The sequence below is a fragment of the Tasmannia lanceolata genome, unplaced genomic scaffold, assembly GCF_043159265.1.
Source record: "Tasmannia lanceolata isolate RefF3 unplaced genomic scaffold, GAP_Taslan_0.1 ptg000015l, whole genome shotgun sequence".
NCBI lineage: Eukaryota > Viridiplantae > Streptophyta > Magnoliopsida > Canellales > Winteraceae > Tasmannia > Tasmannia lanceolata.
In genome coordinates, this window is record NW_027518692.1 from 29,964,734 (window position 1) to 30,036,822 (window position 72,089).

Sequence of the window (72,089 nt, forward strand, 5' to 3'; positions counted from 1 at the left end):
AACAAATTTAAACATCACAAATTTGTTTTGAAGAAGAATATGTGTATTGGCACTTATTTAAACATCACAAGTTTTATGAGTCAGCACTCTCACCAAGTAGTCCTCTGAGTACTTCTTCACACTTTAACACGAATCAGATAAAGGCCTTAGGATGTCAATAAATACACATTTGCTCATCCATATACATGACATAAATAAGTGTATGAATGCAAATTTACATACATGAATGCATTCATGCATACAAATTTGCTTACCCATGATGTCAATATACATGACTTAAATATGTGCGTGAATGCATTCATATGTATAAGCATACATCGTAGTGAACTTCTTATTGAAAATGTTAAAGAAATGAGTCTGACATGATTTTGTTCCTCATTATTTCTTTTATTTTCTCTTTTCTTTCCTTTTGGGTGTCTTAATCTTCACTTCTAACTCTAATCAGCATGTTTTCGAGGATAAAGCACACGCATAAATATATGTTACAAACAATGAGTGGCATTTAAGCATATGTTGGGTAGTGAACTTCTAATTAAACATATAATGCTGCTTTCTGTTTTATTTGAAAAGGTGAATATTAGCTCCAACACCTTTAAGGGGTGAATATAGAAAAGAAGAAAAATTACAGTTTCTGTTGGCAAAAGAATTCATTGTAGCATAACATATAAACCCCAAGAGTTTTCCTTCCACTTAATTCATTCATTGGGAAATCAAGCTTTCATTTTCCTTATTCATCTCAAGTTAATTAGGTCTTGTTTGTTTTGGATTTTGAGAACCGATTGTGAGTCCAAACCTGATTATTGGACTCGAAACTACGTTTAATTTTGAGTCCAAAACTGATTATTGGACCCAAAATTAAACATAATTTTTTTGTGCCTCGAACAATTGGAAACAGCCTCCTGTTTTTTCATGTTAACCCCATTTTTTGATGAATTTGCCGATGAAACTAATGCTCTCCACAGTAGAACTGAGTAGCTGGTTCATCTGTACAAATTATTCTTGTAGAAAAAGATCTGTATCTATTGCTTTTCTTTGTTTTTTTTTTTTTTTTTGTCTTTTTCTTTTTATCTCCATGAAAAAGAAGGCATGGTTTTTATTTTGACTTTTCCCCCATCTAATCCCAACCTTCCTCAAATCAGTCACATCTCATTCTCTTGCCATTCTTAAATCTTTTAGTTATCATCAGCATCACCATCACTGGCCACTTTATTGTCTTCCTATTACTGACCATTGTTGTTGTTGTTGTTGTTGTAGCTATAATTTCGTTTTTTTTCCCCTTATTATATCTGAATATGCTAAGTTAAAAACAACCTTGATGGTTTTAGAACCATAGAAAAAAAAAAAGCTATTTAGTATCCAAAGACAATCCGGATATATAGCAAAGCTGGCTTATTTATTACACTCCTTTAGTTTGGTATAAGACACCTCTCTTTGAACTGTACCCCATGGGTCTTAATGAAGTCAAGCTAAAGTTGGTGGTGCCATAATGAGAGATTTAGGGTCAGTTTGGGTGTACAAATCAGTTGTACTTTTAGTACCATCCCTCTGTAAATTGAAATCTAAAGAGAGCTCTTTAGATTGCAGTCTAAAAACAAGTTGCAAAACCAATCAGTTTGGATGTACAGATCAAATTGATCTTGATAGATCAAGGGCCTCTTTGGGTGCCACCAAAATTGGCCATTTTTTACAAATAAAATTGTTTTAATTTAATCTTGTTTGCTGATGAGACATTAAGTCATCTTTGGAAGCTATTGATAAATATATCATTTCTGTAACTGTTGTAACTGTTATTTTCAAATAATCATATTTAACTTCATACCCATTTCTACATAAGATTAGATGCAAGTAGTGTTTAGAGGTATCCAAAGGGGGCCCTAAGGCTCACTGAACTTTGGAATATGGATAGATATAACTTGACTAACACATTGTTTTCTTTCCTGAATGTCATGGGACCATCAATCCAGCCTTGATACCTTTTAGTAGGACATAATTTGAAATAATGCCAACCCCATGTTACCTAATCAATCATTTCAGCGGACTTTTTTTTTTTTTTTTTAGCATAGTCAACACATACCACTAGCAAAATTTATAAATAAAGGTTTGGATGTACAATGTAGTTATAATCCTAGCTGGTTTATATCCCAACTTTCCATATAAATCCATCAATCCATATCATCAGATGTTCCTCCTAGCTGGCGCAATTTTGGCTTACGCTCAACCAAAGAGACAACCCAATCAAAAGTTACACCTAGTTTGTAAACCATGTATAGTTTATACAATGGATTATTCCTCTTTAAAATATAGTTCTAAATATGACCAACATTCCTTCATTAAAGATTAAAAATATATCATTAGCCAGGAAGTTAAGGAACTCAACGTATATTACAAAACTGGGAATTCATGTTCAAGTGATAAATAAATGAATAAATACAAGCCACTTCAGACCTGAACAGAGGCATCAAGATTTTTTGGGATTTTTGGTAAAGCCCAAGAAACCTACCCCTCACATCAGACAGAAGTTTGTTCCACACGCTAGGAAGAATTTCGTAAATCGTACTCCTGGCGGTTTTTCAGCCTTCCCAGTCAAGAGCTCAAGTTCCAAAGACCACCTAATTATGAATAAGATAAGCTCTATCTTGGATTTCAAACCAGGTGTAGCGAAAAAATTTAGCAGATTGTTTAGACTCTTAAAGTTTTATTTCAGGCCTACTAGATTTGGCCCTATCTATAGCTAAGTCTATAGATGAGGTTCCCGGGGTTGGAAAAGGCCATGACAATTAAAAGAGCTGCCTGTTTTGATCTTTGTATTTATTGGATGCTAGGGAGACGTATTGTCATACTCATAGCTCTCCTCCCTAGGAGTGGAGGTTCCAAGGCTCTATTCTCGCCTTGCTATTAAAAGGCCCTCTCCATCTAGTTTTTGAACACAGGATCCTTAACAAAGTGGGAATGGCTTTCCTTGAGGAACCGGAAAGCCAGTTTCCTTAAGTAGTCAACCCTCCCTCTCTATTTTGTTCTGGAACTTCACCGGGATCTTGGGAATCGGATTTTGTATTGAAGGGAGCCAAAAACGTTTCCACATTAAGGTGATGGCTAGCCGTAAGGTGGAGGAAGGTTTGGCGATCAACGACCATTTGGAAGTCCTGATCCCGTTCTTTTGGGTTGTATATCTACTAGAGACCCAGATTCAGCATAGCATGGCCGAGTCTCCTCTGGCTTTGATGGCTTGTATAGATCACCAAATTAAATGACTATCTAAATGGTGATGACAGGTCTGTTTTGAGGAAAGTCTTGCATGAAAAGCACCCAAGTTTGGCACTTTTTGTTGGATTCGGCTGGAGGGACGCCCTGGGGCAGTGCTTTGGGGCTTTGGGGGAGTGATGAAGACTAGGTAGGAGGCAGTGCATGGATGGGTGGTCCTCACTGTTGCGGATGAATTAGTAGATTTTCTTCTTTGCTTTTAACTGGTGTAGGAGTATGCTCTTGGCCATCCTTAATTGATTATATCTATTGCAAGTTGGGACCGCTGGTCCCCAATGTAATTTCCATAGTATCAATAAAATTGTCAATTTTCCAAAAATAAAAATAAAAAAATACATGCCACTTCCATTTCTGTCTCTACAATTTCAATTGATATAAAATTATAACTGTATTCAGAGATTCTGATCCTTCTTCTAAGCTATGGACAAAAGCCACACTCTCTAATCAAAGAACCAAAAAACCAGTAACAAATTATGACTTTGGAGGCCAAAGTCAGAAACAATCCATCAAGATTAGCCTCACAAACCAGACCCAGAGGTAACCAAAATGAGCGAAAGAATCAGGACAAAAAAATGAATCAAAAAAGAAAACCCAGATCAATTTATGATACTCAAACCAATGGTTCTTTAATCATGAGATACGATTAAGAAGCCTCCTGATCATCAATGCATCAAGAACTGATGTATAGACCTTTTAAGAAATGTAGTCTTGTTGGTCATAGCAAAGCTCTTTCCTCAGCTTTTGCGAGAAAAGCCTACAGGCATCCATGCTCAAGTCTATGGCCGCCGAAAGTGCAATAAAGAGAGCGGCATCGGCCATACAAGTCACATGTTGCAAACCCACTTGAACAATTGGTTTACTGACCTTCCCTTCGCCCTCCACAGTCGAACCCATAACAAATCCTCTATGAAAAGGGCACGAACTCGAAAGAATTTCACCAACCACACTAGTGTCAATGCAAAATTGGCCTCCTTTTCGAGTGCTGAGAGTTGATTCAGCAATGGGAATCCCACTGTTGGGGCCAGCATCAGTAACAAGTTCAAGTTTGTAGCCCAAGGCGTCAATGGGGCCTCTCTCTCGCCAGGCTTCGAGCCGGGCCCATGGCTTCCAACTGCTGACGGAGAACCCGTGGGGCCGGAGGATGAGCCACGCACCGGGGTTGGAACGAGAGACGCGGTCTGAACCAGGCGAGGGGACAAATGGGGTGATCATGGATGCAGCAGCAACGGGCGAGCCAGAGAGGTCATAGATCATGACCATCCACCCTTTTCGCTCCCTTGCTGAGCGTTCTTTCTCGCTTCCAAAAGAGCCCAACCATCCTTTAGTGTTGTTGCCATGGTCTAGTTTTAGAGATCTGGTTTTGTATATGACCAATAAACAAATCTCAGCGCCATGAACATTGTAGATTAATATATGCAGCAACAAAATGGCAATAGAAAGGAACAATAATTCATCACATTGTACACAAAATTTATAAGAAAAAACATATTAGGATCAATATAGAAGCAAGAATTTGTTGTTTTTCAGATGATCGTCCAACGAGATGACCACACTTGAAAATTTTGAGAAATCAAGACTTGGTTAGCTTTCTTCAGCTTAAAAAAAGAACAGTATCAGAGTTTGAACTGAGTAAAAAAATCCCTTTGGTTCAACTCTGGTCTAGGGAAGGAGTGCCTCTAAATATTATTTGAATATAATCTTACATGAAAATGGTATTGAAGCTAAAATATGAATATTTTGCATGTACTGGTTATAATAGTTCAAGAGATGACATACTAAATGAAAAACTAATGCCTTCTGTACAATGTATTAAGGAAGCAAAAATGATAAAATCAGGGTTATATATATGAGTATGATCCTATGTGTGCACTATTAGAAAAGCTACAAACTCTTCGTCCGATCGATCGGTCACCTCTTGGATTGATCATATTCATCCTAACAGTCCAATCAAAGATCTCTAAGTGATTAGATGCCCTTATTGAGAGGCATGTGCACCAAACATGGGTGAAGGTCTAAACATTATTAAAATTGTAATTATATCTGGTACTAAGCCATGACAATCTATTTCAAAATGAAATTCCAAGTATTTTCCTTCTTTCTCATAACATTATTAAATATGTAATTATATCTGGTACTAAACCAATATATTTTTATTTTACAACATAGTTTATAACGAATATTATTACCTACATTCTAGACCCGCATTTCTTGCAATTTCAGGAAAACCAAAAGTCAAAAACCACATCATAATGCCAATTACTCACAAGAAACGGAAATTCAAAACCAGGAGCTAACGATAAACCCATTAACCAGTGAAGCGTAGGCTAGCATCTCCAAAAGAGAAAAGCTAAGGTACGCAGTATAGAAAGACTAAGAAACTACCCGCCAAAACTTTGACGGAGAAAAAGCAGCTATGATATACTATCCACCCCGGCGCAAATTAGCGTTCACACTTATAATTTGAACAAGCAAGAGGAGGAGGAGAGATCATAAAAACAAAACCAGTGTGTTAAAGGCATAAATCGGTTAACAAATCCAGAGGCGCATGTTAGCATTCTTGGGTGCCATGCACTAACATAAGCCAGGTGAGCTGTCTATCGGTTTCTAAAAGCAAAACAAAATCAGGTGAGGGCGTGTTAATGGTACAACTCGGTTAACGAATCAAGCGCACGTTAGAATTCTTACGGGCAAGATGCTAAAATGCGCTGGGTGAGCTCTTAAAACAAACGTACCGTGGTCTTGAAGCGCTGAACTTGCAACTGAAAACGGGCTGCCGAATATTCCCTTGTATCTGAAAAACAACCGGACTGCATTCGGGCTCGCCCCCAAACTGAAAAACAAACCTAGGGTCCGGCTCGGCCCGGACCACTAAATGAAGCCCAGCAGAAGCCTTCCCTTCCTCCCCATCTCTCCCCTTCCCAATCCGGACCCACCCATTTCGAAACACACAGGCCCTCGTCTCGGACCCTCTAAAATCCACCCCAACTCGAACCCGACCCAGCAACTTTCCGGACCGGACCCCACAGGTCCGGCCCATCCGGCCCGTATAAACCGAAATATATAGCGTGGTGGAATTACCAGAAAGACGGCGGAGAGCAGACGGGTCGAGGTTGAATCCGACGGAGGATCCGGATTCAGGGTGGGAGTCCGATAAGGAAGCGAGAGGGAGGAGGGCAGTTTGGGAAGAGAAATTCTTGAGCCGAATTTTGCAAAAACATGGAGTGGTTGATGGGTGGACTCCCGAACCGGCCGGTTTAGAAGCGAGTGGGAGCTTCAGAGCGAGAGATTCCACGATGAGACGAACAAAAGGGCATGGATCCATTTCTCCACTCTTTGGTTCTCTCCTTTCTTCTTCTTCTTCTGTTTTCTGTGAAAAATGAGAGAGAGAGGGAGAGTTGTTTTGGGTATTGCGTGAACTTTTATCTTCTTCTTGTATATAGAAAGTCACGCCATAGAAAGAAAAGGACTCCTCTCTCTCTCTCTCTCTCTCTCTCTCTCTCGCACGCCTGTCTGTATTCTGTAAGTGAGCTATTTGTTTTAGCTGTCCATTCGGAAGCGTCCAACGAAAAATATGCGATTTCTCGAATTTCTCGCCATGTGCGTTCTGCTTATTTGATATTAGTTTATTGGGGCTACTGATTCCGGCCATCATGGGTTTCATAATTGCACTAACTGCCCTTGTCTTTTATTATTTAAACAGCTCTCAACGATTATTATACTTCTCAAAAAGCTCTCACAACACCATTTAAAAGGAAAAGACAGGATGAGTTTTTGTAATTATCAAAACATGGTGGTGCCAATATCAATCCGTTTCAATTTTTTCCTACAAATGTCGTAGGGCCAACTTAAGTGATATGTCCGCCCTTGTTTTTTTTTTTTTTTTTGAAAAACTTGGGACGGCGACCTCAGATTTATCTATGACTATAGAAGAACCGACTTACTTCACTCGGAAGGCATTCAAGGGGCAGGGCAAAGGGATTTGCTAGGGTCCAACGCGAAAGAGATTCCGCGGAACGTCTGTTGCATGAGAGAGCAGCCACATATGCTCACTTTCGAACAGATATTGTCATTATTCATGCGGTGGCTGCTCTCTCATGCAACGCAAGTTCCGTGAAATGCCTTTTGTGATGGACCCTTGCAAATCCCGCAAGGTGAATATATCATTTCCTGATTGTGAAGCCTTGTTTCTGCTCTACAAACTTGATCCGTTATCGATGATCCAAGATCGGTGATCTGTGATCAGATCTGTTGGTACAAATGATACACCACCAAATGATCCGAGGCCCTTGATCCAAAGAAAAGCTAAACCGTTGATTTTTGGAATCCTTTTATCTGATGCATGGGATGTCCACAATGGGGTCCAAGACCATATCGGTCAAACTCATGATGTCTTACAAGATCAACACCTCTTGATTAAACATTTGTGAGATCACATGCTTCCTTCTATATGAAAATATGACTCTACTGTTACTTTTTCCTGTCCAATCAAGACCTTTTTCCTGTCCAAGACTACAAAATTTGGGATTGTGAATAATTTGTGGAGCCAAATTTTGAAAATTTGGGAAATGTTGAAGCGAAAAAACCAACTTATTGGTATTGGAAGCATGGTTTTAAATTTCGACCGAAATGCATCAAAACCGAAACGGTCATTTTTTTCGGTCGAATAATATAGAATAAAATATTTGTTTTGGGTTATGTACCAGCTTTCGACCGAAATTTTGAAATTTCAGTCGAATTTTCGAAATTCCAAGGGCCGAAACGGGTACCGAAACCGAAATTTTAAATCTTGATTGGAAGACGAAAAAGATTCTTCCAATATATCATGCTCGGGTCCAATGGAACTCAAAGGTACAGGAAGAATAGGTATAGGAAGAAGCGTAAAAACTCCAATAAATATTTGTCATATTTACAATAAAATTAACATACATAGGCTACTGATATTCGTACCACGGTGTTTTTAAAGTAGGAAATGCATTAAAAAATTCATATTTTTCAAAAGAAAAATGTATCAATTATTCAGAGAATTTTGTAACTATACATACATGTTATGTGATGATGACAATTGATATGGATAGATAGGTCTGGCCTTTATCTGGATAGCTTGTCCTTTCCTTCTTAATTGGCCTGTGTAATATTCCTTAAAAGCTGTTTAAATAATAAAAGACAAGGTATTTCAGTGCAATTATCAAAATAGACGGAATCAGTAGCCAATATAAAATCAAATAAGCAGAAGGCACATGGCGAGAAATTCTATACATCGCTGTCAAAGGAACATATTTTTCGGGTGGACGCTTCCCAATCGACAGCTAAGTAGCTCACGTACAAACTGGGAAAACACTTTGAAAACGGGATTCCGTTTGGAAAATAAAAACGGGGCTGTAATGACCGATGATTTGACCCTTTTCAATGTGCAATTTATTGCTTATGGGGATTTGAGCTCCCACATTTATCTTATAGTGTAAGTAGCTCCAATGGTTGGTGCCCGTTTTTTCCCCAAAACGGAATCCCGTCTTCCTAGCAGTGTTCGAGGTGAAATGTTAGCAGCATTTCCTTGTTTTAATAAGGCCATTCATTATTTTATTAAATGCACTTCTGTTATGCTACTAATAGTACTTTATCATGACTTGCACGGTATAATAGCAGCTGATGATGAAAGCGTAAAATTGAAGAGAGGAGTGGCATTATTAAATCTAGAGTGTAGCTATTGTTTGCTTTGTCTGGAAAGAATAAGTGGTTTATCTCGAGAGAAGTGAGTAATTGCGAGATCTCATGAGAAGTTAAAAGAGTCTCTCTCTCTGGTTCTTGGCTGTCACCACGCTGTCTGAAGCCAGCTGGAGTTGACGTGGCAGAATTATCTTCGATTCCGTTGAAAGTAAATATCAGAGGATATGCCACGTGGCATTCAGTGGGACCCTTCTCCCTTTTAATTCAGAGGGTTTTGACGGCGCCGCTTCCAGCGGTGTTTATGCTTTAAATTACAAAAAGGCCCACCGATGTCGATGCTTTGGTTCCAAACTTTCAATGGCAAAATGCACAGGCCACTGATATTGTCACTACCGTATTTTATCAGAGGAAAGTGTTTCTGAGCTCGAGCTCATAAACTCATGTCGGCCCATATTTTTTGGGTGATCTTAAAGCATTCCTTTAAAAGGCCTTTATACGGATAAGGTGCCTACCAAAAATCAGGTTCATAGGACCATCCTAAGCCATTCCATTTGTGGAGGGAAAAAATGAGCAGATCTGTGGAGAGATAATATTTGTCCATTTTTCCCTCCACTTTTAGATGGGTTGGGATAATCCTATGAACCTGGTTTTTGGTACACACCTTATCCATGTAATGGCCTCTCAAATGGTTTTTGACAGGATCCAATTTAGCAAATTAGGTTAGACGACTAGGTTATGGTTTCAAGATTTAGAGGAGGGTTGGGTAACGGTCGACTAAGGTTAAGGGTTGAGATAATTATGGTTTTAAATTTCAGTTTCTGCCGAAATCCGATAATAGAATAAAAAAGTAATATTTTATTATATCTGAAATTTCAGCCAAAATGACCGAAGTTTGGTAATCCCGAAATTTCGGCCGACATTTGATATACTTGAAATTTCGAATTTTGTGAAATTTCGGTTTTAGTTCGAACCGAAATTTCTGATTTCAGCCGAAACTTAAAACCATGGAGATAATGTGATCTCAGGTTGGGCTAGGGTTAGCCTTTTACAGCTCATTACAAAAGTATAAAACGAAGAAAAGAGTTTAATCATTAAAACAAGGGAGTGCGGGTGTCATGTCTTAATGTAAAGCTAGGTTTTTTTTTTTTTTTTTTGAAAAAAAATTCAAAACTCGCGCCTTTTTGTTGTGAAGGTTAGTTAATAATGGCGGTGGAATGATATAACGATAGTAGGGTCAGGCAACAGACAGGATAGATCCATATTACTAATTGGTTCACTCAATGCCATATCATATTCATAATTGGTCCCCAGTGAAATGCTTCACAACAATTTGTCAAAACTAGCCATTTCGGCCATTTTTGGATTGCAAGAAAATCATTTTGGAGAATTTTTTCTAAGGAATATTTTTTTTCCATGCAATTTTATATGGTCCCCGGCAGTGACGTCAAGTGTGGGTCGTATGACAAAAGTACCGCCCTTAATATTTGATCCAACAATGGACTCTTAAAAAGTGGTCTGCTATTGGATCAAATATCGAGGGGTACCACCCAGACTGGACTTGACCGTCGGGCACCATATAATTTTTCTTAAAACGTAAGTGGTTGAATCAGAACTTCAATAGTGGTTGAAAATTCCTCTAAGCCTCCAAGAGATTAATAGAGAATAATGATATTCAATAGACCTTCATACCGGCATCAATGAGTAGAATAATAATGCTATATAAAAGAGATTTGGTGATGGTAAAATAAAATATGGGAGTGAAGCACATGGTCTGATCTAAAAAAGAAAGGAATGGGAAGCATTGAAGAACACACTCTAACAAACTTAAGAATCAATTAAAAGAAGCTTAATCCTAATTGAGCTTATATGAAAGTTGAGAACTACGAACTACAAACCTAGACCCAAACTCAACCAAACAATGAATCATGTAACATATCCCCTTATGTATTTTGGGCCTAATCCACTTATGTGATTATGGCTACCTACTTGCATGTACTTGTGTCCTATACATACGATACGAAATGCACATATCTATTAATGCACCGCTCGAAATAAAGGGAAGTGATATATACGTTCCCTTTTAATTACTTGGGACACCCAGTAGTGTACGTGGCAATCAGCCCCATTGAATACTTCCGACGTGAAGTTCATCAGCCCCTCTGCAGTCATTGATACACTGCTGCTGGGTGTCCCTAGTAATCAAAAGGGGCGGATTTACCTCTTCCCGAAATAAAATGACCTTTTGACTTATATTTGTCTATACCATGGTTTAAAATTTCAACCGAAATCCGAAATTTCGATTTAATGACATTTTTTTTTTAAAGTGTTACAAATTTCGGTCTGAAATTTCGGAATTTGGGTCCTGAATTTCGGTTTTTGGTGGGGTCCGAAACGGTTACCAGAACCGAAATTTTAAACCAAAGTCTATACTATATATAATTGGAAAACTTGAGTCACCCTCTAGGTTACTTAAAACCTTATAAATGCAAAGTTTCCTCTGACTACTAACATACCTTATAATTATAAATTATTTTTATACTAGTTAAATAATTTATATATATGAGGAATGAGAAGCTGAAAGGTGCCCTTGCAAAGGCCAGGCCGTAGGGTTCCCCAATGGATCCATGCCACTCAACTACATTTATAATTCCTTTAATTTTGAAGGTTTTAGTGTCGTTATAAATGTGGTAGGGTGACGTGAAACTAATAAGGTGCCCTTGCAGCTAGGTTTTTGGCAGGGCGCCCTTCACTTTAGCATTCTTCTCCCTCTACATATCTATTATTTTTAATCTGTGGAATGATAGGAGCAGCACAATTTGTGAACAAGTGTGAGAATTGTGACGCATACGCCATGTGATCAAGTTGGAGACATCCCAAGTGTTGTGTCTTTGATATTGTTCCCTAAAGCAAAAACTAGCATAATCTCATCTAAGCATGTTATCTGAAAGATCATTGTGAAGATAACTTGCAATGATTTGCAATCTTCGGTAACTAATCCTTTATGCTTAGGAATAACTGTCTTTGCCTCTAATGTTCTTTCTTTTGGGGGAGACAAAAGTGCCAAAGTAATGCCCAGAGTGTTTAAAAGACTAGGAAGAAGAAACAAGGGCTTTCAGTTTCTCAATGGCAAAATTTGGCATACCCATGTCTTCAAAATATGGTAGAGAGAACATTCAAACTTAAAATGGACATGATATAGACACAATATGGAGACATTTTCATGAGCCTGTCATAGGATTCAAAATTATTACCGATTGGATCCAAACAACTAACAAAAGCCCGTGGGACAGTCCATAAGAGAAGCTGAGATTGTAAATGACCAATGTGCCCTCAATAATCCTTCACTGAGATTATAAATGACCATTGTGCCTTCAAGAAGTTGAAGTTGGTAATCGCTACTCCGACACGCTTACCTGTGGTTGTAATTGATCTGATTGGCGAGGGCATTGTTGAAAGAGTAGCTAAAGACTAATAAGAAATGACATGAGAAGTACCTTATTTATTTACTTGATAAATTGGTAAGTGTGCTTAGAGAGGCTCTGAGCTACTTTAGCTTGTGTGGGATTGCTGTTGATTCACTTCGATGCATATATCATGCAGATCTAAGGCAGGCTAAATAGAGTTGGGATGTTCTTGTATTGGTCAGATGGAGATTTAGCAAGGTGCTCTCGAGTCTCGGCGTTGCCACAATGCTCGCTCAGTATGAGATCACACAGTTAGATGGTTAATTGAGAGTTTATTAGGGTTTGGCTGATTCCATTTGTATAATTACTTTCAATGGAAAATAAATTGATGTTTAAATATATTGAATATTAAGTTTAGGGAAATGATATCGGCACTACCATATTTTGATATTTGCACAAACCCAGTTGTCTGTTCTTCTTTAATTGGCTTGTGGGTGCTTTTTGGGAAATTTAATGACCTTTTGACAGCTCTTTGAATATTAAAAGACAAGATGTTTTGTGAAAATATCAAAATATGGTTGTGCTGATAACATTTCCCTAAGTTTATTGTTATAAATACTTTTATCAATTAACTAATAACTCCTAACTTAAAGATATTTTAGGGGTATATTTATCATGAGGAATTCTAAACTGAAGGGAGCCCTTGCCAAAAAGAGGTGAAAGGGCTCTCCCATTGGATGCACATCACCATCATGCATTAAGAACGGCCGAAAAGTCAAACATGATGGTGATTTGCAGCCAATGGGGGAGCCCTTTCACCTCTTTTTTGCAAGGGCCCATTTCTTCCTCATGAAGTGACTCCTATTTTTCAAGAGGCTAAAGGACCTAATTCAATACTTCAAAAGAAGCAGCTTCCCATCTCATGGGAAGTTTTTTTTATTCAAGGACGCCATGATTATAAGCAGGACAGCCAAGTCACTCTAAGAGAATATGACTGAAGTGAATATTGGAGGACCCAGGCACAATAAAGAATAGCACAAAGGAGCAGTGGGACACACCACATAGCTTTGAGAAACAAAGCAAGATCACGAGGAATATGCCCAGAAGAATTGAAAACAGAGAATCAAAGGACAAGAGGAGAGATCATGTAAAGAACAAGGTGATAGGTGCCACCAATCAGAGCTCTTTTAAATCATATTCAAATCCTTGGAGCATACTTAATTTCCAATGGAATTAAAAAAGCCACCCGAATTACCTTTTTCCAGGAGTGTCCTAAACTTCTCAATAATACCAAGCAAGCCCAACAATTAAGCAACCCCTTCGGTGGTAGTAGCACCTTCAGTTTTTAAAAAAATTGATTTTTTGAAAGCTTGTAGCTTAGTTTTAAATGATCATCAAAATCCATTAAGTAAAGAAGTGATCTAGGTTCATATGAGGAGAAAATTCAAATTCAACTGTGTATAGGATGTAACCTTTTTGTCAAATCCAATAGGATGGCTATAAGATATGCATGTGATGTAGAGATGAGGCACCAGGAATCCAAGCATACACGTTTATCTTAATATTATCACTTTCTTGAGTGTTTCTCTGTCAGTGAAACACTCCCCTTACAAAGAGAAACTCCACTGATGCACAGTAAACCCCTTGAGCCGTAAATCCGAGCAATACCTAGTTTCCTATCAGCGACTGGGGAACCATGACCATAATAATTCATCAATCTTAGCATTGTGATTTAATTCATCATGGTTAGAATCAAATCACTCATCCACCTGCAATAACCAGCATAAAAGCACGCTCTCCTAACCATCATTATTTTACTAGTAGTGCTATGCTCTACTAAGGGGGGGTACTCATTCAACAAGGAAGCAAACCATGAACTTAAATGACAAAAAAGAGTGCATCAATCTAAATCCATGATTAACTGTCATTAACTGGAGATAAGAAAACAGTTTCTGACTTAACCTCCAGATCAAGAAGCCATTTCTTTGCCTCCATACATCATAACACCTAAAAACAGGTGACCCATTTTGCATCTTCCGCTCGGCTCCCTTGGTTGAGCGATCAAGAACGCAACTCACTAGTCATATCCATCCCTGTTAACAACACCAGCTGGAGAAAATACCACAAAAAGAAATTAGGAAAAAACGTGAAAAAGAAGACACGTCAGGAGTCATGTTTAAAGCAAACAAGTGGACCATAGATACACAGTTTGAATGACCCTACGGGTAAAAGGAAAGAAACCTAGAACGGAAACTAAATGGCTGTCAAATATTATACTAAACAATAAAAGCTACAACAAAATAATCAAACCTTTCCCTGTTATAACGTCAAGAAAAATGCACTTCAAAGATTTAAAGTATCCTATGAGAATTAAAACCCAATCTCCTGGATGGCTCAGTGCCTCAGTTCTACTTAAGTACATAATCCACTGAAAAATATGTATCAACAACTCTGTATTATCATGTAACCATGCAACACTTAACACTAGAAGCCCCATTGCCTGAAGTTTCTCAACCAAAATGCCCATAAACTATTTTTAATCACTAAAATAGCCTAATGAGCCATGTTTAAAGCAAACAAGTGGACCGATAGCTAAACAGTTCAAATGACCATACAGGTAAAATGAAAGAAACCTAGAATGGAAACTAAATAGCTGTCAAATATTATGCTAAACCATAAAAGCTACAACAAAATAATCAAAACTTTCTCCATATAATGTCAAGAAAATGCACTTCGAAGGTTTCAAGTATCCTCTGAGAATTCAAACCCAATCTCCACTTAAGTACATAATCCAGTGAAAAACATGTATCAACAAGTCTGTATACCTTTCAAAAAAAAAAGTCTGTATACCATGTATCAACAACTCGAGAAAAATGCCCCATTGACTGAATTTTTTCAACCAAAATGCCCCTAAATTATTTTTAATCACTAAAATCACCTTGCATTGACATATTAATATTTTTTCTTGGGATAAGCATTAAAGTGACCAAGAATACATTTGGTAGATGGTAAAAAGAAGTGGTTGTTACCCTTCTTGCTAAAAGACTGATCCCTGATCGGATCCTTTTATATGAAAGATAACTATAAGTCTGGGCAAATTCTTTTAAGAACACCTTCATTGGATGACCCTAGAACATTAATCGTTATTTGGGTCTCCTCCTCCTCCCCCCCCCCCCCCCCCCCCCCCCCCCCCCCCTCTCTTCCCCAAGACACACACACACAAAAATAAAAATGAAACATTTATTCAATAACTATAAAAGAGTGCTTTAGGTACGCGAGCTTGGCGGGGGACTTTGGAAAGTCCCCAACAGTTAAGCTTTTCATTAAGAAGTTTTGAACATCTTTTCATCCTTCCAAAGGTTGCAGTATGGCACTACACTAAGATTAAGGTCTTGAGATCAGATTCAGGGGAGAGAACTTGTCTCCCAGATTTCAGGAATTTCTTCAGAATCAGGGAATTGTTCCATTTGAACGCAGATTTTCAGAAAACGACCTCGCATAGCCAGTTCAGTAACCATATCAATTGGAATAGGTTTACCCATTGTTTTTCCTATTTTGACAGCTTCCCCCTCATCATCTCTATTTTCACATTTCAGATCAGGTTCCTGTTGACAGATTCGGAACTGCTCTAGCCAATGGGAAGGGACAGAAAAAAAAAAAAAAAAGGATCCCGCGAAGACTCGCACCTTACCGCTTCCCTCTAACTTAACACCGAACTCTGATCCTAAAGTCCTTTCTAAATCTGCCTTTGTTTCGCCAAGGGATACCAATTACGCTTCTCTTGGTACAACCAGATAATAGGGAGGAGCATAAACCGAAACATTATGGAACTACAAAGATAGTTATTGAATTGCTTCCTTCGATGATGCTTCCCCCTACTAGTTTCGTGTCATCAGCGAAAGGTCTGGGCTGGACTTTCAGTCTTCAAGCGTCACTCTCTTGTTGTTTGACGGAAACGGTTGTCTGCACTCTCTCTGATCATAACAATGGCAGAGTCAGACACTCATTTCTTAATGAGAGTCAGTTTATCAAAAACCAAAAATAGGGAAAGTATCCTGCGCTTTTTGGGCTTCCGAAGGATCACTGTGACCGTGAAAGTGATTTTCCTGCATAGTTCAACATGACAAGGCACTTCCACTTTCTAAAAATGATATAGTTTATTTTCACACCGCTTTTTCTACTAAATAGAATATCCTTTTAACAAAGAACTTAGACCAATAGTGACGTTCCAAAATTTGTATCACTATGGTTTCGGGATTTTTCTCGCTTAATGTTCATATTCTCTTTTATAGGTGTATCTTAGTTTATAAGTAATTTAAAGTAGCTGACTAGGGGGACTTTGGCAATTTCCCTATTTTATTTTATGTAGGCATCATTTTATCTCATAAACCAGAATAAGGTATTACAGCAGGGAAATAGATTGACATGGGTTAGCACATCTTTGTTAACTCAGGCTATGGCCAAAGCGTCAGCAAGGCTATTGACATCCCTTAAAGTAAGACAGAAACAAATATCTCACCCCCTGGATAACTTTTAACAATTTTGTTTATCACTATGTCCTATCTCCAAGGACCCCTACTTTGTGCAACTCCCCACATAATCGCATTCTAAGAGTATCTTTACACAATCATGTCAACGTTAAACCGAGCAAAGAAGATCTGCAATCCAATTAGGAGAGTCTTCGTTTGCGCTGGTTAGAACCTACAGGACAAATTGGCCTGAGAATTCCCACAAAATGTCACTGTTACAGTCTCTTAACACCCCTCCTCTTCCTCATAAAGATCTCGTCCTCTTCTGCCTTCTGTCCTCTAACGTTTATTTCCACTTTCTAAATAGGTCAGCCACTGAGACACCTTTGAAAACCTCATTCCTAATGGCCCAATTTGGAATGGCTCCATGCAGAACGTAACTCAGGAAACCATAAAATGGAAAGATGAAAGATAGAGGATATTGGTAATGTTAAAAAACTTGCAGTTGAGAACTTACCGAGACCTAGCCATCCGGGTGGAGGGAACTAGGATAGTAACAAGAAGTTGAGCAAGTCAAAAGGAAAAACTTAAAATAGGGCGGCCAGTGCACGAGGCTCCCGCCATGGCGGGGTCTGGGGAGGGCTAGATGTACGCTTACCCCTGCTTTGCAGAGAGGCTGTTTCCGTGACTTGAACCTGTGACCACCAAGTCAAAAGGAAAAACTTAAAATGATGGAAAAAAATCAAGATATATGAAGCCTTTAGACAATCACTTTCAGAGAATATAGCAAGAAAAAAAATTACGGACTGGACATATACTCGGTAATTTCTATCCAAGCAGTCAAATACAGCTTTTCTATCCAATCAGAAAACGAACGAGATAAACTATAAAAGGAGTAGGAGATAGCACTTAAGTCATGAACTCAAAAACATGGGCCATGGTAACCACAGCAAGTTAAAATTCCAAACTAGTACCTGTTCAGCAATCATATTATTCAGAATAAATTTGAAACAGACCTTTTAAAGGTGGAATTATATCATTCCAGTAAAATCAATGGTAATGAAGCAAGCCAAGTTTTCTTACCATAGATTTATACACAAATGAAAAGGAAACAACTAAAGTAGTGAACCAGGAACTAAACAGGTTTCATCCTAACCTCAGAGCCACTAACTTAAAATTAGGCATGACACCATGTCCATGTGTCCTATATGCAAGTAAAAGCAAATCAAACAAGACAAACTGAAATGGTGAAAAAAGGATCACTTCAGGGAGCCAATACCATTTCCCTTCTTCGGGATAGACTTTCAGACAGTTTAAATAGTCATCCTTCCACTATAAATTAGAAGTGGCTATGCTCTTAGTACATATTAATGTACAAATTGGCAGAAACAACTCAAGCAACGAACACAACATAAAAGGATGCTATCAAACACCCGAGCAAGGGATTTTGTCATCCCCCACATCTATACCTAAGGTTTGAAATTTAAGTTTCGGTTTCAGTTTCGGCCTCAGCCGAAATCGAAATTTCAACTGAAATTTCAGTAATTTCGGTGTAAATCTTAGAAATGTTAAAAAATTTAATATAAATTTCAATTTCAGCCCCGGCCAAAATCCGAAATTTTGGAAATTTTGAATTTTGGCCAAAATTCAAAACCATGTCTATACCTTGATTGATTCAGGACATATCCAGCAAGAAAACTCCCAATCACGTTCAATTGAAATATCACCGGGAAGATAAATAGCTTTAATGTCATACCTGATCTACGGATGCACTGGATTGCACGAATAAGCAAATCATCTCCAACAGTCAACCTTATTCTTTGTACGAGGTCATCTTTTGCAATTCTCGAGGCCTGTAAATTACAGTGCAGATAGGAATCTAGCTAAATAATTAATGTCAAACGACAAAATGAATAGCCAATTTGTATATTTAAAAGTATGTACCTTGTATTCATTATATCCGTCTTCTAGAGTTTCCATACTAGACTCGGGAAGATGGTTTCTCAATAGAGAGAATAGTGCAGGGAATGACATGTTGGGCGCTAGACCAGGAGAAGGAAGTCTTATTCTGCTCTGTATTTGTGTATCCATTGAAGGAGGATGTGCCGTTGGTAAAACCTGGACAAAAATAAGCAATCAGTCAACAAAAATTATATAATGCCCAATAAGATGGAAAGAAGAACTGATAAAAATGATGTACAAATCATACTGCGTGCACGGGACTTGGAACAGATCTTGGACTTTCTATCGGAGAACCACAAGAATGGGGGAGATTGGTGGACTTTAGTTCGCCATTTCTTCTCCTCGGCAGCTCTATTAAACAAACTCAAGCAACATTAGGTAACCAGACTATTTTTTAAGGCCACTGATATTGGCACTACCATGTTTTGATAATTACAATAAAAGACAAGATGAGTTCGTGAAATTATCAAAATATGGTAGTGCCAACATCAATAGCCTTTTTTCTTAGATAAGATCACATACAATTCAGAGAATGTAAAACAATATTCAGAAGAGAAGAGGCACAAAAAATACTACCTTGCAGATGCTCTGAAACTGCGAAGCCCACAACATACTCAGGGAGAATATGGGTATTCACGCGCGTGCTCCAGATAACATAGCATTTGGGATCTATTAAATCATCAACACCACTATCAAAGCCTTTATTGCTGGGGTGACACTGATGAGACCCCATCTCAATTTGCTCCATGTTGCCCATAATAGCACGGCATAACACCACATAAAAAGTTTCGTTGTCATCAGGCTCCGATTGAGATGCACTAGAGACGAATTATACCAAGGGGTTTCAGTGGCTTAATATGTGATTCCTTCCTCAGATAGGAACACCCAGTTTACAGATTGAATATATAGAAACTATCTACTAATAATGCTATATTTCCTTAAAAGAAAAGGGCGCTAACCAGGAAGTCAACACGGATATCAATAAGCTGTGTCTATGTTTATTAAGAAGACGAGAAACCTTCTATCGTGTGCTCGGGTATATCTTAAATAAATTTCTGTACATGGAGATTTATTACTGTATCCTCTATATATGTAATTGTGTACACCTCTACAACTATTATAAAATGTACACATAATAGATATGCATATATCGATGCTTTGTCCATTTGAATATACAGAAGCTATCTGCTAACAATGCGTTATTTCTACCATTAAAAAAATGCTTTATTTCCTTAAAAGAAAAGGGCGCTAAACAGGTAGTCAACACGGGTATCAATAAGCCCTGTCTATGTTTATTAAGAAGAACAGAAACCTTCTATCACGTGTTTGGATTGCCAATTGTATATCTTAAATAAATTTCTATATATGTAGATTTCTTAATGTATCCTCTATATAAGTACATCTCTACAACTATTACAAAATGTACGCATGGGTCGATGCTTTGTCCGTGCAGCAATAAATTATGAACACAAGTTATTGATCCGTGCAAAAGTAAGCTTTCCAAATGTACGTAAATCTACAAAGAAAACTAAGCCAAACATGTGGAGATATACGTAGATAACTAGCAAAGATAGCTGAACTTGTGTTGAACTTTCTAGAACCTAACAATGGGACTAAAACCTTCCCAACCCGACGCACAGAATAAATTCAAGTGTTGGGCAGTACATTGATTGTAATGAAGCTGGATGACAACTTGTCGCCTGCTTATCTAATTACCTTTGGAATCTAATTAAAGTTACCTTTTTTTCTCAAAAAATAAAATAAATTCAAGTGTTACCTTGAATGCGAGTCGCCTTCGGGAGAGAGATATAGGCCAATGCCATAGCCTTTCGCACGGCTTCGGGCTTCAACCTGCCCAAAGCCATGCAAAACTATGCTCTCTACAACCTTAGGAGAGGTGCCGTACCACCCATACCTAATATTTGCATCCCCACGAGTTGCCTTTGTCATCTCCACAAGCTTGTCAAAGACCCGCAATCGAGCACTACCCGTCGAACTTGCGTGTGAACAACAATAGATTTCCCTAACTTTCACTCCTGTGTCAATCTTTAGCATCCCCCTCAAGAACATATTCATGACTGCAATGTAAGCCTCGTCATTTTCTGATAACTTTGCTAAATCCCTACCCATCGAATCAAATCTTGACTTCCTACAAGACATTCCTAATTCAGGTGACCCGGAGAGACAGACCCGTTTCGATGAGTCAAGCATCTCATCACTGGCCTTATCACTCGGGCTTATAGTGCACTCCAACTTTCGCTCTCCCAAATTACTACTCTCTCCATTGCATCTCAGCTCTATAGCGACCTTGTCCGCCACATTGTCAAGTCTCTCCTGAGACTTATTTCCCTTATCAGTACTTACAAAATTGCCATCACCAACCTCATTTTCCTTTAAAACTTGATGGGCTGTGACTTCCATATCTTGCACTACATTTGCAGAAATACCATTAGTAGCTCCATTCCTTTTCAAGTACATAAGACGTGCCGCTACTTCGTTAACATTGTCATCAACAACCTCTTTGTCCTTTGAGACCATACGAGCTGCGATTTCGGCCGAATTATCATTAACAGCCTCATTATCGTTTAAACAAAGATGAGGGGGCGCTATTTCCTCAACCTCTGTAACCTCCTTTTCGTTCAAATCAGGTATACGAACAGCAATTTCCTTAACCTTCCTTGAATTCCCCAAATTACCCAACTCACCCTCTATCTCCCTTCTTACAATCTGGTCAATTTCCTTAACCTTCCTCGAATACCCCAAATTACCCAACTCACCACCTATCTCCCTTCTCACAATCTGATCAATCTCGCGTCCTTCGCACCCCTTATTCTCCGATTGCACATTAGTTTTTACTTGGACAACCTTTGAATTTTCGATATTTACTACAATTTTCAACTCAAGAGGACTCTCAGAATCAAACCCACTATCCCCACCTACAAACACCTTTGGGAAGAAACACTTCCCTTTAACATCAATCCACGCAACTGAACGCTCATGCCCAGATGTCAAATCAATCTGTAGCATCCTAAGGAAATCCAATAACTGAGTAGAGCCATCAAACTCAAAAACTACAGATGGGTTTCTAGAAACAAAAGCCCTCTTGAGAATTTCGAAAGTTTCGGGTGGGAAATCAGTCCAATTGCCGTTCAAAAAGAACATGATCTTTGATGGAATATCGCTCTTTTCAAAGTTTGCCTGGTTCTGAAGGAAGGCCAAGCAACTGGGCGGGAGACTGTGGTTAGCCTTAGCCTTAGAGTGAGGCTGAGGATATTGTCTATTTACAGATCTGCCCCTGCCCAGAGCCTTCTTCTTCCTCTTCTGAACTAACTTAGCTGCATAGGGATTTCTCTTTTTTGCAGTGGCAAGAACGTAATTTCCACCTTCGGGCTTCATATCACAGAGAGAGATTTGTCCACGAACAAAAGCGGAAAAAAAATCTAGGGTTTGAAATTATGCGTTTAGCTTGTCCACGGACAAAGGAGGGAAAAAAAGGAATCTAGGGTTTGAAATTATACGTTTAGCTTGTGCAGGAACAAAAGCGAAGAAAATAAGAAATCTAGGGTTTGAAATTATATGTTTAGCTTGTCCACGAAGAAAGGCCAAGAAAATAAGAAATCTAGGGTTTGATTATATGTTTAGGTAGCCGATCGGATGATTTTTCTCTAACAGATGAAACCTAGACGAAATGTTTCGAATCTGCACTAGAAAATCACCTGATAAGAGTCAAAACAAGGAAAAAAATAAAGATCTTTCTCTTGTTTTTCCTCTTTTGAGCATCAACGTTGCAAAAACAGATAAAAAGACGAGATTTTTAGTCTTGCCCTTTTCTCTTCTCGATCAGAGGCTTCAAAAATTGAGAAGAAGACGGAGATTCCACGTTCTTACCAGAAACCCTTCTGTTTTTCAGAACAAAAAAGAAAAACAGTCTCTCAGCACTGTTTTTGAAATACAAACCCTAGAAAAGAATACAACGGGAAAAGAAGAAAGAAGAAGAAGAAAGAAGATAGATGATAGTGATTGCAAGATCCAACGGTGCAAAAACGGCTTAGAAGTCGCAATGATGGATTCAACGGCGCAGATCGTCTCACGATTTTCTGCGAAACGTACCTGTCTGGGGAAGAAAATGGGTAGGCTACTACTGTTCATCACTGTTTTTCTTCACCTACGGCCATGGTTACATATGCAAGAATGCGCTTCAAAGTGACACTATGGTTTGATAATATTACGGATTCTACCAACCTCCTCACGCTGATAATGTTGTAACTTGTAAGCCTATGTAAATCTCAATCATCGGAAAGAGGACGAAAGTACCCATATGGAAATATCCAAAATAGCCCCTGTAATATTTTGCATTTCGATCCACAATTCAGTCAAATTATGTGTAGTTTACGGAAGATTCAAAGAGTTTTTTTTTTTTTTTTGTGTATATAATTTGCTATTTCTCGGACCAAGATACTATTTATCCAACAGTATTGAGATCACAAATGAACCTCTTTTTTCGATATGCTAATTAAGGCTACCTGGATCTTGATCCAATATCTATCAACAAAATACATAGTTATAATCTATTGCTATTGAAATTCACGTCGGCGTTCTAATTACCAAAGGATATCATGTTCATAAATTATCGATATACCAATTGGCGTTAGGTGCGTGGATCGTCATACGATCTATCAATGAATTATAGTTCTGATGGATCAATATTGACATTCATGCAAATATTATGGATAACGTATAATGATTGTATATCATAGGAAGTTGGTCAGATCTAGTTTGGATCGTACATGAACGATAGTTGGAATTGATGTCTCTCCTACGTTTCTGTCATCTGGGATCTCTAGGGAAGAGGAACAAGTGAGCCCAGGTTTATCTACAAATAGGACCATGTTCGGATTAAGTTGACCATGATCCGATCTATTATTGAATTATGACGTACATGTGATGTGTAGCGATATTCGTGTGATTTACAATTGTGGGATCTACTCACATCTATTGAGATGATCAGACCCACAAATGTATTCATCTCCACAGACTACACTAACAAATGTGTACAAATCGCACAATTTTAGCGTCATACGGTCCCTATCGATCATGTAGGGTACACTACAAGAAAAAACCATTTTAGCCATAGAAGATAAATTGTCCCTATAATCCATCGTTATAGACAATTATTAGGGACGGATATAATTTCCATCGTCATTACTAAATAGTAATCTCGTCTCCAAAACACCTAATGACCTAATAGAATTCAGTCACATGAGCATCAGACCTCACATCAAAAAGATTTTGGGATAACACATACGGGGTGAGCTAGAATTAGGGTTCTATGATATCCATATTCCTCACTCTGTGATGATCATATTTTCAACTTATCTATTTACAAATCAAATAATCCCTATCCAATTTCTCCCTATCCACAGTCCCTTAATTATCATAACCCCTGTTTTGTTACCAAACAAAACTCCCGTAGTTCAAGCAAAATCTACGACATTCTTTTACAATCTAATATATATTGATTATAAGAAGGCACACAAATATGTACCCAAATGTCAACAATAATATCATTTAATCTTCTAATCCAAAGCAAAAAAATACCTATAAAAAATGGAATTTGCTAGGGTCCATCGGAAAAGGCATTTTGCGGCTGGTCTATCGCATGTCAGTCAGACTAGCCACCCCGTGAATAGAGACAAAAGCCGTTGTCTTCATTCATGAGGTGGGTGGTCTGTGTGACATGCGACAGACCAGCCGCAAAATGTCCTTTGCGATGGACCTCAGCAGTTCCCATAAAAAATACCTATAAAAATTTTTGATCTTTTACTCAATTTTTAGATTTTACCATTATTACTCAACTAGCATAGCCTGTAAATACGAGGAATAGTAGAGGGCAATTTTGGCACAGCACAAAATTTCAGAGTATTGTCGTGGTACTGAAAAGAAATGGCATCGATGTAATTTTTTGTGATTTAGAGGCTTTTCCCCTTGGTTATATGTTCGAAGGCGAGAGAGGACTTGAGTAACGCTCGTGTCAACGTTGAACAAAACTTGTTCCCCAAGGTAATCTTTATTTACCCTTCTCTCTCTCTCTCCTTCGACTTTGAATCAAAATAATGCAGCTGAAATGATATCGTGTCTTTTAGCATTTAAGTTAAAGCTCTCACGGGCCGCTTAAAAAAGAAAACACAAGCTGGGAGGGACCCCGTGCAACTATTAAAGCATGGTTGTAGATATCATTTCCCTAGTGCCATGTCAAAGATTCGAAAGTGCCCCTCCTTTTTCCAATAAGTTCAAGAAACACCCATACAGCGATCCGTTTGGTTGCCATTTGATTTTTATTTTTTTCAAGAAGATTGTAATAGCTTATAACTCCCCTTTTACTCCTTTGGATGATGTCTCCCTTGTAATAATTGCTTGTGTTCTGTATGAACTCCTTGTCCCCTCTCATTATGACTTTTAAACCATAAGTAGGGGTGGTTATTCGGTTAAAACCGAACCGAAAAAACCGAAATGTCAAAACTGAATTTATTTCGGTTTCCTAAAATTCGAACCGAAACCGAAACCGAATTATGAGAAACCGAACCGATTACAAATTCGGTTATTCGGTTATAACCGAATTGTGAGAGGAAAAGAGGGGAAAAAGTAAAATTTTGGCTTGGATCGGAGGGCTACGATCATCCGATCAAAATGATTTTTTGACCACAACATAATTAAGTTGTGATCAATCAAATGGACGGTTTTAATCATCTCACGGAGTGCACATAAAGAAACTTTTTTTGGAAAAAAAATGGTTTCATCCATTATTTCGGTTAACCGAATTATTTTTTTAGATAATCGAAACCAAAACCGATTAACCGAATTTCCAAAAAAACTAACCGAAACCGAACCGAAATGGAGAAAAACCGAACCAAACCGACCAAATCGGTTCGGTTCGGTTCGGTTATTCGGTTATAACCGAATAATGCTCACCCCTAACCATAAGTGCTCTAAAATCAAGGAGTTTAGGTTGAATTTTCAACGGAATAGTTCTCTCTATATTGGTAATGACACCCCTACTTATTCTCCTACTCTCTGTGTATATGCCGTTCAACCAAACACTACTTACACTATTATCCGAGGTAATTCTAGATAAATCAAAGTTGTGCCTCATCCCCTAATCCCCTGTGACGTGAGATGAAATGGCATCGATGTAATTTCTTGGGGTTTGGAGGGTTTTATGGTTGGTTATATCTTTGAAGGCACACCGCTCCTGTCAACGTTGAACAAAACTTGTTCCCCAAGTTTACCTTTATTTAGCCTTTTCCCTACTTCGACTTTGAATCAAAATAATGCAACTAAAATGATACCAGCACTACCATGTTTTGATATTTCCACAATTCCACTAAGGCATCTTGTCTTTCAGCATTTCTCTTAAATAAAAGCTCTCACAAGCCGATTAAAAATGAAAGCTGGGACCCAATCAACTATTAAAACATGGTCGTTGATAGCATTTCCCTAGACCATGAGGTTCCAAAGTGCCCCTGCTTTTTCCACGAGCCGTTTAGTTGCCGGGTTTTTTTTTTTTTTTTTCTGGGATTTGTGTGGGTAAAGGTAGGAGACAAAAGAGGGGACAAGCATTAATTAGAGAAAGATATTATGATGAGTGGAGAGAGAGAAAGAGAGATCACCCTTTTCAAGACAAGATTTTGCTGATGTCACCAAGAAAAAGCTGATGTGAGACCACTAAATATTCTCCCACATAAATCCTAGGAAAAAAAAAAAAACCCAGCAACCAAACGGCTAAGGTTTCAATGACAAGATATCTACCTGTTAAATCCAATTAATCATGATTCCAATATCACCATCCTTGATTTGCTAGGCAATTTCGCTTAAAGCCACTTCACATCTGACTTCTGCATGAGAGAATAGCCACCTCAGATGAATTAAATCTGCTATAAAGTGAGCCTAGATGCCTGTTCAAACTGTTATCTCATGCAAAAGTCATCTGCAAATGGCTTTCCGCAAAATTGCCTAGCAAATTGTTTGGCCACAGAAAAATAGAAACTTTATACATCCAAAATTTAGATGAAAGAGATTTTAGGGATGTGATATTTTCACACTCAGCCACCCACTCTAGTGCGTTTATGACTATTCTTCTTCATGGTTTTAAATTTCAATTTTGGTAAAATTTTGGTCGGACCGAAACTGAAATTTTGGCCGAAATCCCAAAATTAGGCTGCAATTTCGGCCGAAAGTCTGTAAAGAATAAAAAAAGGGCTTTTATTTTTTGAGATTTTGGCCGAAATTCTCAAAATTTGGTAAATTTCGGGAATTTCGGTTTCGGAATGTTTCAGTTTCAGACTTGACTGAAATCCAAAATTTCAGATTTTGGCTGAAATTTAAAACCATGCTCATTTTACACTAAAGGGGCTGGTGCATGGAAGTAAAGCAGGCGGACATATCATTTCCCAGATGTTAAACAAATTATATGAAAAATACATGCTGACATTAGTCGGTGACCCGCACCATTCATTTGTTAGGCACAAATGTGAATAGGTCATCCCTCGAAAATCAACTCCATACTACGATCCTAACCCTCCGATTTGTAGGGTTTCTATAATTTGTTGTCATTCTACCAATTAGGATTAGGATTATCCTATCGAGATGATTTTCAAGGCAAGGACTATTTATGTTGGGGCCTAACAATTGAATGGTTTGGATCATCAAATTATGTTGTAACAACTCTATTTAAAAAAAAAAAGACAAACAAAAAGGTAGGTGCAGAGAGCATATTAAAACTCTTTTAAGAGTCCCTTCTTAATTTTATTTATTGTAATTGTTTCAACAAAAATGATTCCACATGTAAATCAAAATTCCTAGGGCTCTAATTTGAATCACAAAAGGAACGTAGGATAGGATGGATGGATGCCCAATTTTCAAAAACCTTTTTGGTTGGCGGAGATTGTATATTTGTATTATAGCTAGCTAGACCTGGCAAACGGGGGGCTAGGCCGGGTTTGACCCGATCCGTATAGGTCCGGGTCAATCGGACTAGGTAAAAAATGACTTGAAAAAATTTACGGGTCACGAATCTTGGACCCGCACCCGGGCCGGGTCGACTTTAGGGTCACCCGTGTTTTTAGTAAATTTTTGTTTTTTCTCTCTCTCTTTTTTATAGGTATTTGCGAGCCACCTTTTCCAAAGGCTACTTCTCGTCCATCATTTGCAATTGTATGTGTTGAGAGATTTGTCTTATCAGATGTGGTGAAAACTGTATGGAAATACTATTTCTGGAGATGTGGCTAGCAATAATAAGTACCGGAAGAAGTTAGCAATAATCCTTATACTGTATACTTCTGTTTGTTGCGATGAAACTCGACGGAAACCGTAGGTGATGTTTTATCATAAATGAAATTACAAAAATATTCCTATGCTTTAAGACAATAACTTAAGTGACGTTTACATGATATGACCTATCATATTTGTGGGACCCACTTTAAAGTAACGACATGACTTGAAAATCGCACCCATCGAACATTCCAAGTTCTTTTTGATGGGTTCTTCTGTGAGAACCCATCAAAAACCAAAAAAAGGTTCTTCTGTGAGACAACTCGAATGTTCTTTTTTTTAATCTTAGCGGTTCATTTTCAAGTATTCTAGGATTGAACGGTAAGGATTGTTCGATCAGAAATAATTCGGGCTCATGTCATCTCTATCATAAGGGGCCCGCCCATGAAGGGTTAAGATGACACTAACATCGATCATAGGGTGGAATTCACCAAAACTTTAAATATTGATATAGAAGGGGGTCTGAGAATATTTGGAAATATTCAAGATATATTGGCTTATATATTAATATTACAGGGTCCGATTTGGCCGATATATTGGGGCCTTCAAACCTTAGGTACGATTGAATGATGATCCTAGCCCTTGATCTATCAGCCTCATTTTGCTACTCTACATGCATCCAAACATAACAATTTGGGGAATTAAAAATAAATAAATACTCACTGTTGGAGCTCCAAGCATGTAATAATAACAACAACAACAATAGTAACAATAATAATAATGATAATAACAATCCAAATAAATATATAAATAATAACAATTTTTCATCAGAGCCATTACATGGCTGTCAGTTTCCATTAAAAGAGAAAGAAACACAGGCAACAACAGAGAGTCTAAACAAATAAAAAAGGAATTAAATTTACAATGCAGAAGTAGGAGATCTGACATAGGGTAAGAAAAACAATCTAGGGTTTCGATCACACCTCAACTGGAATATGCCCTTTGGAGTCTGAGAGATGTGACAGTAGAGAGAGGGAGTAGCTTGAAATATTAAGTATAAAGACAATGGAGATACCCTCTGATCAAGAATCAGAAAACCTAAACAAAATTGTTTAAATCAAAGATTACAACTAAGAAATGAGGGAGATTAGGGAAGAGAGATTACCCTAATGAAAAATAACCACAAACCTCTCGAAACAAAAGCCTCTTTAACAGCTATACCTCAACACTGTCACATTTTCTTTCTTTTTTTTTCGCTTTCTTTGTAGTAGACTGATTGAATGAAGAAACTGACTACACAAGGATAGAATCCAAATCAGTATTCATCTTTCCCATCTCACCATGATTATTCCAACCAAACCATTACATTCTGCGTATTCAAATCATCTCAAAAGTAAAAAAAACAGATGAAATATAGGATTAAAAAAAAACGATTTCATTTCTCCTTATCATATATGAAAAACACAACTTTATCATCCCCTCTGTCCAAAAATTGAATCCCCAATTTGAAATATGGTTTATGTGGATTACGTACTACATTTTAATCTTAATTACTTCGTACTAGGTGTAGTAGCTATTCTTCTTATCTGTATGTGCTGCAACTTATCAGCTATATTATTGTTAAAATAATCTCCTAATAATTGATTTTAAAGATGAATAATATAGAAACATTTCATGGTTAATTTGAGGTTGCTTAATCTGACAAGACATCAGATTGGGGCCCACAATTATTGTAACACTTAATCAGTTGATAGGTGTTAAACTTGCCTCTGTTTCGTTTGGTATCATGGCTACTGTTCTCTTAACTTGTACTTTATGCCAGATTTATATTATTGTGATGAGTTAGAGAAGATAGTTATCATTTAAATGATTTCATAACATGATTGATAACTGTCAACTGAAATAGCTTATGTTTTGTTTTTATGATATGCTTATATATTAAGGGCGCTGATATTCCCCCCCCCCCCCCCCCTTGACCGGTCTCTCTCTCCACACACAACAGGAACAGTTGGTGGGCCTGACAGAAACCCTTGGTGGAATGGTGGGCTCATCTTTCAACAACGTAGGCCCCGCCCATACCACAGCATAGGATAATCCAAACCGTCCATTTGATGGGCCATAAACGTAAATAGGTTGCGTCCCAAAATATTTTTCCATAGGCGGATCCTAGCCCTCCGATCTAAATAGAAACCAGCTTGTGAATCACGGTTTTGAGCCTCCTCGCCAATATTTTTGTGATGATCTTGTATATAAAATTGCACAAGGAAATTGGCCTGAATTTACTTGGGGAAGTAGCATCAGGACCCTTTGGGATCAGGGATATGAAAGTGTTATTCGCCTCTTTCAGCAGTTTGCCCTTGAGGAAGAAGTTCTGAACTGCTAAAATGAGATCTTGCCCAATTAAGTATCTTAAAGAAATTTCCATTGAAACTATCTGGACCCGGAACTTTGCTTCCCTCTCCTGAGAAGACAGCCTCTCTTATTTCCTCCTCCGAATCATCTCTGGAAATGTGGCTAGCCTCAGAATCAGTGAGCTTTTTGTCAGGAGATGGGACATTATAAGCCAAATTCTGATATTTGTTAAGAAGATCCCAATAAAATTTAACCAATATATTTGATATCTCCGATGGATCATAGGAAATGGTGCTATCTTCCCTCTCCATGACCACTATGTGATTCCTATGATACCTGCTTTTTACAGCAGCATGAAAGAACTTCGAGTTTGTATCTCCTTCACATAGCCAACTAATTCTTGATTTTTGTCTCATCATGGATTCCTCGCTTCTGGCAATACTGAAAAACTCATCTCTGGCTTCTTTTTCTTTATCTCTGAGATTCCTGTCAGCTGGGTTTTGAGCCAAACGATTTTGAGCATCTTCAAGCTTTGATCTAGCAGCAGGCACCATAATATCAATCCGACCAAAAACATCCTTATTCCATAGGGTTATGTGAGCTTTTACTTGAGTTTTTGAACAAACCTGTACATTGGGTTACCTTTGATCTTGGTGGACCAAGCTCGTTCCACCACAGCATAAAGGGAAGGATCATCAAGCCACATATCCAAAAAACGAAATGGTTTGGGACCAAGGCTTGTATATTCCTTGAGACTAACAATTATTGGGCTGTGGTCAGAAACTCCCGGAGGTTTATATTCAGCAAAGGAGAGAGGATGATCTTGGATCCAAAAGTCATTAACAAGAGCCCTGTCCAATCTGGCATATTTGAGCTCACTGTAGGAGGCCCTATTATTCCAAGAAAGGGGATGCCCAATAGTTCTGAGGTCCATAAGAGAGCAATTATTGATACAAGAATTGAAGTCTTCGATATCAGATTGATTGCGGGAAGCTCCTTCAGTTCTTTCATTATAATTTATAATCACATTGAAGGCACCCAATACTATCAATAGATGGTTCAATAGCTTCCAGGTCCTGCCAGAGAATTTTCCTGTCACCTCCATAGTTCCTCCCATAAACAGCAGTAAGGTACAAAGACTGATTTGTGTGAATAAGCTGGGCTTTGGCATGAACAAACTGGCTGGAGTCATTTATGATCTGCATATTTACACGAATCGGATCCCGCAGAAGCCAAATTCTCCCTTTGATAACACGAGCATAATTTCCGAAATGAGCCCAGTAATCTCTGATCTGCTTCACATAGTCTCCCATCATAAATTCTCTGGCTTTTGTTTCTTGCAGACAACATATTGGGGCATTCGAACTTCTGATAAGATTTTGCACCTCCCCTTTCTTTGTCTCCAAGCAGATCCCCCTAATGTTCCAAGAGACTCTGACTTTCATTGATAAGAGTTAGGTATTGATTGTGTGGGCTCACACTAGAGCTTTGGCTTCCATCTTTCAACTGAACATTTGGGTCTCTGTTTTTGTTCAGACTCTTCCTTGTACAAATGGCAAAATCAGCAGGCGGATGTTCTTCTATCAATTCATCCGAAGGAGTTTGCTCGCCAGCTTGAGAACATTTGCTCTCAATTTCTTCAATTGGGTCTACATTCTCAGGAGAATCTTTCCTCTTCTCTGATAGAAAGGTGTTGCTGACTGTGCTTTGGGCACCAGGGGCTTCATGGGCTTTTTCCAACTGATTTTCCTCAGAGGCTTATACCGATCCTTGCCATTAAGTTAGGACACTTATAGCTTAATTTTATTCAATTAAGATGACAACGAATGATAGATACAAGGGAGCCATTGCATAAAGAGTCGCAAAAGTGCTCATGATTGGATCCACGTCATCAATTGTTAAGTCATCAATTGTTACTGAATTTTCTTTTTCAACCGATTTTAAAATGTAACTGAAGATGACATGGATCCAATGAAGAGCCCTTTTGCCGCTGTTTATGCAAGGGCTCCCTTGTATCTATCATTGCTCAACATTTTAAATAAAAAACAATGAAGAGCATTTTAGGAATGTAGGGGTATAGAATTTTAAGTTAGAAAGAGTTCCTTTTTTTTTGGTTGGGAGACAAAAAGAGCATGCGTATGCAATTGTGGGCATTGAAAAGGGATATAGCTTAGCTTAGCGGGTGGCGTTGGATGCCCTTAAACTTGAATGGTAAAATGCATGCTTAGGTGTGAAGGCAAGATTTATGGCTATTTCAAGCATGCTGAATTGATGAAATACAACATGGATTACTAAGTTGGGACAAGCTACAAGATGATGTCAAGGGATAGTTTTGTTCATGAATTTAACATCTACTGTCGTAGTGGGCAACAAGTGGGTCGTTGTAAATATTTACTTGTGACGATCCTCATCGTCTGTGGGGCATCTTCCCCTCATCACCTCGCCGATCAGCGACCGTTGCTTCACCCACTAGTCGAGTAGGTTGTCTAGAATCTCGCGGAGTTGGTGGTGTCGTTGCTGGCAAGGCGGGTTTCTCTATCTTAGTCGCGACTCCAGCCCCTTGTTCCACAAATCTTTGGAACAGGTAGTCCAGGTTTGTCATTTGGCTGGCGAGGTTGTAGTACTCATCCGCCGAAGGGGCGGCGAACGACAACTGTGGTAGGGGATGTATGTCCGCTAGTTGCGAGCGGGCTATTGAATCGGGCCCAGGCGAAGGACTTGCCACTGAGGGCGTTCGCCCGGGCTAGTGAATCAGGCCCAGGCGAAGGACTCGCCACTGAGGGCGAACCTTGGTGAACATTTGGGGCTGAGTTCGTATTGTAGACGGGGGTTGTATTTCGGGTGCTCCTTGTAGCCATGGCGCTTAGCTCTCTGTTCGTGTGCTTAGATCATGTTTTTGGTGAGGACTTAGTCGGGCCCACGAAGGCGCCAATCTTGTCCTGCACTCACATATAGTAGTAATGCCAGGAGTCAGAACTCCGGGGAAACCCTTTGACACTCTCCTTCTCTTCTCTCTTCTCTCATGGAGATTCGAATATCACTCATTGAGCTTGCATGCTAAAAGGGAAATGAGAAAATGCAAGCAGATACTTCGGCTCTTTGCATGTTGTCATCCTGTATCTTGTTGTTGCTGAAAGTTCATGATTTTACATGCTCTTTGGAACTACCAAAATTCTTTCTAGATCTGAGAATTCATGGGAATATGGGAACTCAAATGAAGCTACTGTTCTCAATTATATCTCAGGCAATGGTTCCTGTTTCAAGGAGTAAAATTGAACCCATATTTGTGTAAAGTCTGTTAGGCTTAAACATAGGATTGGCGACAAATAAATGTGGCATAAATCTGTTTCTGAACTTGTATTTTTAGTCAATTAGATGCTGTGGAAATTACAGATCCTGAAGCCAAGCCAAATCTGTTTCTGAACGTGTATTTTTAGTCAATTAGATGCTGTGGAAATTACAGATCCTGAAGCCAAGCCTTCATTTGACCAATATGAGTAACCCATTGGTTGGTACCCCAATAGAAACCTCTTGTTGCTAGAACCTTGCTCATCTAAATTACCTTGATTTTTGAGTTTTCCCCTTGCAATACTAAAACAGTATCTCTGCGTCTGTTTCCCCTGCACCAGAGGAGCACATGTTTAACAGTTTGCACTGAATCTCAACTATAAATCATGTTATATGGAAGTCATGATCATGCTTTTTGTGTAGAATAGTTAATGCAACTGAGACTCTCGAATTTGCAAGACAATATTGGAGTATTGTCTTAAACTACTTGACAATCAGCTAATTTTGTGCAAAGCCCACGGTATGAAGGTTCTTTTGAATGCATTTTAAATCTCTTATATCGTGTAAAAGAAAGCTTCTTTTTTTTTAATGACAGTCACATAGGAAATGGGTTGGCAGGTTTAGAACTTGCTTCTGTGTGGACGTTTTTGTGACTATTGTCTAATGGCATCATATCACAGTGATGTTAAGCTTGTCTTATGCATTGCTGGCCTTATCATAATTGCCGAGCTTTTAGCGAGTTACTCCACACTACCGGGAAAATGAGAAATTTGACTACAAAGAATGGGATAGAGAATAGAGAGGGAGAGTAAAAGGGCATAATATAAGATGGGGAGGAAGATGGTGAGCTGGATGATAGAAGGTGAAGGGGGAAGGGAGAAAGTAGGAAAGGTGTAGTGGGGAGAGAAGGAGAAGGGAAAGAAAAAGAGAGATCAAATGGAGATGAGAAGCGAGAGATGTTGAAATTGTTTTGTAGAATTATGGTACTTGCTGCTTTTTGGATTAATAAATAGTAACTTAAAAAAAATTGTTTTGTGCAATTATATACAATCGAGGTTGACGTGATTTTGATATATCTTTTAATGAATGAAAGTAACTTTGGAATGATGAGGTGGGGATGGAAATGGAAAGATTTCATTCGTTTCAGTCAGGGAAATTTAAAACCATGTTTGTGGTTGATAGGTCCAGTCACAGAGTCGGGTTTACAGTAAGAATCAAGAAGAGAGGCATTAGCACGTTAAAATGGAGCATTTTCTGCTTGATGGAGGAATAGACTATCAATCACATATTCATCCATTACATAGGGGCTTACAGGATTTGTACCCAACTTTATGAATGGTTTGGCTACCGATGGGAGGCATCATACTGAATAATTAGTATTCATTTAAGTTGGAACATTGTTGGTCTGGGTTCTATAGGCAGGATTCTTTGGTGCCTCGTCCCTTTTTCGGATATGTGGGAGATTTGGTTAGAAAGAAATGCTCGAATTTTTTTAGGATAAATGCGCATTCTCTATGTTCTAGCTTGGAGAATGAAATTCAATGTGGCTACATATGCTAGTCATCACCATCATTTTTGGGGTAACTGCATGGAGTGCATTATTAGGAAATGGAAGTCGATCTTGTCGGGCATCACTTGGAAGAAGAAGTCATCTTTTTGGAAACCTCATTCCCCCAATATTCTTAAACTCAATGACGATGATTGCTCCCACGGCAATCCCGGCAAAGCGGAAATTGAAGGTGTGTTTACATATGGCAATGGCATCATCATTTCTGCGCTTTTAGTTCCAATGTGCTAAACAGATTCCATGGAGGCTAAGGTTTGGGGTTTGGGCTATCCAACTCGGCATGAGCATCGTTGTTGAGCAAATGGAAGGTAAGTTGGAGCTGAAAGGTGATTCATCTTATGTTGTTTCTTCGGCTTAGGTAAGAGTGTAAATCCTGGGAGATTAGCTAAGTTTTTCGAAGGAATTTGTCCAATGTATGACAATAGAATTCTTTCTTTTGTCCATATTAGTAGGAGCATTAATGATCCATTGATGATCTTGCTGATCGATTAGCCAAATCGAGGACATTATGGGATTCCTTGTATGTTGGCCAATCCTTGATTGTTGACTTGCACCTGTAATCTTTTTTCACTTTGAATATATTTATCTTTCGCTCCAAAAAAGGTCTCATGCTTCATTAGTACAAAATTAGGGGAGGTTCTAATCACTGAACTTTCATTGGGGCGATTAATTCTTTCATAGCTTGATTTTATTGTTTCGGAATCAATGCGGTCGGAATCAATGCGGTCGAAACTGGATCCGATTCTAAACCGAAAAGCTCCTCTAAGAAAGTGGGTTGCCTTTATAACTTTTACAATTGATGCATTGGGTCGAATTGCAAAATATCTGAGGGACGTTGTGGTTTTGAGAATTGATTTTAAGTCCAAAACTGATTATTGGACTTAAACTGCATTTAATTTTGAGTCCAAAAATGATTATTTGACTCAAAATCAATTCTCCAAAACCAAAAGGAACCAGGCCGCTTTTTTTGGTTAATCGGCTGTTCTTTTGATCTTTTCTTTGTTTTTCCAGTTCAGTTGTTGGGAAATGGGTTTGGTACCTGCTACTGATTTCATGGAAAATGTGCAATTGCGTCTCTTTCTAAAATTTGAAGATTAATTTAGGGAGAAGAGTGAATATCCCTCCAAAGGCTTTCATAACTATAAGAGGAGTAAGAGCAGATAAAACAATGGTTCAATGGGGAGACACGGCTCAAACAGTGGGACCAAAAGGTCATCCAATTGGACCCAACTTTTGTTGTGTATACCCCTTAAATCCCACCCAAAAACATCGTTCTTGGCATAAGAGTAGATACTCTACGGTTTATATTATATTTTCAATGGTATTAGCACATGTGAAGATAAACTTCATCTTTGTTTTTATTGGCAAATAAACTTCATCTTATTTAGCTGTACCCAATATATCTTTTCTTACACCTAAGAAAGAAGCTATTCTTTCGCCTAGGAAGAGAAGGAAACAAAAAAATACCTTTCTTTGGCATTTTAGGTTCAAGTCCGAACACCATTTCTTCTGCTGGCCTGAAATTCATGTCTTATTTCCAATGAGATTGATGTTTTTTTGGGAAATGATATCATCACAACCATGTTTTATTTTAATAATACAGACCTGCTTGTCTTTTCTTTTTTAATTGGCTTGTGAGAGCTTTCTGGGAATTGTAATAACCTTCTGACAACTCTTTAAATACTTACAGACATGATGCAATAGTGAAAATATGAAAACATGGTTGTGCTGATATCATTAATAGTGAAAATATGAAAACATGGTTGTGCTGATATCATTACCCATTTTTGGGTATTTTGAATGATATATTCTGTAAGGCTACAAAACCAACATATCTAATTTTCTTGGATTATTGAACCCCCACATGCTGGTTCCCTTCACATACCATTTCTGGTGATATATTTGTGTTCTTTTAACACAATCTTAATTTTGTCTTCAAACGTAGTATATCACTCTCTTTTTTTCCTTTTGAAACCAAAATGTAAATTTTCCATCAGCTGTTATTTCTAAACCCGGTTTTGTAGTGTATTAGAGTTAATTTTGGCAAGTCCCAAATCAACTATACTTTAATTTTTTAATTATTATTCTTCACTCTAATAATTTTTTAAGTATTATTCTCTTGGTTGCAGGTTTCTCAATCAAGAGGCTTCATCCTCTTGTTGTTGTGAGAAAAATTAGAGTATATTTTCGTATAGCATAAATATGAAACGCAAGAGAGTGAAATCGTATCGCACGCCAAAGATCTCATGTACATTCATAGAAACTTAAAACTACTATTAGGAAGAGAAGAGAAGTACAAGGCCGGGCCTTCCAAATGTTGAGACGTCGCTAAGAACTCGGACTTGAAGCACGATTTGGAAATTCTTTCTCCTAATAATTCACTGCCTGAAACGACCTCATGACCAATAGATGAAGATTTAGGAGGCAAGATTGATATTTATATTGATTGAGAACTTTATCTATTTTGTCTAACTCTAATTTTATTGTCAATGTTCTTTTTCATTAGCACTAGTGCAGTTGGGAAGTCTACTATGTTATCATTGTGTGCCTTTAGTTGTAAGTTAAAACTTGAAAAAAGCTTTACATTTTTCACTATAAATCCTGACACAAAAACTTGATAATTTAGAATGATTAAATTTTAGACATGTTTAAATGTTTACATTCATAACTTTTTGTTGTCATTTATTTTCATTTTGTATATATTTGCAATTGTATCCCCATTTCTAGCCGTGTCCTCGTTTCTAGATTTTCGGATATCGCTTTGTCCGGGATTTGGTTTCGCGGCACTCGTGTCTTGGTGAATAGATTGTAAGTGCATAGTTATATAACAGGTCAGCATTTGTTCTGTATTAGGATAATGATGTTTCGTGATCTACATATATTGGATTACATCTCAATGAAATTGTGTGATTGAACAGGTTGGAACTCAATATTTAAATTGGTGAATGGATTCCAAGTGCGTAGCCGTATGAACAGGAGGCATTTATTTTGTAACATCATGTGTGTCTTCCTACTGTGTGTAATTTTTTAATGTTTTAGAGAAATGTTTGACTCTAAGCCCAAAGTCTCACTTGTTTAATACTACTTATCATCTTCCACCTGTGTATTTAATAATGTGTGGAGTGGCTTAAGTCCCTAAACTCCCCCCACTCAGCACAAGGTTTCTAGTAAGGAATTCCCATGTTCAAGATTTTTGGGTCTTCTTTCTCACTCTGCCTTTAATGAGCTCTTCATAGTATTATATTAATTTCTGCTCCACTTCTTTATATTTTCTTTTATTTTTGTTTCCAAGGACATATAGGCCATTTTCCCTTTTCAATCTCTTGATTGCTAGCTTTTGGATGTATAGAGTTTGGACTCACTCCCTCTTACTTATTTAATATCTTGGACTCTGAGCACCTTGTTAGAAACAACACAAACATTTAAGGACTTATTTCGAAGACATGGTTGCTTTCACATCTAGTCTTCTTAGAAACAACACGACTGTTTGGTTGCAGATATTTACCTCATAGAGTAGTAGTGGTGCAAGCTTTTAATTCTTACTTGTTTCCATGCCACCTGTCTTGATATTAAAGTTGTTAAAATTGAAATTAGAGATGTTGACCAATCATAGCACATGCCAATGCAAATTACATAATGACCTTTCGATGACATGTCTACTGTTTAGAATAGGCATCTCAATAGGAGACTAGACCTAGGAAAGTGATATATCTAAGCCTTTTGTTTTAAGAGATACCCTACTTTTCTTTCATTGATTTTTTACTTTTTGATTTCATGATGCAACTGTTTGGAAGCTTAAAAACCAGATGTGAAAGAATCGGGAGTTAAAAAAGGAAAAAGAAAAGAAGGGGTGTCTCTTTCAAAACAAAAGCACGTTAAATATCAACTCCAGCAGTAAGTCCCCATCCCATCTTTCTCATTAAAATATGGGATTTGCTAGGGTCCCATCGCAAAAGGCATTTCACGGCTGGTCTGTCGCAACTCAGACCACTGTTGTCTCTTTTCACGAGGTGGCTGGTCCGACGTGCGACAAACCAGCAGCGAAATGCCTTTTACGATGGACGCTAGCAATTCCCTTAAAATATTTAGTTAAGTCAAGTTAGGGACATATTGTTTTATTATCTTAGGTGAGGGGAATGATTCAGAATCAGTGTACAAAAACATTAGGGTTTATACACACATCCCCAAGGGTGTATACATTGCAGTACATAAGAGGTCCCATTTTTGCAGTGCTTATTCCAAACATTAGGTCTATACGCACATTCCCAAGGGTGTATGCACTGTAGCTCAAGTCATTTTTCCTTAAAGTTGATGGAGCTGATTTCATGATGGTCAAGCTAGTTTTTCCAAACCATTCTTTGGATTTTGTTTCTTAATAGTAGAAAATTATGGAACTGATTTCAAGATGGTCAAGTTAAATTTTCTTATCCCTTTTTTTGAGGTTATAAACTTCTAATTCCAATTAATTAAGAGGTAGGATTAGGAGGGAAATGTTTGTTTAAATGAGGATTAGGAATAGAAATTAGATGAAAAAGAGGCTACTACTGTTGGATCCTCTTCAAGGACAACACCCTTTTCAAAATTCAAACTAAAGACTAAAATAATCCTCGTTTTGCATTAATTAAAACAAATCAAGAAACAACCCTAGGTTTTCAAAAATATTAATATACTAAACCTCCTAAAGTTTCAATTTGAATATAAGATTACAGAATGCGAAACTTGATAAATCGGACCACATTTCTTCGGAAACTGGGCTTTGGAAATGTTTTTTTTTTTTTTTCAAGAGACAATGTTGTTGAAATAAGAAGGATTCTATTTGCTGTTTTTATTGGGCCCATGGCATTTTCAAGGGACTTTTCTCCTGTACTTCAAAAAGTTCGAGGTGTGATAAGTTATTTTATCTAAAATTTAGGGTTCTTTTTGTAATTTCATTCTTGTATGGCCGTATGTCCAGTATTTTTCCAAAAAGTACTGTACGGCCCAATTCATAGGATGATCCAAGCCATCCATTTGTTGGGCCGCAACATAAATAGGTTGTGTCCCAAAAATCAGTTACATAGGATGATCCTAACCTATCGATCTATTGAGGTTTCCATATTGTGCAGGCCCTCTGTAGATCGGAGGGTTAGGATCATCCGATGGAAGTGATTTTTGGGGCACAACCTATTTAAGTTGTGGTCCAACGAATGGACAGTTTGGATCATCCTATGAAGTGGGCATACAATATTTTTTGAAAAATACTAGACTATGGGGCCACACACCATATAAAATCTCGTAATTTGGAGTTCTTATATTTGGTGCTGCAATTACATGGAAGCACAAGAAGGAAAAGTTAGTGGGACCAAGGTTTTTGGATAACCTAGACCGTTCATTATTCTTTGGCCGTAACTAAATAATAAATAGACTGCCCCAAAAAAATCTCTATAGGATGATCCTAACCCTTAGATCAGTATAATGTGAATAAAATAGATGGCATGGTACTAGAAACTCACTGATCGTAGTTGTTGTATTAGAGTCGGGGTATTTTGGTCATTTGCTCACTACTGAAAATGGACGTAACGGGAGCGGTCATCATTTACCTCTGACTAATGTTAAGAAGAAACACTGGTGTTACCATTATCAACCTAACGCAATCCGACACACTAGTGGTACGATAGAATGATGATCTCAACCCATTAATCAATACTTGGCTAATCAAGAAATTATACCATGAGAGGGCCTACAAAGACGTAAGGGTAGTACGATGGAAGTACCACCCTTGATATTTGATCCAACAGCAAAAAGTGAGCTGCTGTTAGAACGAATATCAAGGATGGGAAACCCCCATTGCCCCCATCTGGTGTAAAAGAGTAGTTATAATTTATAAATACACTAGAGGGGGCTGTCCAGAGTAAGAAAAGGCCCCCTAGTTCCATACGAATAAGAGATTTTATGGTCTCTTGATAATGAATAATGTTGCGAGCGGGCCGAGTGAATGGTCTGATGCGATTCTCGTCGTGACTAATAATTACGCATCATTCTCTAGCAGAGTAAGAAATAGGAAAAAGTTAGAGTCAAAGAGGGCCCAATTACCGAAATTACCCATGGAAATGACAGTACCAATGAGAAGCATATTGATGATGATGAAAGCACGAAAAGACCGATTTGGAACTTCCTTAGCATCAGTCAAATCAATTCCTAATCATTACTGAATCCAAATTTTTTAATTTGGAAAAATCAAACAGCTTCATGCAGAAATGAACAGTGGCTAAAACTATGTTCTTTCCATGAGTTTTGTAAATAACCAAGTAGGCCCTGGTTGGATTGCAAGAAATTTATTTTCTTGAGAAAATTTAGAGGAAAATACTATGATTATGGTTAATTTCTGGGAAAAATAAATTGAAGGTCCCTCTGATTGAAAATTGAATAGGAATCATTCAAGTTATCTTTTTATTCAGAGGAGGAGATTTAAGAAAAACAGTTGTTCCAAAAATTTCCAGAAAAATTGCTGGAATCCAAACAGGTGAGTTGATCTTGTAGAAACATTATGAGATGAACCACATGGTCTTGTTTCCATCCGGTAAAGGATTTTGAAATCTACTGCTTAGCTTATGGTTAACATTATGATCAATGAATATGATGGATCAAACATTCCCCAAAGATTAGGGCAGACTGAAAATTTGTTAGCCCCACACCCTTCTCATAATTAAATACCAGTAGCAACATCAACAGCAACAGAGACACAGAAAGAAATAAGTGCCACATCTAGATATCAGGAACTGGGAGCCCCCAAATAAAGGAAAAGGAAAAAAAAATCCTCACCCACAAAAATTGAAACAAGAGAAGACACAGAGACCACAAGTTGCAATGTAAAATCTCAAACACCCAAAAATAACACTCAAAGAGACAAAGAAGAAGAGCTTCTTCATTTCAGCTTAACATGGTGGTTAACATCATATGATTGATTCCTTTCTAATCTAGTACTTCTACAACAAAAGAAAATTCAAATCAAATCCTATCTTGAGAAGTTGTACACCTTTCTGTTCTTTTTTCACATTCCTTACAACAGCAATAAGAGGAAAAACAAAAGCTCTTGCTCATACTCTATTCACCATCTCCTTTCTAAGTAATCTCTCTCTGGTTCTCTAACAAATTCAGCAGATCTATCAAGCCTGCCCATTACTGCATTCTTAAAATTAAAGGTTTCTTGAACATGAGAACATGACCGTTGCATTCGAACGCCACTTAGGCTCACTCTAGACTCCACCATTTCATTCAAAGAAAGCTTCTTCTTCGAACCCGGCTCGGGCCTTTGCTTAGGAGCACTTTGAGACCTCACCTTCGCCTTAAACGACTGTGTATTCGCCATGTAATTTGGAAAATTCGAGTATCGGCGAAAGAAACTATCAGCGCAAACACTCTTTGCAGGTGTCACTGGCATTCCCATATTCGAACCATTCGAATTAACGAAACGGGGAGTGCTATGGGCAGTGGAGAACCTATATTCATCCCCCGTCAAGCCCCATTCGAGGTCTTGTAGATTTCGACAATTGGGTATCGAGAGACGAGGTGGGACTTGGGATGGGTGTGGGGAGGAGAGTGTTTGTGAGAGTGGGTCTTCACCAAAATCTGACATGGATGGATTGGTTCGGCGTGATCTTGATTTGGGTCTGCAAGTGTCAATTTCTACTATCTTAGGGTTATCATCCAAGGCATTGACCCCAGTTTCGAGGGACGAAGAAAGCCTCCTACTGTGGATTAATTCATCAAATCTTTCCTGAAAATGAGAGAACAAAAACATAAGTTTCAATCACCTCTGCTTTCAATGCGGGTAAATTGGATTTACGGGATCGAATTTTCATTTGCTAAGAGATGTCGGGTTGTATCTTACAATGGATTTACGGGATCGAATTTCTGGTTGAAACTTGTGATCTTTGTGGAGAAGATGATGAGCCTTTTGCTTTCGGACAGTAGCCTGAGCTCTGATAAGAGCTTGCATGCTATGAAGAGTTGCGGCGGCTTGCTTTCGCACTAGATAACCTCGAACATGAGCCTGCAATTTCACTAGTCCTTTCAACGCTCGAAGAGCTTTCTTCGCCTATGCATACCCAATGCAAGATTCAGCAACACAGTAAATGAAAGAGATCCTCTAAATTTTAAAAGAGCTTAAGAGCATAAATTAGAAACTCTCTCTCTCTCTCTCTCTCTCTCTCTCTCTCTCTCTCTCTCTCTCTCTCTCTCTCTCTCTCTCTCTCTCTGAGAAATACATTAAAATTTAAAGATACAAACACATGTACTGTTTGTTACAGAACTCTTGCAAATAGAGAAATCTATTACACTCGATTGGGAAAACCACTCTCTCAAGTCAGATTGTGCATTGTGGAAATGAAGAAGATAAGCATTATATAAATAACAGAAAATGAAATACCCAATTCAGAACACCGATTGAAACATAAATTTCAGCATCAGATTCAGCAAATGAAAAAAATGGGGGAAAATACAAAAAAAAAATATCTAAAATCCACGGCTCGGAGTTTCTTGAAACCAGATTCAACCAATCAGTAATACGAATCTTTACAAGAACATTTGTAAACAAGATTCAGTAAAATGCAGAACAAAAAAAAACAGGAAAAACTTCAGTTTCAAAAAGCAAACTGACATAGCCAAAATATCCCCATTAACCAAACTTTCCCACACCAGATTCAACCAATCACCCACTTCAATAATACTACTCTGTACAACCATTTCTTAAAAGGATTCATTAAATGCAGAAAAAATCAAAATGGAAAAAAGATATAAAATAGAACTTGGCAAGCAGCTTATGACAAGATTTGGCAAAAACAATATACACCGAAACAAGAAAACCAAACAAAAACTATCTAAAAAATCCCTTGCTCGGAAGTTTAGAAACCAGATTCAACCAATCACCCAGTTCAATAATACCACTCTCTACAAGCATTTGTTCACAAGATTGAGTAAAATGTAGAACCAAAAAAAAAAAAAACAGTAAATATACACTAAAACAAGAAGACCAAGATAAACTTCAGTTTCAAATTAGCAAACTGACATAAACCAAAACACACCCACTACCCAAAATTTCCCAAATTCCCTCTCCAACCCATCAGAACATCAACAGAATCCCACAAAGAGAGAGAGAGAGAGAGAGAGAGAGAGAGAGAGAGAGAGAGAGAGAGAGAGAGAGAGATCAATAACCCCGAAAAAACAGATTCAGTGAAATGCAGAACAAAAAAACAAGACAAACTTCAGTTTCAAATAGCAAACTGATATAACCAAAACACACCCATTACCCAAAATTTCCAAAATTACCTTTCCAACCTTAAAAAAGCATAGCATACCAAAAAAACCACCCTTGATAGAGTTAACAAATCATCCAGTAACTCATCATTAAAGAAAAAAAAATCAATGTCCTTACCAAATAACCCCGAAAAACAGTTTGGATCTTAACAGCAGCCCACCTCTCCCTTCCACCACCAAACATAGTACCTCTTCCATGGCTCGTAAGCCGCACCACCGCCACCGCCGCCTGAGCCGCCGCCACCGCCGCATCAGCCGCCGCTGCCGTGGCCGCAGCCACCGCAATTGCGTGCTTGTTCTGTTCCTTTCCTGTCTCTCCGTAATAAGACCTCAACCATTCAGTCTCAGATTCCGGCATATTGTTCGCCGGATTCCGGCCCATGCTGCCGGAATTATCCCGCCCTGACTTCCCAAAACTCCATCTCTTCTTCTCTTCGCCAGAATTCGAATTATTTCTCTGTTCTTTCTCCTTCTTCCCACCAAACAAGCCTCTCAGCCACCTCGCCACTCTACCCATTTGCAAAGCTTTCTTGTCTGTGCGTAAATCAAAGAATCAAACAACCCACAAGCGTGTTTGTGTATATGTCCAGAAAATAAAGGCAGCAGAATTAAACACAAAGTGAAATCTGAAAAACTGAACTAAAAAGGAGAAATAAGAAGCAGCACCCTACAGAGAAACAAATGGAAAATGGGGGAAATGAAAATCCCAACTGAAATCTATGGGGAAGAAAAATTTCCCCATGTTGCAAAGAAGAGAATGGATGAGTGAAATAAAGAAAACAAATTATTAAAGTAGTTAGAGATTAAAAAAAGGGTGATTTTTGAAAAACCAATTGGCCGGGACCTCGTGAAGAACTGCAATAGAAGACAAACGAGACGCCACAGAAAGATACAGAAGAGAAAACTAAAGCCCATAAAACCAATTAAAAAATTGAAATTACAGACACGACCCAAAACAAAGAGCTGTTACATATTATAAAAAAAAAAAAAAAAAAAAAAACCCACCTTCTCAAAATTCAAAAATCCAATGACTAACTTTGAGAAAGCTCCTCTCTCTTTCTCTCTTACATATTCTCTTTCGCTGAGAAATTATATTCCCTCTCTCTCTCTAACTTTGTGGAGCAACGTGTCCTCAAAAAGAAAGATACCTCAGTTTTCTCAGGCACTGACAATCTCGTGAATCTCTCAGTTTTTTTATACGATTTCTAACTTTTACCACTTTCTTCTTAAAGTAGATTTTACCCTTTTAACCCTATTGAATCAAAGGGGGTAAGAAAAAAGGACTGAGCAATCTGGGTTTCTGGGTTTTTTCCCCTGCTACAAGATCTTGCACAGGAAATTTCAAAGGGAAAAAAAAAAACTCAAAACAAGTAGAATGATTTTTTTTTCTTTTGGGGTTTCAGATATATCCTATTCTTAGAAAGACCCCTCCAGTAAAGAGGTTATTTTTCTCATTTTCTCTATCAGAAAATCTTTCAAACGGTTTTCCTGAATCTTTCTCACTTCCCTTGGTTAGACTTTTCATCGATACGATTTTCCTCTGCCATTTTTCTCTGCTAGAAATCTCTGGTTTCAAATTCTAAGAGAAAACAAAGCTTTCTTTCTGTTTTTCAAAACAAAGAAACGGTAAATGGCTAAATGCCCTTGATTTTGGCCCGTATTTATGATATTACCTTGACAAACGGGTTTTGACCCAGGCTACTGATATCTGCACGACCAAGCTTTGATTATGGAACGAATAAACATTTTTTAAAGTTTTTAATTAGCTGTTGAGAGTTGTTTGTGAATTTTAATAGACACTGACAGTTGGTAAAACAGGTTGAGTTCGCCTCATTGCAGAGGCATGGTCGTGCCCATATCATTGGATGGTATTTCTGTAATTTCGTGTGGAATTTATAGTATATTCTCAATACCAACGGGCAGAAAATTTAGCCATGAAATAGGACTAGAAACGATTATTGGCACTGCCCATGTTTTAGGCCCTGTTCGTTTTAGATTTTGACAACCGATTGGAGGTCCAAAAACTTTGTCACAACCGATGGTGAGCCCCAAACCGATTAGTGGACTCAAAATTACTTTTAAGGCCCTGTTCATTTAAGATTGTCACAACCGATGGTGAGCCTCAAACAGATTATTGGACTCAAAATTAAATGTAATTTTGAGTCCACTAATCAGTTTGGGGCTCTCAATCAGTTGTCGCAATCTCATTTCGTTTAAGATTAAGCCAACCGATTCTGAGTACAAAACAAATTATTGGACTTAAAATTAAACATAATCTTTGAGTCCAATAAATTTATTTTGGTCTCACTTTCAGTTGGCATATTCTTAAACAAACAGGGCTGCCTTGTTAGTTTTTGCTTCAATAATCAGTTTGGGCCCACAATCACTTGTCATGATCTAAAACAAAGTGGGCCTAATTTTAAGTCCAAATGACGGCTACAATATGTAGGGGCATTTCTGAAATTAGGTGCGGATTACCGGGCATAAACTTAGCACGTCTCTCACTGGGAAGTGGGTAGGGGTGTAAATGGATATTCGAAAATTCGATTACCGTACGCATCCGAATCCGTTTAAAGCGAATATTATCCGGATCCATTTCAAGCGGATATTATCCGAATCCGTTTATGAGATATCCGACTCTTAGCGGATGCGAATTTGGTAAATGATATATCCGATCCGTTTAACATCCGAATCCGAGAAGTAAATTCTTTTTATTTATTATTAATAATATCATTAATTTTTATTTTTAGTAATGACACACTATCTTTTGTTTCTAAAAGAAAAGTAAATTTTCTTTTTAGAAAAAAACAAAAACAAAAAGTGTTTTCGGTAGGAAATGAAGTAATCTCTCATTTTAAGGGCATTCTTGGAGTTTGACATGGTTTCTTTATGAAGCAACAAATGTGGGCTGTAGGATGAAAAAGACAAATGGATGATGGTGATTGAAAGAAGATGTCATAGTTTCTAGAGAATTCTAGAGCAAAAAGGCCATAGTCATTGATGGTAAATGGACGGCTCAGATCAATTTTCCAACTTAGGGTTATATAAAAACCCAAAATGCAATTAAAAGAGGGGACTTCTAAGGTTTGCAAGGAGAAGCAAGAGAGGAGAAAGGAGGAGGCTGAGACACCATCTTCGGCATTCCTTGGTGCCTCCAATCCCACCAAAATCCACCGCCGCCCCTCTCCACCTTCTCACAGCCACCTCCATCACCGCCAGTCACCTCCATCTCTAACCCAATCATCATCTCCATCCCCATTTCTCTTCATCTTCCACAATCAGCACTCCCACTTCCACTGTTCAAAATAGCCCAAACCCATTCCATCATATACATAAAAAAAGAAAAAAATCCAAAGACCACTACCATCATCCATCCCCACACCTCTCTCTCTCTCTCTGCATTTGTTTTAAAAGGAAGAAGAGAATCTCATATATTTTAGGGTTTAGAGTTAATTTTGTGAAGAGAAGGTAGAGGTATGGCTTTAGGGTTTGGAAAATTTATTCGAGGAGTAAGAATGAGAAGAAAGATAAAGTGCTGCAATAAAATATTTGAATTGACCGGATAAACGGATACGGATAATATCCGAATTCGAAAAATATCCGACGGATACGAATTCGGTAGTAGATATTAAATATCCGTCAAATTTGAATCCGAATCCGAATTCAGATAGTGTATACTGTAATCGAATTCGGATATAGTATTTCCAATCAACCATAACCAAGAGGGTCCATTTCAGTATTTCACTCCTTTATCCTAATTTCCAAATTGTTGAAATTAAGAAAGTCTTATTTTCCTACCGCACGATGGTTTTTTCACCCCACTATAGGATAATGCGCCCCTCTTGTAACACATCAAAAAGCGTTAAAGTTTGCCCACAATTCACATTTACAGGGGGGTGCATTATCCTACAGAGGGCGAAAAAATCTCCTTTCCTACCCTCTGGAGCATTAAAAACTTATATAATGATTGAGAAAATCCCTTGGCCTTTTCAGTCCTTTAGGCTCTGTTCACTTGCGTTCCCGGGAAAGCAAATCCCTGGAAACAGACTCCTTTTTTCTTGACAAGACCTTGACAAGACATAATTTTGGTGTTCACTTGCTTTCCTGAGAAAATAACAAGCCTGGGTGGAATATGTCAAATAATGACATGGAATTGCCAAAAATGACGTGGAAATGTCTCTTTTCTCACTAGTGTGGGAAACCAAATCCCATTATTTTGGTCGGATTTGCTTTCCCGGGAAAACTAGTGATAAAAGGTGGGCAAGCAGTTTCTCGGGAAACATTTTCCTGCATAGATCTTGCGCACGTGAACAGGCGCGGGAAACCTTTTCCTAGACAGTTTCCCTGGATTTCTTTTCCTAATGCCACGTCAGAATCCCGGGAAACCTTTTCTTTTCCTTTCCCGGGAAAACAAGTGAACAGAACAATTCCCGGACCAATTATTGGACTCAAATTACACCATCGGCTTGGGGGCTCGCCATCGGTTATCATAATCTCAAACGAACAGGGACTTAGAAATATCACTCAAAATCAAATTGATAAAAGCATTGCTCATTGATTGGATCCATCCTACCCATCAATTCAAATATAAGTTAAATAGACGATCCTCACCATCAATTCAAATATAGGTTAAATGGACGATTGAAATTGAAGAAGCGAGAAAATCTCATTTCATAGTAGACACTCAAATACATAGGTATGGTGTATTCTCTATATAGAAGATCTTTCAATTGAGAAGATCTGGCGAGAGACGAAGAGAAAGGTCTATCTGTTTTATTTAAAATCAAAACAAAAATTTGTACTCATCCCGTAACGGTAAAGTATTATCAACAAAGATCTCTATTGATACGACATCCGGTAATTGTAAAGTATTATCAACAAAGATCTCCATTGATACCACATGCTATATTTTCCATTCATTCCTTTTCAGGATTAGTCGTGGTCTTACCAACTATATCAATGCTATTTACAAATCCCTTGCTTCATCCAAATGTGTAAAAGATTGAGATTTTAAATAGTGAGTGCGCGTGCAGTCTAGTTTTATTTCAGGAAGTACAATGGGACCCATTTATTTGTTTTTCCACAATGTAAGTATGTTGTGTCCTGTAAATCATCTCCATAGGATGTAAATCATCTCCATAGGCTGATACAAACCCTCCGATCTATAGAAATTTATATAATGTGAATTCCCTCTACAGATCGGAGGGTTAGGATCATCATATGGAGATGATAGATGGGTTACATCCTATTTACCTTGTGGACCAACATATGAATGGTTTAGATCATCCTTTGAAGTGGGCCCTTTGTACTTTCTGAAAAATAATCATGTTCACACACTACATAATTTCTTGTAAAAGATCATAGCCTTACATTTGGTCGTGATTCCAAGAGTACTTTGGGTATTCTAAGTAAATGGCGTAGTTAAGATTTTTTGTTTTTTATGTAAGAAGTGTTTGCATTTGGGGGCTATTTGGAATTTTGGAAGCATGGAAATATTTTTCCATGAAAATGAATTTTCCACCATTTGGTTAACTCATTTTTTATTGACCTTTTTCCATATGAATAAAAAGTTTTTATTTAACAATATTTTAAAGACTAAGAAATTGCCTGATGAGTAGAGGAAGAGTACATTAGTACCCATTTATAAGAATAAAGGGGATATCCAGAGTTGCACCAATTACGGAGAAATTAAGCTAATGAGTCACGCCGTGACGCTTTGGGAGAGGGTAGTTGAGCATAGACTAAGAAAATAGACTAAGGTGTCAGAGAATTAGTTTGGCTCCATGTCCGGATGATCGACTATGGAAGCTATCTTTTTGATTAGGCGGTTAATGGAGAGATTTAGAGAAAATAAAAAGGACCTTCATATGGTTTTCATTGATTTGGAGAATGCGTATGATAGGGTTCCTAGGAGTGTTATGTGGTGGGTCATTGAAAGGAAAAAAGTGCCTACTAAATATGTTGATATGATTAATGATATGTACAATGTAGCAATAACTAGTGTCAGAACTATGGATGACACGTCTAGTGAGTTTCCAATTACAATAAGACTGCACTAAGGATCAACTGTAAGTCCTTATCTTTTTACTCTAGTTATGGATGAACTTACGGAGGGTATCCAAGACGACGTGCCGTGATGTATGTTATTTTTCGATGGCATAGTATTAATTGACGGAACCCAAGCATGAGTTAATGCTAAGTTAGTGTTATGGAGAACTACTTTGGAATCCAAATGTTTTTGACTAACAGGACTAAGACAGAGTATATGGATTGCAACTTTAATAATGTAAGGAGGCGGGGCGAAGATGTAGTAAATATGACAGGAGGTACCTAAGAGGGATATCTTTCGCTATCTTAGTTCAATCCTACATAAGGAAGGAGAGATTGAAGAGGATATTAACCACAGAATAAGAGCAGGTTGGTTGAAGTGGAAGCATGCTTTAAGAGTTCTATGGGCCAGTAAAATACCTACCAAGTTGAATGAAAAGTTTTATAAGACAGCTGTAAGGACAGCCATGCTGTACGGCTCATAATGTTGGACCACCACGAAGCAGCATGTACATAAGATGAGTGTAGCAGATATGCGAATGCTTAGATGGATGTGTGGCCACATAAGATTAGATCGAATTAAAAATGAAGACATCCGGAAAAAGGTGGGGGTGGCACCAATTGAGGAGAAGATGAGAAAGCACCGTTTAAGATGGTTTGGGCATATCCAACGTAGGCCTTTGGATGCTCTAGTGAGAAGAAGTGACTCGTGTCAAGTTGGAGTAAAAAGAGGTAGGGGCAGACCGAAAACAACTTGGGTAGAAACAGTGAGGAAAGACTTGAGGGCTAGGAATATAACAGAGAACATGACCTTGGATAGGATAGAATGGAAGAAAATGATCCATGTAGACAAACCCAACTAGTGTCAGAATTAGACTTAGTCAATTTGAGCCAGGTAGATCCTTTCACCTTCTTCATGAAAATTTTCTAGAGGATTCATAAGCCAATCCCAACTAGTTTGGGATAGAGGCTTATTTGAGTTGAGTTGAGTTGAGTTGAGTTGAGTTGAGTTGAGTCTTCAAAAGTTAAAAGTTTACTCTGTTTTCAAGGAAATCTTCAAACCTACCAGAACATGAAATATCCTTTCTGTGAATTTTTTATCCCATATTTTTTTTTCCAAAATTGAAAATTTTTCTTGATTTGTAGGAAAATTAGAAACCTACTAGACCACATAATTTTTCTCCTTGTACTATTAATTCCTATTGAATTCATTTTGCAAATCTTTTCTTCCCCATGGATCCATATATTCAAAATATCAATCTAATTAGATGAAAACTACCTTATACTTTTGGAAAAATTGCCAATGGGGGACATCAAAATACGAGAATTGCCAACGGGGAACACACCTTTGAAAAACTGTTAGAGAGGGACGAAATGGGGGTTATCAAGTCTCTAAAAGGGGGTTATCAACCCTCTAAATGGGGTTATCAAACTCTCTAAAGGAGGTTATCAACCCTCTTTAACAATTTTTCAAATCTGTGTCCCCTGTTGACAATTCTTATATTTTGGCGTCCCCCATTGGCAATTTTTCCTGTACTTTTTACTAACTGTTAGGACCGCCGCATGAGAGTCACCTAATAGTAGGAGTGTCAGTGGACTGTGGGACCCACAAAGTCCGATGGATCCAAAGGATCTGAACTTTAATGGACATAATGTAGGTATATGAGCTGGATTTGAACGTGTGTGACACATATACATATCTTAAGGTCCGAAATTATTTGGGATAGTGACCAAGACGTAGCCACAAAATTCTAAATGGGGGCACCAATGTACAAAAATAACCTCTTATTTTTGTTTATGTCTATTCATGATGGGTAATTTTATAACAGTAAAAAATTACAATCAAAACTACAATTAACATTTTATGTTTCCGCTTACTTTTCATTTTGAAGATGACTCTCCTCTTTCTAATGACTTTCTTCCTCTTCCCTGCCTTAACGTTTATTTAGAGCCCTTGATTTGTAGGACAACCACAAATAATCTGGGGAGGCCTGGAATGAACATCTATGTGCCACCAAAATCAAAGCTTAATTTCCCTTATCCCATCTAATCCCCTTGCCAAGGTTTCCCTTTTCGCGCAAGAACTGTCATGTGTTTATTTAGAGCCCTTCACAGCTCTTTAGTGTAGGATTTTTGTTTTGGTTTCATGAAATTTAGCTACGTGGGGGTAGCTTAGGCCTTTAGTACTAAATTGTCATTTCCCATTAAGTAGATTTGGTATTGTAACATGCTATATAAGGCCTTATTTTTCATTTTGTAGTTTAATTTTTCTTTTGATGATTTCAATTTCAAGTGGGAAAGATGAGGACTGGTTTTGGGAGCATTTTCTCCATGCTTGGGAGGAGAAGTTGTTCTTAGGTGGAGTTTGCAAGGAGGGAACTTTGAAGCTTGTAGATCAAGCTTTCTTCTCTACTTTAAGCTGGCTATCCTTGAATTGCAAGGAATCATTTGTTGTTGGCTTCTATTGGCGTCTCCTCACGAAGGCATTGTTGCTGTGTTGTCGGATTTGAAATAAATATGAGCTGCCATTGCTCTAGTGGAATTCCTGCATCTTATTCATGTTTACCTCTCTTATTTGCTGGAGCTGTGTGATTATTCTTCAAAGATCTATCCAATTGCATTGAATTACATTCCATTAGACACAACTGCCACACCTCCTATTGGTTTGATTGGAATTAAAGCTGAATAGCTTTCCTTTAATTTCAGTAATCTGAGCTTAATAAAAGCAAAGCTGTGAAGTTTTGCAAAATTTCTCATGGATTACAATATCTGAGTGAAATCTCTGAAGCTATTTGAGAAGATCCTTTGACATGGAATAGCATCACATAAGATTCCACATGATTGCTGAACATGCAATTAAATGGCTTTTAATTTCATCTTGTGTTTGTTGGACCTAAGCCCCTGAATTACTCAATGTTGTTTGTGTATACTGAGGTGTTAGGTGAATGAAACTTGCACTTAGTGATACATTGTTCTGTGAAGTACTCAATCTTCTTTCTAGTTTACATACAATTCTGAACTCTTGGGGGCTGTTCGGATAAGTGGATTTTAGAATACAGTTTTTAGTTTGAAACAGTGTAAAAGAGGGGTGAGAAATCAGAAAACGACTGACGGACTCCTCCTTTAAAATCTTGGATGTCAATTGTTTTCTTGGATTTTTTTTAGTTAGAAATTCAGGTTTTAGAAATCTCTCCCATCCTGAGATTTCTAAAACCTGGAAACACGGGACGATCTCCTACTCTCTCGCTGGCCGAAAAGTGGGGCGAGAAATCAGAAAACGACGGACGGTCTACTTCTTTTCTCGTCTCCCATCCAGGATTTTGAGGAAATCCTTGTAGCCAAACAGCCCCTTGGTGTTTGACACAAGTTGGGTGAAATCTTGGTCTATATATATCGAACATGTTGATCAGAAACGTGATGTAGCTTTAAAAGATGCTGGAATGCTGTAGTTTTGCTTCCTTATTTGCAGCCATGTGGTGTTTTACCGATGATACCTCGGAGTCAAAAAATTGGAAATGAGTGCACATCTAGCCATTTAATTCTGCTGCAACATTCATACATGAGGTTACCTTCCTTCTACAACCCGACTTGTCGAAGATATTGTTGTGCTGAGTTATAAGCATGGTTTTAAATTTCGGCCGAAATACAGAAATTTCGGATTTCGGTTGGGACCAAAACTGAAACCACTTGAAACCGAGATTTCGGCCAGGGACCCAAATTTCTGCCGAAATTTTGGGAAATTGTAATTTTTTAAAATGTTTTCCAAAATTTCAGCCGAAATTACCAAAATTTTGTGCTGAAATTATCGGTAAATTTCGGCACAACTTTGAATTTTTTTTTTTTTTTTAACCCAATTTCAGTTTCGGATATGTCCGAAACCGAAACCAAAACTGAAATTTGAAACTTTGGTCATAAGATTGATGACAAATTTCAAGAAACAGATTCTATATTGGATTGGACCCAATTAGGAATGCTGAATTTTTTATTGAAGCATTTAATGCAAACAAGGGAAAGAAGACCGTCTCCTATTCCATTTGTTGTTGTTATGCCATGTATTGTTGCTTGGAACCTCATATCTGTTGGCTATTGGTGAATTGAATTAATGACAATTAGTTTTGCTATTTTTGAGAAATTCCAAAGGAACATGTGCAGGTTATCACTGTCAACTGTGAGCCTCTTACTGCATATAGCTTTGCCTTTTCTTCAATGAGTTAAGCTTTTAGCAAAAAGCCTTGCAGGTGTGTAACATGAAATTCTTTGAAGATTTTGTGTAGCAAGTGATGTCCACTCCATTCAATTTAGAAGCTTTGGTGAAACCAAGTTCAGAGACCCACTAACTTCAACCAAATGCAAGCACTTGTGACGGACATTTATAAATACACATAGTATTTCCAATTCTGATATATCAGAAGATGATTTTCAAGCGAAGCTATAACTCACAGATAGAGGAAAGATTTCATTTCGACTAGAAGGGAGACTTCCTACTAACAGCCAACTCTTCCAGCCCTAAATTCAGAATTTAGTGACACATCGTCAACATCCATCACCCTCACTAATAGCATAACTGATCCCACAACTTCCCCTGAAACACTCAAGCAACGCTTCTGCGCCCTTCAATTGCATTGTATCTTCCCTTTGATTTAAGGATAATTAGTCTAGTGTGGGCACATTGGTAGCCATCATTTGTACCCTAGTTATCAAGGGGAGGATGTGAATACCGGGTTTCATTTTTCGATTCCCTTTCCCTCACCCACTCAGGTTCATTACCAATTCGATTCGATCCCCGATGCCATCAACTGCAGTGAGAAGTAGAGTAGGCTAGCTGATGTTGCATAAGACATAGCAGAAAGCTTTGCAAGGAAGTTGCCACTGATAACATTTCTTTATTGCAGGGATATAAAAGTATCCGTCTGGACCAAAAGATCCCTGTTTCTAAGGGTGCAGAGCGGTATGAGATATACCCCCTATGGTGCAGCTAGCAGAAGGACTTGGGCTGCTGCCCAGATGTGTGAAGGGGCATTGGCCTCGCCTTTTCTGAGTACAGATCCTCTCAGCATCATCTCGATCAAGACACAATTGATACTTAATTTTCTCAGCCATAGTATTCAGACATGTGACCATTGTCTCCATTTGACTGGCAAATGACTGCACAAGATCCCTTGTCCCTGAAAGCACTTTGGACTGTTACGAAGAGCTGGAGGTGGTGAGGTTAGTATATCCTGAAGTTGTTCGTGAGGTTGGGGAGACTCAGGATATAACTTAAATTTTCAGGGGTCAGAGGGAAGGGGGTTGAAAGTTGATCCTGGAGGCAGATGAGTTGCCCGTGCAAATCTTGGGAGCTCTTTCGTGACGGAGCAGAGAAGGGCTGGACCTAGAGGCTACCCGGGACAACAGTATAGAAGAGACGAGATTATGACTTCAAAGAAAAGGAATCGTGAGCATCTGCTTTGCTAGGATCGCGAGTTTTCAAGGGGAAGACTCTGCGATTGCAACTGAGCAATGTTGTTCCCCACACTCACAAGGGCTCACTAAGTAGGGTTCTAGATGTAGATAGGATTTGGCCAAGGAATCCTTGGGCAACATTTAGTAGGACAGTTTTTTTTCCCCATGTAATAAAGCATGTAAGGCAGTGTTTGGTTGCACAAACTCTAGGCATCCATTGGAATTTTGATAGAAAAGTAAACCCGATTCCTCATTTGGTTGCCAATATTTCAATGAAATTCCATGGTGAGTTAAGGAGATGTAGGAGTTAGGGAAGTGGCAAGTATGCAAGTGCATGTGCAAGGGAGTGGTTGGTTGGGCATGTAACTGCCCAAAATAGTTGGTATCTTAGCAACTAGCTTACGCCACCTCAGCTTTTCCTGCAGTCAAAGAGCTGGCCTTGAGCTGGTTTCTTCTATAACCTTCGCCATTCTCTAGAGGGAGCAGCACTACGGGAGTTTTATTTATTTATTTATTTATTTTTGAGGATGTGAGAAACCAGTTTGGTTGTGCAAACCCTCTTGGGTTGGGTTTTGCTTTGTTTTTTCATGGATGTAAGGAGGAGCTTCTTCCAAGTAAGACCTCTCCCTCTTCTACCTTTCAATTTTCAAGCTAGGCTGTAAACAATCCTCCGTTTTGGATAAAATACAAATTACAGATCTTGTATCATGTTTCTTGTGTAGAATTCCTTCTAAATTTTCCTGTCTTGTGTAGAATTCCTTCTAAATTTTTCTGTTACGTTGAATCCAGTGATTTCTTTTGGTTTTCTTGCTACTAAAACATATGGTAAAATACCTTGAAGAGGCCGAAGTCATCTTGGAGTTAAGCATTACGTGTAGAGCTAGTTTCTATTTGCTAATACTAATGTAAAGTGACAGCAAGTTTACTGGACTGAACTTGCTGCCATTTATTTCATAGACCGGAATTTTATGCTCATTTCTTGTGTCAAATTCACACAAACCTGCACCCCTACTATTCTTTTGAGATAGTACTCTCATAAATCAATAAGTTCTGTAAATAACTTGCACAGATCTGTGCAAAAGTCCTCATCAATTTTCCTTCATTTCTGGTTGAATCTTTATGACAGAATTTACTGCCTTATCCACTCGTCCAATTATTTTTGACCTCTATTCATGGTCAATTTCCACTTGTGTTCTTCTCAAATTCTCTATTGAATATCCATCATTCATAGACCTATAAGACCTAAGGTAAATCTGCTGAAATCTTGTCTCGATTCAAATTCCAAGAACCTTCAATCTTAGGGTTCACAAAGACCTGCTGCGAATTTAATTATGTTTTTTGTGTTCAGAAGAAAATCTATTGCAAGATCCCTTCTCGGTTATCATATAAATGCCCATCTTTGTCCTCTTATTTCAGTTTGTTGAACCTATTTAGGCGCTAAATCTGAGGGAACAAAATTTGAAGATTTCTTCAAGGAGAATCTTTTATTCCAAGAGAGAACTTTCTTCTACTAGTCACAAATTCTCAGGTTTTAATAGCAAACTTACAGAATTTTGGCTCTCGGTCTGAAATTTCACTTGCATTCATAGCTCAAATTCTCAATTCTAGTGGAAGCTCTTGAAATTCTTGAGTGTGACTTGGTTCATTCTTAAATATATCGTCTGAACTTCTGATTTAGTTCCAGATCACACTGTGGGTCTGGTCGTATGGAAGTGATTGCCTAGTGCAATCAAAGATAGCTTGAATCATATCTTTTTCAAAGAAAGATTCCGCAGGTTCCAAGTCTAAATCTGACCTGGTATCAGAGCTAGCCAAGCAGGAATTTCTATATCTGCTATCCTGGTGTAAAGTTCCATTGCTGAGTTCCAACTCAAATAGTCAGTTCTTAACTTCCATTCCTGTATCTTATCAAATCTAAAGAAAACATTAGTAAGAATTTCATGAGCAGAAAAACGTGTTCTCTCTTTTGGACTAATTACATTTTCTCTTTTGGACCAATTAGGTTAGCAAAAGGCAGCTCAACGCACAGCAACATCACAAGATTTTACGCTTCAAGAGTGGATTCAGTTCACCCAACTTAATTTCTGGAATTCTATTCTTGCTGTTCTGAGCCGATCAAACAGAGAGTAGGTCGTCTGAACAGTTCAGAATACACTGAATTTGACACATTAGACCAGTGCTAGTTTTAAGAACTGAGAGCTTTACCTGTTGTCACTTGCAAGTGTCAGATAGAGGGTCGTACCTGTCGAGTTCACTCATGGCACATCATTTTCTCAATCCACTCATATATCACTAGAAATCCAGTTCAAGTGTCGACTCTGTTGAGTCTGCGAGAACTGTGTAAGAAGTCCAAAGAATGATTCTAGTTCATAATCTTAATGGCCATTATGGAAACTTTGTCAGAGTGAATCCCATGGTGAATTGAGTGAACTTCAAATCCAATTTCTGCAAGAGTGTTCCTGTGTTCCTATTGTTGTAGAAAGCCGTGAATAGTCTTCCAAATTCTTTTCACAATTCCAAAATAGAATTTGCTAAGTTCTGTGATCGTAGAATTCTATAGTGAAATGAGCCAATTACAACAAAGTTGACATCTAGACTTTCTGTCTCTGTATACATGGGGAGACAAGTTTCCACAGCCACTTCAAAACATCCGAGTTACTGAACTCACAGGAATCAGAATGCTAGAGGTGGTATTGAAGACTTGACTGTTTTGATGAGCATAAGGCGGCACACACCATTTCAGAGTTGAATTCTTGGTTTTTTTATATTCTATTGGGTGCCTCTCCAATCCGACATTGGGAGTGGGCACACGCATTTGATCTGCACTATGGATCCACCATACGTACCATATTTTGATGGTCGAGTTTACTATCTTGATTGTGAGGCCGAGTGCCTACGGTGGATTGACTCATTCGAGGCGTATCATGTGTATTTTGATCGAAACCACATAGAGACCATTTGTCTTGTCAAGGAGACTGTGACACAACGAGCGCGCCAAGCATGAGTGGACGTGTAGGCGTGCATTTTATGAACTTTCCCTCCTCATATGGGAGGAGGTGTGTGACCAGTTCATGAGGAAGTTCGTACCCAAAGCATTTCGGTAGAGACGTGAGTCAGAAGTCCAACGTAAAGAGTATGATGCCAGCCTATTGGGATTTGAGATAGAGGTACGAGGAAGAAGCCTGCCAAAGAGAATGAGGACATATAGTTGAGATGGAGACGTGAGATGTGTGATCTCCATTCATTGTTCAACTGCAGCGGCGAAGAACTCTAGACAATCAAGTTGCTCGGCAACCTGTATAGTGCTTCATGATATGAGAGGAACTGAAGTGCATTTGAGACTACACATGTGAAGAAAGATTGGAACTTAGGAACCTACAAGATTTTTTTTTTTTTGTAACGATAAATATGCATGTGAAGGAAGAAGATTTTTGGAGGCAAATTAAAAGACAGATTCACAATCTCTCTAGATCATGCTTTATGTAAGTACCAATTTATCATCTGACCCTGGTTCTTGGCCCGAACTTTTAATTTTTATGTGATATTTCACTTCTTTTGTAAATGAGAATTCATTTTCTTTTGTTGTGTTTTAATTTTTGATCACGACGTAGCCAGAAAATGAAGAAGTTAGCCTTAGAGATGATGTTCGCCCTGGGTACCTAAACAGTAAAGATAAGTAGAATGCAGATATGTATATTTGGAGAGGGATCATTTCTTAGATTGGATTGTTCGTGATGATGTAATATTATCATTCGATCTTTAATTTTCATTCGTGATGATTGGATTAATTTTCAAACATTTTGATTATGGCCCTATTTGATACTGATCTTTAATGAGTATTGCGTTGCGGATATTTAACTTTCTCTACGAAAAATCGACGAAGGTCTTGTATGGATTGCAGGAATTTTCTGGAAAAAGTTTGGAAAGAAAATATAGTTCTAAATTTTCTTTCTTGTTTATACACGAGGCATGATACCTTGAAGCGAACCTATTCAATTTTTACCCTGGGAGACCTTCAATTTATGATAATATTCCTCTAAATTAAACTTTAACCTATCATTTCCCTCTACATCATGGGAAGAGAAAAATTTCCCTAGAAAAAAAATTATCCGGCAAAAATGTATTTCTTTCGATCAAAACCGAGCCTAAAATGTTGTTAGAATAGTTGTATATCTTTATATGAGGTTTTATATGATGTCTATGCTTGAAGTCGAGTATTTTTCAGAAAGTATATTGGGGCCAACTTAGGATGATCCAAACTGTTCATTTGATGAGCAATCACGTAAACAGGTCATACCTTGTAAATAATCTTCATTGGATGATCCTAACCCTCCGACCTGAATAGGGACTGCGCACATCATATAAAATCTCTATTTATGTAGAGTTGTACAATTCATGTACATATTTTTCATACAAAAGTCTTTTTACACGGAATTCAAATTTCGTATGTGTGGACGTGGGTGAGTCAGTGGACCTAATGTTTATACATTGGATAATATTTTAGCTTTGTTAGGGATCTCGAGGGTTTTCCCAGCTTGCATCACGGAGCTCTTTGACAGTTGGTTCTATTTGTTGTGGCCCTGCAAATTAAGGATCTTAAGAAAACTTGCATTGATGGCCTTCCTCTGGGTTCCTTGGAAAGAGATCAATGTTCGCACATTCAAGAACGTAGTTAGAAGCGTCCCCTTATCTTATGCAAAGATTCCTACTTTAGTCATCTCCTGGCTAAGGCCCTTCCTAGTTTCAGATTGTACTTGGCCTCAGACATCAGACAATGCTGAAAGGAGATTTGCCGCACAAGAGAGAGAGAGAGAGAGAGAGAGAGAGAGAGAGAGAGAGAGAGAGAGAGAGACCATTTTACGTAGATGGAAGCCTCCTTACCTCGGATGGGTAATGTTAAACTTTGATAGAGACTTAGAGACAAGAATGGTTTCAGGGGCTTAGAGACAAGAATGGTTTCACTAAGTGGCCATTTTTTGAGCCACTTGGTATTGAGAAGTCCAATGAGAAGGAAGTTAGAGAGGTTCTTCAGAGTATTAGATTGATGGTTGATAGAGACTTGGATGACATTATTGTGGAAGGAGATTCCCTCAATGTTAGCTGAGCAGGAGATCCCCTACCCCTAGGAGATTTTCAGAGTTTATTGGTGAGATCCTTGATCGAGTGACATGTCGCTTAGTCCAATACCACCATGTCAGAAGATCAGTAAATGAAGAGGCGGTAGACTACCCCGGTCAGGTATGTCTAGACCGGTATTACAATTTGTCGATTTTCTTCCCGCTTGAGTTCTGTATCTTTGATGTAGCTCTTTCTCCTTGCCCTCTTGTACTCTGTTGCCTCGACTTTCTCGGTCGGGCGCCTGCCAAATAAAATCTCACCATACAAGAAAAAAAAAGGATCAAAATTCAAATTTTGTAACTATGCATATGAATGTAACAGAGTTAAGAGCATCTATGCAATTCATGTGCATATTGTGCAATTAAAAAAAAGTGAAGACCACATCTTTGATGTCCCAAACCATTCATCTCGAGTTCCCACTATGGATGAGCCATGCCCCAAAATTATGTCTCTCATACAATTCTAAACACTTGATTTTTGGCCTCAAAATAGATACTTAAATATTAATAATGCAATGGTTCAGACGTATAAGAGAATGGATTTACAATCATTAGATGGATGAGAATTTTAGGGCATGCACCATTTGTGGCAATGTGTGGTATGGTTTGTCATAATAAAATAAACTTGGAAGGAATAGAATTATTTTGAGTCAGGATGATTTGGATTTTTGGTTCTAAAGTAATTTGGTAGTAAACAGGGGACCAATATCACTTCTATTTTTTATATTTTCTTATTTGTGTTTTGAAATATATGTATTTAGATACGGGCACGATGGGTGTAATTATCACCAGATCTTAGTTATGTTAGAGGAAAACCTTGAAGATAACATATTCGAAAGGGCAAGATTGTTTACTATAATTTTAAAAGTGTGGCTTTTGAGGGAAGGTGGTGCTCTTTTGAGACACAATAATTTTCCATAGCTTAATGGAGGCAGAAGTCAAAAAGATGGAGAGAATCAGCAGAGATATGGTGCGGTCAGTGGTGTATAAGAAAATCAAATATGATTAGAACTCGAAAGGAGAGTGCAAACATTCACTTATTTTTCCTGATAATGTAGCATTAGCTGATTATGTATATGCCTAATCTCTATTGTTCATTGGTTCACATACTATTATTTGATGGGGCACCTCTTGGATGGCAACAACTCGAGAATCATACCGGTTAAAATGTGTGTTAGTGCATGCACTAAGTTGATGTACATGCCTAATCTCTATATGGATCTCTTTTAGTCGATGCAAACCATTTATTTGATGGGCCCTCACATTGATAGGGTGTGCCCAAAAAATCATCTTGATAGGATCATCCCATCCCTTCAAACTGTGGAGGCAAAAAAGGACAGATTTGTGAAGGTTTTTACACGTCCATTTTTGCCTCCACAAATCGTAGGGTTGGGATGATCCTATGGAGCTGATTTTTTGGGCACACCCTATCTATGGAGGGCCCATCAAATGAATGGTTTGCATCACCCAAACAATGTGGGGCCCACTGTATTTTAAGCCGGCGGTGTAGCTAAGTTAGCTACACGAGTGTGTAGCTACACTTCTCTCTCTCTCTCTCTCTCTCTCTCTCTCTCTCTCTCTCTCATGAAATTCTCTCTAACAATGTGGGGCCCACTATATATGTAACATGAAATTTGATTTACGCAGATTTTTTGAAGAAACAGTGCATAAATGAAAAACTTAGAATCAACGTGGTATTTCTCTTACAAAAAAAGAGGGATTAGAAGATGAGTTTTGCAAAAGTGTCTCTCTATCTATACACAGACACACACACACACACACACACACACACGAATGCTAAACTAAAATGGAGGGCATCCTTGCAAAAGCCCAGCCGGAAGGACTCCATAGGATCAGGGGTGGAGGCACATATAGCCATGCCCCCCCCCAATGACTTGCAAAATGCCTCTAATGCTTCATGGCATGTACATGCATGCTTGGTTAGTTTAATGGCCATGGCCCCTCCAATGACCAATGGAGGACGGTGTAAATTAGTTCGGCCCCTCCATGTGTAAATTCCTGGCTCCGCCTCTGCATACGATCATCATCACCCAACCACATTTATCATTCCTTTAATTTTGCATTTTTTAATACAAGTTGTATAATTTGGACAGTCCTAATATATAGACATGTGCTCTGATAAGATTAATATACACACTAAGTTGTGATGTAGAAAAGCATACAAAACATGAACCTCTCTCCAAGTGAATGTTGCCACCTTAATTGTAATGCTGATATTTCATCAACTTCTCCAAGAGGGTAGGAGAAAAGCTAATGTCACTTTCGAATTTATGCTATTAATACGGCAGCCCAATAAAATTGACCATGTGTATTTGGAAATTCACCTCTACCTCTCTTTTTTAATTAAGTCAATAGAAGATCCTCTCCTCCTTACTTGATTTTAATTAATGCGACCACTAAGCATCTAAATTATCATTTCCTAACTCAGTTGACAACTGCATTTATTCCTCACCCACTCAATACATAATATATAGATAAAAAGATCTTCGAGTCAACATAGGATATCTTTTTCTAGTTCAATGCTTTCATATGAAAAAAGAAGACGTTGTTGACCTATTTTCCATTTATGACTGCTTAAAGAGCATTTGTAGTAAGGTGAGGTTAGAAACTTAAGTAAGCAATATTCCACCTCTCTTTGCGTAGAAGGAACTCCTCCTTGTCCTTTGGCCTTCTTATAAAGCTATCACCTTCACATGAAGGCTAACTTTAGTGCTAGCAACCACTTGGGTGAGGTCACAACTTGCTACGTAGTGACACATGGTCAAATTACGTGGGTCCATGCCTGACATGGCAATTGGTCACAAGTGGCTTGATTTGGTTGGCTCAAATATGTCTTGGAGCTCATCATTGGTGGAATTAAGAGGCCCACTCGGACGGGTTTGACCTAGACCACATGGCGACAAAGGAAGAATCGGGGCCGTACACGACAATTCTTCGGTGGCCAATGTGTGGAGAAATATGCCTCCTCACACCCCACCTGGACGAATTGCATGCGTGTGGAATTCCACCATGGAAAAGAGAGGAAGTCCCACACACTAGGGAACTCCAGAGATGGAAAAGATAACAAAGGTGGAAATTGCTTTCATACCCTAGGTAGAAAAATACAAACCATCATAAATCATCTTAAGCTACTTGAAACAAACATTTGCCACCATTTTACTAAAAGGGGTTTTGTTTAAGCACGAATGATTAAATAAAACCAACTCTAACAGCTTAAGCTTTTGGAGTAATTGGTTGTTTCACATGGTATCAGAGCTATTGGCTCAGGACAGGTCCTAGGTTCAAAACCCAGTAACACGATGATATTAAAAACTCAAAAAAAGAGGGGCACATGAGGGGGAGTGTTGGAGTATAAATGATTAAATAACACTGACTCTAGCTGCTTAGGCTTTTGAAGTAATTGGTTGTTTCATAGGTTTTGACTTGCATTCATTTCTTTCAATCAACCACCATCAATAGTATGTTGAATAAATGAAGAGAGGGGTGTAATTATCATTTTCCACATGGGTAAGCAAAGGAGTTTTCTTGATATGCAATTTGATTGGGTGGCTTTAGTTGGCTTTTCACACGTGTCGTGGAAGTTGGATTTTTCTTCGCTGGCTTGAGAGTGGAGGTGAGCTGTGCGTGTGAGGCAAGTAGTTGGCGGAGAGTTACACCACGCACGTGGATATGCCACGTGCCAAAATTTTCTTTTCCTTTGTTTTTCTGTTTTAAAGGTCGGTGAAAAGCGATCAAAAGGAGAGAAAAGGTGAGAGAGAGATCCCACGAAAAGGTCGCTTTGCTCCAATGGGGCGTTGTCTTGGTTCATTTCAGTGGAGGTGTTGCCACGTGTCATAGAATGATTCATGTTGGGAAGTGATATGAAAAAAAGTTCAATTTTTTACTTGGGACAGCCCACTTTAGTGTATTTATGACTATTGACTGCTCATGTATACTAGAGGGGGCTGCCTCTCATGAAATGCATCTTGCTATGGACCCTAGCAAATCCCTTTGTTTATTATTAAATAGCTTTCCCGTGCTGTTGTGAATGGAGAGCCCGAGAGAAAGGCAAAAAGTAATAGTAGTGCTAAAAATTAGACACCAAAAGGAGTTTAGATAGACATTAACTTAAAAGCATATGTGAGAGAAATTGGGAGAATATTTTAGGGATAGAAGAGGGAAAGAGTGTGGTTGCCACGCAACATGAGTGATGGTTTAAATCTGAAATTGGGTAATGACATACTAGTAATACCCAACCTGCGATGCACGACACGCCCAAAATAAGACTATGATACCAAAAAATAATTAGTTAAAAATATGTTGAAACAATAAGCAAAAAAAATGCATAACCACTTGCCAAGTAATAATAAAAATACAAAAGAAAAAGTTTTATAATTAATTTTTGTGTAAAAAAAAAAAGATGCAAGATACGGCCAAAAAAATGTATATGATACAAAATTTTCTAATTAATATATATATATATATATATATATATATATATATATATATATATATATATATATGCACGACACGGCTAAAAAATAGTATATGATACAAAAAAAAAGTTAGTTAAAAAATATGTAGAAAAAATAAGCAAAAAAATAGCTAAAAATAAATCAACTACCATTTTTACTGTAAACTGTATGCATACAAACTTGCCAAGTAACGAAAAAAATGCAAAAGAAAAAAGTTTCTAATTTTTTTTTTGTGTTAACAAAAAGTTAGGACTTTTAGAAACCATTTTTCCTTTCCAAGCTTTTCAGAAAAACATTTGCACGACCCAAACAGGAGCAATAGCGGTGTGTTTGCATGTAGGGAAATGAAAGTAATGGTTTGAATTTAACAAAGAATACGAAAATAATTCGAAAAAGTATTCCACTGGCCACACTATAGCGTGATCCAAACTGTCCATTTGATGGGCCACAACATAAATGGGCTGTGCCCAAAAAATTATTTCTATATGATGATCCTAGTCCTCCAATCTACAGAGGAACTGCACATTATAGAAAACCCTATAGATCATAGGATTAGGATCATCCTGTGCAAATGATTTTGGGGCCACAACCTTTATACGTTTTGACCATTCAAGCGGACGGATTGGATCATCCTATGGTGTGTACTCAAATGATATTGGTGCCTCAACCTATTTGAGTTTTTGGCCCATCAAGTGGACGGTTTGGATCATTCTTACCGTGTGGCCTGAAAAATATTGGATTATAGTAATTTTCAAGTGTCTGTTACGATAATCTTGATAAAACCAGATCTGACACGCAAAGCTGAGAAACCTATTATATATTCAGTAATAAAATAGGGGCGATGATTTTTTCATCCCCACTTTAAGATAATGCGCCCCCTTCTTACGTGAATTGTGGACTGACTTTAACGGTTTTTGACGTCAAATCATATTAAAAGGGGGGCGCATTATCCTACAGGGGATGAAAAAATCATTTGCTTTGATACCGTTTGTAAACCTAACAATAAAATTTTTTTCACTAACCCCTCTTCTGGGTTGGCTGAACATGCAGATTTTTAATATCGAGGAGTTGTTGGGGTTTGAACTCTTACCTTTAATGAGGCAATAGCTTTGATACCATGTGGAACAACCAATTACTCCAAAAGCTTAAGCCGTTGGAGATGATGTTATTTAATCTTTTATACTTTAACAGTACTCCCCTCACGTGTGCCCTTTTTTTTTAAGTTAACCTACACGTGGCATATGTGACCCCTCTCTTGACTTAGCAATTGCATGTGGATTTTTAATAACAAGGACTTTTAAACTCTAGACCTTTGCTTTGATACCATGTGAAACAATTACTCCAAAAGCTTAAGCTGTTGGAGTTGGTGTTAATTAATCATTTATACTTCAACAATCGAGAATTTGACGAGGACGTGAAAGTTGGTTTGATACTAGAATTTGATGGAAACATCAACGTCAGCTTGAATCTGGCACTGGGCCAAGCTTGCGGCTCCTCTCTTTTTTCTCTTTTAGGACAGCCTTTGGTGTTGGCTTAGTATTTTAATATTAGAGAAATTATGTGGTGAATGAAAGTACCGCCCTTGATATTTGATCCAGCAGCATCATCTTAAAAAGTGTGCTGCGGTTGGATCAAATACCAAGCTAGGGGCCAATACCGATCCACATGCGCATTCACCATATGAAATCTCTTAATATTATTTCTACTAGGATCAAATATCAAGGGCGCGGTACCGCCAGATACCGATCCACATGCACATTCACCAAATAAAATCTCTTAATATTATTTCCACTAAAGATGGCAATTTTCTCATCCGGTACTTATGGTGAAGGAAATATGCTGCCCCTAAGGAGAGGGGTGCATTTCCAGGAAAAAAAAAGTGAGAAAGGCAAGTTGAATCCGATGTGGATAGGGAAATGATTCTTTCATTGTACTCAAGAAAGGGGGTTCTATAATTATTTAAGGATATTAAAATGCTAAGAGAAGCCCTGGGTTATTGAGCGTCCATACTAGCTCATCCTGGCAATCCAAGATAGTAACCACGATGGACTTAATAGCATTGGCAAGCTCTTGTGGCATATGACATTCAACTTGCGCAAGAATCAAATTTCCCTTGTCATCTGCATCGTCCTTGAGTTGAAGTTCCATATTCAAGCCGATCGTGTTGGAAATGTGATTTATAAGAGGGACATTTCCAAACCACTTATCTCCCCAAAAAGCTACAATACCTTATCCCACAATCCATCTACTAAAGTAATCCATTCTCCCTTCATTTGAATCATGCCTTTCTACGGCTTAGACTCACCTGCTTTACTTTCCCTCAAATTTCTTACTGGGTTGGATGAGATCTGGAGTGTTCTTTGGATCCTACTTCCTATGTCTCGGTCACTATCCATTTTAGATTGGGCTAGTGACCAAGACAAAGAAGAGGTAGGCTATGAGGGTGAGCAGCAGCGGTGGTTATGCAGTGGGCTAAGGACTTGGGATGAATGGCTAGAGAAGAAAGAGATGAGGCAGACTCGAGACTTGACTAGAGAGAGATGAATGAAAAAAAATAAAAAAGACGGGAATCATTCGAAAAAAGCATTTAGGTTATATTTACTAAAATAATACTTAAAGTATTTTTAAAAAAATAGAGGATATTTCCATTACATAGGATAATAAAATCGGATTTAGGACTTTTCAGTGGGCCTCTATTGGTTGTTTGGATCTGATTGATAATAATATTGATAGGCCCCCCAAATGGATCCACATATACTAGTAATGTGTCCATATCATGTCCGTTTAAATTCGGATTCGGATGATCCATCGGACCGTCTGGGTCCATTGACACCGAAAGAGCCCCTATCGCAGTGCGTTAAAATAGGGCTAGACAACCTTAGAAGTCGTCCCTATGCAGGAGAACGTGACATGAGAATTGTAATGAATTGGTGGATGAGGGTGGCAATATCAAAAGTGAGGGGGTTGAAGAAGAAAAGAAGCGTCGTGCATGGAGAAATTGGCGCTTGTGGAGGTGGCGGTGTCAGAAAGTTTGGGAGCTTGTGCAGTTGTACGTGTAGGGGCATGTCATTCCAAACCGATTTCTGACCATTTTGTCCCTGAACTGAAGCCGCTTTAAACTACGTTTCCCTTTTGACGCTCCAACCTTTGAGACGATTTTGACGCCCCTTGACGCCTAGAAAATGATATTTTACTTCCGCATTTCTACCCAATATGAGTCTCAAACCGGCAAAAGCCGGTAAAGCTACATTCCACTTTCTTCTGTTTAAATAGATGTGGTCGGGTAAAATCGGACAGCCAACTATTTGTCGACACCTTGGCAGCACCAGTGAGGGCATGACAAAACCACTTGGCCTGTCACCAGTCGAGTGCCTCTAGCTACTTTCTCCAACGGCACGATGAGTCAGGATGCCAATTGGCCAAGGGACCCTTGGGCCAGAAGGCCATCACCCGAGTGACATGCTCTCGCCCTCAGACAAGTAGAGAACCCCTGAGATCCCTTATGGCCTGTTTGGTTGGAGAAAGAACGGAAAACGGCTGAGCTTTTGTGGTATTCCGAAATGCCGGTTGCCAAATCTGAGCTCAAATTCCATTTGACTACCCAACATCAAGGGGACATCATTATTACACTTTTGCTTAAGTAGCGCTGATGTGACGAGAATTGTCCCCTCCCTAAAATTCAAATTGCGAACCTCCTTTTTAAAAATTTTATATGAGAAAAAGAGTGAAATTTATTTGTCTTATATAATCATTGCTTTTTTCCTTTCTTTCTCTCTTCCCTTTCTCTCTCTTCCACCACCCATTTTGATAATGACACCCCAAATATTTCCACACATCTTCTAGCAACCAAATGCCTTACCTTTTTTCCTTTTGACTACCACTCTTCTCCCCAAGACAAACCTACACAAGTTCCATGCTTGTCACCTCCCCCTTTAACTACTTCTTCCACTAAAATCCCATAAACCAAACAAGGCATTCATGATGTCAATAGATACTGACTCTCTTCTATTAACCTGGGAGAGGAAGTCCCATCACGCCTCTCCTAGTGACAAAACTCTACGAGATTCAGATTCTATCCAGAGGACCCATGTGCTTTCCAGCACCCATAGCACGAGATCGCAACATCCTCCTTTCATCATTAGAGACAACGCCTCTCACTTGTCACATCACATCACCCACTTGTCACTTTCAATTCGTCATACCACGCCACACCGGCTAGCTCCAATACCAACGATTATCACGGTGTCACGTTACTGTAACATCGCGCCCAGGATCATAGAACTCTGCCTATAAAAGGGAACCCTCAACTCCACATCTAAGGCTTTGACTTCTCGGAACCCAAGGGAATTTTCTTCGTTTTAAACCGCCACAATCATAGCGCAACACACACACACACACACACACACACACAAAATCACCCCCAGGTGCGTGTATCCACCAACCCATCTACAGCTATTCATCCACTCTATCTCCTTTTGTGTTAAGCTCTCATTTTGGTGCTTCCAATCTGACTTGAGTGTCGAAGGGTTCTCCTAAAGTTCCCACTCCAGGTGTCCCTAACCTTTTGTCTGTGAGCACAGGTCGCGAGTCAAGGAAACCTCCCTCTCTCCAGAAGCAGGCGGAAAGTGGGACACAATACATCAAGTCTGTTCACACTCTCGCTCAGATTTGAGCAGCATCAAGATACAAGAGTTTCTCGATGGTAGAATTGAAGTGTTTTTATTAGGAGTGCAACTCCAGCCAAGGTAGGTCTCAGGAGACAACCGTAGTCTATATCTAAATACCATTCCATCAATCCTAACTAGAACCAACCCGACTCTTGACCCTACCCCATCCATCTCTAAATCTCTCAACCCTAATCCGACTTGTCTAACCCATTTTTTTCAGTTCGGGTCTTGTTGGATTCTGGCTTCAAGTTATTCTGTGAGAAAAACAGAAAAAATACAAAAAAATAAAAATAAAATAAAGCATAACCCTAAAGTTTTGAAAATTACAAAAAAAAAAAATAGAGGACGAAGGTTCGGTTCGTGTTGGGTATCCTAAGCACAACCCAACTCAAAATTAAATCTGGTTGGCTTTTCCCAACCCAACTAAAGGAAATGCCAATCTTACCCAAGCTGAAATCGGTTTGATCCCCTTGGGTTTGGGTTGATGATGGAGCTTAGACTATCAATGATGAGATTGAGAGAAAGTAGGCCCATCCCAAAGCGCTAAGGAGATCAGCAAAACTTAGGCGCAAATAGATCGAGTTATCTATGAGTGTCTCTAGGGCAAGCCAACACATAAAAGCCGAGACATATTTACTGTCTGCCTTCGTGAAATACCCCTTAGTGTGTGGGGTTATTTTGGTCCAAGCCAATATTGTAATTTAACAATATAAGGAGGGTATTTTTGTGAGTTTAAAAAGTTTTATTTACTTAACCTAATCTAAATAATAAATGAGGAAAATGAGTATGCGGTCTAGCGCACCTAAGCTTAGGTGGGGTCGAGGGCCCAAACACATGGGTCCCACATTTTGTGAAAAGAGTTAAACCATTCATTTGCAAGGCCCCATCATGGATAGGATGTGTACAAAAAATCAGGTCCATTGGATCATCCTAACCCCTCCAAAAGTGGAGGGCAAAATGGGCAGATTTGTGGCAAACGATGTCTGTCCATTTTGACCTCCACAAATGGATGGGTTAAGATGATCATATGGAGCTGATTTTTTGTACATACCCCATCTATGTAAGGGCCTTTCCAATGAATGCTTTGGATCATCCTAACAAAGTGGGCCCACATGAGTTTGGGGCCCTCAACCGCACCTAAGCTTGGTGCAGTCGACCGCACAATCTTATTCCTCATAATAAATACGTGATATGTGTTGTAAATTCGTTATTTCACAAACTCTAGAAACCCTTAACCTAGAAGAGGGAGCCATAGAGTCAGAGAGTGAAATGTTTGAGGGGAACCCATCGCCCGAAGGCCAAAACTAAGGTAAGAAAGCAATCCGGTTGTCGATCTTATTGATTTTCCATCAAAGATTAGGAAAGGTAGATGTTTTAGGTAAGAAAACTTAAGGTTTCTATTTTGATTTTGTTTTCCAACGAGATTCCAACGAACTTATTGATTTCGTTGGGATTTTTTTAATTTTTTGCAGATATCTCAGTGCCCTTCGACTGGGGGATGGCGGTTGACCGAGCCCGGGAGAGTGTCCGGGGTTGTTTTGAGAGGGTTTCAAGGTTTTGAAAACAATTACTTGTTCGTAATTAAGTGTTTAACCTATTTAAATATAATTAGTGATGAAAAACCTTGTTGAATAGAATTTGGACTCCGATCTTTGAGAGATTCTGAGAAGAGTTACCATAAAGGATTGTTCGGGTTGTGATTTGCATATCGAAGGAAGGTAAGAGATTATGTTCTTAGTGTTAATCGTAATTGGATTTCTTTTTCAAACCCAAAAAATTGATTTGCATATTATTGTTGAAAAGTGCTTCTAT

At 38.4% G+C, this 72,089-nt stretch overlaps 4 protein-coding genes and 1 long non-coding RNA gene across 5 annotated transcripts in view; 1 reads left to right on the top strand and 4 right to left on the bottom strand.

The window, feature by feature from the left end:
• Positions 1-3,508: 3,508 nt before the first annotated feature.
• LOC143846329 (uncharacterized) lies at positions 3,509-6,746 on the bottom strand. The gene is made up of 2 exons (XM_077354757.1): positions 5,994-6,746; positions 3,509-4,615 (listed from the first exon to the last, which is right to left on the bottom strand). The coding sequence occupies exons 1-2, from the start codon at positions 6,581-6,583 to the stop codon at positions 3,955-3,957; spliced, it is 1,251 nt and encodes a 416-aa protein (XP_077210872.1). The 5' UTR covers positions 6,584-6,746; the 3' UTR covers positions 3,509-3,954.
• Positions 6,747-14,191: 7,445 nt separating this feature from the next.
• LOC143846253 (putative inactive poly [ADP-ribose] polymerase SRO1) lies at positions 14,192-22,940 on the bottom strand. The gene is made up of 7 exons (XM_077354687.1): positions 20,538-22,940; positions 19,337-19,578; positions 19,008-19,111; positions 18,743-18,916; positions 18,555-18,651; positions 17,316-17,493; positions 14,192-14,438 (listed from the first exon to the last, which is right to left on the bottom strand). Exons 1-6 carry the CDS (start codon positions 22,154-22,156, stop codon positions 17,453-17,455), a joined length of 2,277 nt encoding a protein of 758 aa, XP_077210802.1. The 5' UTR covers positions 22,157-22,940; the 3' UTR covers positions 14,192-14,438; positions 17,316-17,452.
• A 7,417-nt stretch (positions 22,941-30,357) lies between these two features.
• Positions 30,358-31,692, bottom strand: LOC143891921 (uncharacterized). Its single transcript, XM_077396416.1, has 3 exons — positions 31,418-31,692; positions 31,006-31,302; positions 30,358-30,916 (listed from the first exon to the last, which is right to left on the bottom strand). Exons 1-3 carry the CDS (start codon positions 31,690-31,692, stop codon positions 30,358-30,360), a joined length of 1,131 nt encoding a protein of 376 aa, XP_077252531.1.
• Positions 31,693-42,118: 10,426 nt separating this feature from the next.
• LOC143846889 (protein IQ-domain 26-like) lies at positions 42,119-46,147 on the bottom strand. The gene is made up of 4 exons (XM_077355485.1): positions 45,534-46,147; positions 44,647-45,062; positions 43,105-43,311; positions 42,119-42,990 (listed from the first exon to the last, which is right to left on the bottom strand). The coding sequence occupies exons 2-4, from the start codon at positions 45,043-45,045 to the stop codon at positions 42,322-42,324; spliced, it is 1,275 nt and encodes a 424-aa protein (XP_077211600.1). The 5' UTR covers positions 45,046-45,062; positions 45,534-46,147; the 3' UTR covers positions 42,119-42,321.
• Positions 46,148-71,499: 25,352 nt separating this feature from the next.
• LOC143845896 (uncharacterized) overlaps positions 71,500-72,089 on the top strand; it is a 4,319-nt gene continuing 3,729 nt past the window's right edge. Inside the window, exons 1-3 of the long non-coding RNA XR_013234557.1 lie at positions 71,500-71,586; positions 71,750-71,831; positions 71,913-71,995. This is a non-coding gene — a long non-coding RNA (uncharacterized LOC143845896). The remainder of the gene's footprint in view (positions 71,587-71,749; positions 71,832-71,912; positions 71,996-72,089) is intronic.

Coding starts and splice junctions, on each gene's coding strand:
- LOC143846329 (XM_077354757.1), bottom strand. CDS start 6,583: ATGGATCCATGCCCTTTTGTTCGTCTCATCGTGGAATCTCTCGCTCTG. Junction 4,616..5,993: donor TTCAGCGCTTCAAGACCACG/GTACGTTTGTTT, acceptor ATACAAAACCAG/ATCTCTAAAACTAGACCATG.
- LOC143846253 (XM_077354687.1), bottom strand. CDS start 22,156: ATGAAGCCCGAAGGTGGAAATTACGTTCTTGCCACTGCAAAAAAGAGA. Junction 18,917..19,007: donor TTCCAAGTCCCGTGCACGCA/GTATGATTTGTA, acceptor ATTTTTGTCCAG/GTTTTACCAACGGCACATCC. Junction 17,494..18,554: donor CCAGTGCATCCGTAGATCAG/GTATGACATTAA, acceptor TGGTGGTCACAG/GTTCAAGTCACGGAAACAGC.
- LOC143891921 (XM_077396416.1), bottom strand. CDS start 31,692: ATGGGAGACTATGTGAAGCAGATCAGAGATTACTGGGCTCATTTCGGA. Junction 31,303..31,417: donor CCATCTATTGATAGTATTGG/GTGCCTTCAATG, acceptor TATGGACCTCAG/AACTATTGGGCATCCCCTTT. Junction 30,917..31,005: donor AAAGGTAACCCAATGTACAG/GTTTGTTCAAAA, acceptor GCCTGCTGCTAG/ATCAAAGCTTGAAGATGCTC.
- LOC143846889 (XM_077355485.1), bottom strand. CDS start 45,045: ATGGGTAGAGTGGCGAGGTGGCTGAGAGGCTTGTTTGGTGGGAAGAAG. Junction 43,312..44,646: donor CTGTTTTTCGGGGTTATTTG/GTAAGGACATTG, acceptor GGGTATGCATAG/GCGAAGAAAGCTCTTCGAGC. Junction 42,991..43,104: donor TTCGATCCCGTAAATCCATT/GTAAGATACAAC, acceptor TCTCATTTTCAG/GAAAGATTTGATGAATTAAT.